At 37.6% G+C, this 56,650-nt stretch overlaps 1 protein-coding gene, 1 long non-coding RNA gene and 1 other non-coding gene across 3 annotated transcripts; 1 reads left to right on the top strand and 2 right to left on the bottom strand.

Annotated features, from left to right (window-relative positions):
- Nucleotides 1-11,864: 11,864 nt before the first annotated feature.
- On the bottom strand, nucleotides 11,865-19,427 carry LOC117080572. Its single transcript, XR_004435894.1, has 4 exons — nucleotides 19,316-19,427; nucleotides 18,631-18,778; nucleotides 17,039-17,161; nucleotides 11,865-11,920 (listed from the first exon to the last, which is right to left on the bottom strand). It is a non-coding gene; the product is annotated as an uncharacterized LOC117080572 (long non-coding RNA).
- Nucleotides 19,428-21,035: 1,608 nt separating this feature from the next.
- LOC117080571 (NXPE family member 1-like) lies at nucleotides 21,036-29,815 on the top strand. The gene is made up of 4 exons (XM_033205711.1): nucleotides 21,036-21,766; nucleotides 24,138-24,199; nucleotides 28,949-29,161; nucleotides 29,541-29,815. Exons 1-4 carry the CDS (start codon nucleotides 21,681-21,683, stop codon nucleotides 29,669-29,671), a joined length of 492 nt encoding a protein of 163 aa, XP_033061602.1. The 5' UTR covers nucleotides 21,036-21,680; the 3' UTR covers nucleotides 29,672-29,815.
- Nucleotides 24,795-24,898, bottom strand: LOC117081888. Its single transcript, XR_004436360.1, has one exon. It is a non-coding gene; the product is annotated as a small nucleolar RNA U13 (small nucleolar RNA).
- Nucleotides 29,816-56,650: the final 26,835 nt, after the last annotated feature.

Genomic DNA, 56,650 nt, shown 5'->3' with positions numbered 1-56,650 from the left:
GACAAGAAACAAACAAGTTTTACACAGCCACAAGAGCCAGTTAAGAACTCACAGGTACTTTTCCAGCCACCCAGATAGGAGAGATCATTAAAACAGGTGAGAAAGCAAAACTATGGAGACTGCCTTTCTCTATCTCTAATCTTGCCAGTGGTCAGTGGAGGGCAGGGAAGAAGAAAGCAAAAGAAATTAGAAAGGCTGTGTCTGCCGAGGGGTTCTCCCAAGTCAGAGAAAGAGAAGAAAAGGGAGAGAGCTCAGAAGGAAGTGTGGGAAACACAAAACAAAAAAAAAACTGATAGTGAGAGCCTCTCTTACTGACAAGGATAGGCTGGTTTTGATGGTGAGACAGCATCAAGATAAAATATTTCTCTAATAAGCGACCAGCAAAAGTCCCCAGTGCTCGGTGGGAAGCAAGCACAGACACAGTCACTCATCTAGTTGGAGAGGGGAAGAAGGACATCAAAATACCTGTTTACAGCTGATATTTATTTGCCTTGTTTTATGTATGACATTGTTTGGGCAGGAAATGTAGGAATATGTCACAGGAATTCAAAATATGGGAGAGATCACTGTGGTCTAGAGTCATGCTGGAAAGTTTCCTGTAGAGATTTCCTCTGAGTCAGGGACTCACTGACTGTAGAGTCTGGATTGGTGCAGGGGCAGGGCCATCCCAGGTGGGCAGCAGGATGAGCCATAAACAAAGCCAGAAAAGCGGGAAGAATTCCTTTTTAATTTCTATCTTTGAATATGTGTGTATCCATGTATTGTGCTTTGTATGTGTATTTTTAGTTTACCTAAAAATGTTGTGATAAAGATTTATAATGTTTCTTTCTTTCTTCACGGAGAGCTGTTTTAAAGAGGTCTTCATGTTACAGGTAAATCTAGTGAGCTGCATCTATCTGCTGGATAGTGTCCCACAATACACATCCACTACTTGTTTCTTAACCATTTCATAGTGATACATATTAAAGTCTATTTAATTCTCTACAACTACACCTATATATATAATCAACTGAAAACAAACTTTGTATGTGATTCTTTATGGGCCTGACTGAGAAGTCCTCTGTGATGTATCCAGATTGAATTGCTTGGACATAGGGCATAAACACAAACTAACAAAAATATTGCCATTCTGCTTTCAAAACGATCATGTTAATTTGGACTCTTACATAGTACAACAGAGTTATGTATAAAGATCCAGTCTATATTATGACCTAGTTCAGCTGAAGTCAGTAACAGGAGGATTGTTTAGCTTTAGAAAATATACTAATGTAATATATCACATTTAAACATAAAAGTTTAAAAATTCATATAATTACCTCAATGAATCAGCAAAGGCCTTTGTCAATAACTCAACTTCCATTAGTAATAGAAACACTTCACAAACTCTTAAAAGAGAACTACCTCAATCTAATAGAAGGCATTAAGAAAAGCAAATATCATAAATCCAACATCATATATTTCATCACACGTAGTAAAACGTTGAAACTAGCAATGAAAACAAGGCAAACGTATCCAATATGGCCACTTCTAATCATCTTTGTTCTCTATGTGTGCCTATATAAAAGCACTATTAAAATGAAACACTTGTATTTCTACATATCAGTCACAGACATTCGTTTGGAAAATGAAAAAAAAACCATATAGAATGTGCATATATATGTGTGTATATATATACATACACACATAAACACATATACATAGATGGGTGTATCATTTATATTTATAATTATAAATACAATTTATGTTTCCCAAAATAGCACACTCGCTTATAATCTCCTTTTGAGAGCAACTAGAAAAGCTAGAGAATGTTATATTTGATCTGTTAAGCATCACAGAGCAACTGGGGCAGTGAGAAGTTGAGAAATCTAGAATCTAGAGAGAAAGCAAGAGATGAACAAAGGGCAGTTAGGGAAATAGAAGGAAAATTAGGTAACATATTCAAAGTGCTGATGTTCTTAACCACCAAAAACAAAAACAAATAAATAACACTTGTCAATCTAGAATTGTATAGTCAGCAAAAGTAACCCTCAAAATGAAAGCAAAATAAGATTTTTTAAAATGCACCCTTGAGAATTTGTCACTAGAAGATGTCTTACAGAATATTAAAGATAGTTCTTGAAGCAGGAGATAAATTCTCCCAAATGACAGTAGAGAAAGGCAAAGAAGAATGAAAAAGAAGGAAACTAAATGTACAAATCTAAATGAACAAGGGTTATATATATATAATATATTGTGGTGTTTTAAATATTCCTAGAATTAAACCAGTCAGTGGTGAGTGCCTATAGTCCCAGCTACCTGGGAGGCTAAGGTAGGAGGATCACTTGAGCCCAGGAATTCCAGTCCAATCAAGGCAACATATTTCTTTTCCATCTCTAAAAGAAATAAAATAAAATAAAATAAATAGTTCTAGAACTAAAATGCCTGACAACAGCAAGAAAATGTGAAGAAGTTAAATGTAAATGGAGTACAGTTTTCTAAGGTCCCTCATTTCCTAATAATTAGTAAAAGTACCAATTTATATTAGACTTCATTAAGTCAAAGAGGCATATGAAATTTCCAAAATAGAGTAGAAATTGTTAAAGTAGTTTGTATAACAAGCTAAATGAGAGTGGAAATAGAATAATTTTAGAATTTTTGATTAATACACAAGAAGTCAAAAAGGGGGCCGGGCATGGTAGCTCACGCCTATAATCCCAGAACTTTGGGAGGCCGAGGCACGCAGATTATTTGAGGTCAGGAGTTCAAGACGAGCCTGGCCAACATGGTGAAACCCCATCTCTACTAAAACTACAAAAAAATTGGCCAGGTATGATGGCTCATGTCTGTAATCCCAGCTACTCAGGAGGCTGAGGCACTATAATCACTTGAACCCGGGAGACAGAGGTTGCAGTGAGACAAGATAGCGCCACTGCACTCCAACTTGGGCAACAGAGTGAGACTATGTCTCAAAAAAACAAAAAAAAAGTCAAAAAGGGAGAAAATGGAATGGAGAAGCTGGGACAAATAAAAACCAAATAGTAAGATAAAATTACATAGATATATCAATGATAATATGAAATAAAATGAACTAGGAAGTTCCAGCTGCAAAAAAAATGGCAGACTGGCTTAGATGAGACAAATATTTTTCATAGAACAGTATTAAACTCTGGAAAAAATACATTTTAAAAATGATATGAAAGCACTAGAAAAAGGCCAACAACTGGCAGAAACTGGAGCGAATTTGACACTTAAAAGTAGCAAATTATGCTGCCTGGGAGTCAGCTTTAAGGACTCTTATCCTGACAATATACCTCAGTGTATATTGTGCAAAGCAACTTGAATTCAAGGAGAAAACTGCAGACTTGCAGCCTGGAGATGTCATAGGATGGAGTTCAAGGCAATCGACCAGGGAAATTCCAGGAGAAAGGCCTTAGAAGCAGCAGTCCCCAAATCTACTCTCAAATCTTTGACTGATCCCTGAGCTCTGTGTACCCAAGGAAGACTCCACAAAGTGTAGCACAGAACAACAGATGGATGAGTAGAGATTTAATCTGTTGCTCACTGAAGGAGGAAACAGTTTGTAGGTTTTGAGTTCCAGTAAAAGAGAGGAGCGTAGTAAAAAGCCCAGGCTTTCCAAGACCCACCTTAAAGTACATAAAACCAAGTCTCCATAAATTCAAACTGAGAGGTATAAACTGTTTTCATGAATTGGAAAACTCAATATTGTTACTACAGCAATTCTCCCCAAATTTACCTACAGATTAAGAGCAATAAATTCCAGTAGGCTTTTTGTAGATTTGTCAAAAGTTAAACATTTACTTACCATAGGGCCCTGTTATTCCACCCTTGGGTATTTACCAAAAAGAAATTAAAACATTTGTCCATATGGAGAACCATATATCAATATTCAGAGCAGCTCTATTCACAATAGCCCCAACCTTGAAACAATCCAAATATTTATCCAATGAGGAATAGATAAGATATTATAAGATATTGCTCAATAATGAAAAGGAACAAACTACTGATAAATGCAACATCGATGAATCTTCAAAAACATAATCCTAAATCCAAGAAGCCAGACACAAAAGAGTACATTCTACATGGTTCTATTGATGTGAAACTCTAGAAAAGCAAATCTAATCTGTAGTGCCAGAAACTAAATCCGCGATTGTCCGGGGCCAGAAACACGTTAGGCATGGGCAGAAGGGCATGCACAGGAGGAGGACAGAATTGACTAGGAAATGGAACTTTGGGGTGGTAGTAATATTCTACCTATTGATTGTGGTGGGTACACTGGTGTCTACATTTGCCAACGTTCATACAATAGTGCGCTTAAAACGCATATATTCTTGGCTGGGTGCGGTGGCTCATGCCTATAATTCCAGCACTTTGGGAGGCCAAGGAGGGCAGATCATAAGGTCAGGAAATCGAGACCATCCTGGCCAACATGGTGAAATCCCGTCTCTACTAAAATATAAAAAATTAGCCGGGCATGGTGACACGTGCCTGGAGTCCCAGCTACTCAGGAGACTGAGGCAGAAGAATCACTTGAACCCGGGAGGCATAGGTTGCAGTGAGCCGAGATCTCACCACTGCACTCCAGCCTGGGCAACAGGGCAAGACTCCATCTCAAAAATAAAAATAATAATGTATTCTTATTGCATGTAAATTATACCTCAGTAATGCTATAAACACAAAGCTGAAATAATTCCCAGTTAATGCCCCAGCAATACCTATACCAGACAGCAACAGTGATGACAAAAAAAGAACCATAAATCGAAGAGATACTTAATAGGTTAATAGGTAGATGTAGACAGGCTGGACTGCCATCAAAAAAAAAAGGACTCCCAAAATGCAATGACTTAAATAAGAAAACAAGATAGGGATTTATGTCTCATGTAACCATCTAGTTAGGGTGTGCACCTTGAAGCCAGACATCAAGCTCTCCTAGCCTCTGCCAGTGGTCTTCTTCTAGGGTTGGCAGGCCCATAAATGGGCCTATGGACAGAATTTAGGAGGCCTGTGAACCTGAGAGGGAAAAAAATGACATCTCTATTTTCACTAGCTTGTAAATGAAGTTTAGCAATCTCTTCAATGATGAATAGTGACAACAAATCACAGTAGTATTAGCAATGCCTGTGGCTTAGTCAGCAAGTTGAAATCACAGATATTTTCATATCATAATACAGGTAATAAAGAATCTTGAAATATCACTCATAATTATGGCTTTGAAATTACTGTAAATATAAGACCTGGCTGCTAAATTTTGTTATTTAGTGTGTTAATAAAAAATTGCTATATGACTATATAACAAATTAGGTTATTTCAAATGTTGATAATTGTACCTCAGTATAATTGGCCTTAGTTGTAACTCTATCCATTTTATTTTATGCATTTGGAAAAGAGGTCATAGGACTGCAAAGGGCCCATGTCACAAATAATTTTTAAGAACTCCCTGTTCTGGGATATTGTCATCACCTCTGTGGTCTAAGCTAGGCTGCTGCCCCCTCTATTTTACACAAATAGGAAGAGGAAAGAAAACCTGGAGGAGGTATGACACACATGGCCTCCGCTTAAGTATCAGAGAACTCAGTGTCCTGGCCACACTCAAATACAACCGAGGCCAGCAAAGGTTGTGTATCTCAGCTAACATATGCCAGCTACAAGTTTTATTACAACTGATGAAAGAGATAACTAGCAGGCTCTGTACATTGATTCAATCCTGTCTGAGGATGACCATATAGAAGCTTAAGGAGAGGAGACGAGTGAGTCAAACACAGTGGCCAAGTTTCTGATTTGGGATACCATTCACAAAGATGGGGAGAAGAGGAAGCAGGAGACATTTGGAAGAAGAAAAAACATTCCAATTGGACAAGTTGACTGCGATTCCTACAAGCAGGGGTATACTGACAAACCTGCTCTCCCAGAAAACAAAAACAAACATCCTGTTTACAGCCTTTGATGATTTCCATGACGCAAATGTATCCATCATGGGCTATTTCAAGCTACCAAGATGATGTCACTGAATAAGCAGTTGGAAAGAAATGTGCATGAACAGGCTTTCATAAGCTAGCAAAAGCTGGGTTCAGCTCACCTCTACCAGGGAGGATTTCCAAGTGGAGACTTCTTAAAGACAGTGGGATATGCAGAGCTCGCGCTAAGGAGTAGAATCTAAGTGAGACATTGATTTTGGAATAAATGAGATTATCTGGCCACAGGATTCTAAGAAAAATTCTGATTTGCAGTTACTTATGGCTTAGACAAATGTGATCTTGATTAAGGGTTCCAAGTAGAAAATAGATGCAAAAATAAGTATGGTATAGAGGATGGGGTTAATAAATTTCCAAAACTCTGCCATCAGTAAAATCCCTTCTGACAAAGAAGCTCTCTGGCCACTCTCAAAGGAGCCAACTCTAACCAAAGTTGGTAGTGCATCAGTGGAAATGTCAGACCAGGGATCTGAACCACAGAACTGCTTGGTTGTCACGACTGGAATCTTGTGACATATCAGCAATCCAAAGTAGGTGGATTCAGCCTGAGGTGATTCTCCTCTCGAATGAGGGACTCTCTGAAGGAATCTCCTCTAGAATGTCTATCAGTCTAATGAAGGCACAGATGCATAAGGAGATACAACAACGTAGCACATATTATTACAAAGCTACACATATGAGACTATAAGAGCACAAAGGAATAAATTATCAACGAAAACGATGGAGGAAAGAACAGTTGGCATTACTGTTTCCCTTACAACATGTTTCTGGGTGTTAAGTCATAGTTAGAAAGTTTTTCCCGCTCAAAGATTATACAGGTATTCATCCACGTTTTCTAATTTTTTTACTTGTAAAGTTACATTGTCTATAAATATCTGATCTACTTGGAATTTATCCTGTTGAATGGTATAAGATATCAATTTCATTTAACTTTTTCCATATGGCTCTCCGATTATCCTAATCCTCTTATTAAAAATTCTATCCTATATCCTCACTGATTTTTAGTGCGGCCTCCATAGCATACTAAATATGTATATATAATGAGGTCTATTTCTGATTTTCAATTCTGTTACATTGTCTTTTTATTCATGCATCAATACCATCCTACTTTAATTATAAAGATTTTACAAGTAAGTTTTAATATCTAGTAGAGCTAATCCTACCCACACCAACACTTTTGGCTTTTCTATTCCCCATACATTTTGTAACTATTCTCTCTATTTATCCTTTCAAGTGAGCTTTCTAACTGGCCTGTCAGGCCCAAAAGATATTTAGGACATTGTTATTGTGATTTTATTAAATGTATAAGTTAACTTTGGAAGACTAAACAAGATCCTTATGATGTTAAGTTTTTCTATCCAAGGACATGGTTTCCATTTGTTCAATTTTGTTTTCTTCAGTAGTGTTCTGTGAGTTTTCCTCATATAAATCTTGGATACTTGTGCTAAATGTACACTTAAGTATTTTATTATCATTTTGCTGACATATATTGGATTGTCCCTTCCATTTTAGCTTCTCTCTCTTTTTTGTCTATATACACAAAAGCTATTGATTTTTTTTATATTAATTTTATTTCCCACTATTTTACTAAATTATTTTATTATTTGTAGTCATTTCTCCATTGATACTTTGGGGTTTTTCAGATAAATAATAATTGCATCTGAAATAAAGATTATTTTATTTCCTTTTCAATTCCAGGTCTCGAATTGCTTTCTCTTCTCTAACTGCATTAGTATCTCATTACATTGGCATCCTTGTCTTGCTCCTGATTTTGGTGACAAAGCCTTTAGTGTTTCCCTTAAGTAAAATGCAAGCTTTTGAGTTAAAGTATGTATTTTATGTGTAGAGGAAATCCATAAATTTCTTTTTGTTGTGTTTTTCAACATGAATTAGGACTCCCAGGCTAGAGTGCAGTAGCGCCATCTCAGCTCACTGCAACCTCTGCCTCCCAGGTTCAAGTGATCCTCCTGCCTCAGCCTCCTGAGTAGCTGGGATTACAGACATGCACCAGCACACCCGGCTAATTTTTATATTTTTTGGTAGAGATGGGGTTTCACCATGCTGACCAGGCTGGTCTCAAACTCCTAACCTCAAGTGATCCACCTGCCTCAGCCTCCCAAAGTGCTGGGATTACAGGCGTGAGCCACCGCACCCAGCCAACATTACATTTCATTGTCGCTTCTCTTTAGACTTTCCTTGTTTTTGATGACATTGACAGTTTTAAGGAACAGTGGTCCGGTATTTTGTAGACTGTCCTTCCATGTTCATTTGTCTGTTGTTTTGTCAAATTTCTGACCTGGGACTAATTTTGTCAAAGTCCTTTTGTGCATTTATGAAGATAATTATGTAATTCTTCTCATTAGCTGTATTAATGTGATGAATTACATTAAAAACAGAACAAAATGTATATTCCTGGAATAAAACTCTCTGAATTATGATGGACTATTTTTTTCTAATGTTCATTTGGATTGCTTGCCAATATTTTATTTAAGATGTATATCTCAATATTCATAAATCTAAAGTTCTTGGTACAATATCAGGTTTTAGGAAATACATTATACTGATTTCAGTAGAACTGATTTGGAAGCTTTTTGTTTTTATTTGTTTCTAGTGCTCTGAACTTATTTAAGTAATGTTGGGATTGCCTGATCTTTAAAGTCTGGTAGAATTCCACTAGCCTGGTTTGGTGCATTCAGCAGCAGTGCTCTACTACTTTTTTCACTGTTCTCTATTTTTTTGATGTCTCTCAAGTCAATTTTGATAGGTTGTATTTTCTGAGCTATCCATTTTATCTAGATTCTCATCTGTAGTTGCTTAAAATTGTGAAAATCATCTTGTGACTTTTAAACTTTTTCCCCTTTTCAGGTTTTCCCCCCAAAGATGTCTAATTTTGCATATTTGTGTTTTGTTCCTTTTAAATTGATTAGATTCACTAGTGGCTTGTCTATTTTTTATTTTGTTTAAAAAAAGAAACCAAGTTTTTGTTTATTCTACTATTTTTCTATATTTTAATGCATTACTTTTGCTTTTACCTTCCCATAAATTACTAGCTTTTGCTTTCTTTTGATTTACTCTGTTTTCCTTTTTCTAACTTTTTAACTGGGTGTTTAATTCATTGAGTTTTATCTCCTCATTTACATAGGTAATTAATGCTACAAACTTGACTGATAATTGTTTTAACTGTATCTCATAGATTCTAATATAATATGCATTAATTATAGTTACTTTCACAATACCCTATTGATTTTACTTGGTATTTTTCTTTGAGTCAAGAGTTGTTTAGAAACATTATTAACTTCAGAGTGGAATGGTATTTGGGGTTTTTGTTTTATAAATTTCTATTAAATACCTGAATTCTAAGAATGCTGCCTTTATTATTATTTCCACCAATTAGCATTTATTGAGGTTTTCTTCATGACTTAAAATATAGAGAATATTTGTAAAGGTTTCATATGTTCCTCTAAAGTTATATTCTCTATTATTAGAATTCAGAGTTCAGTATATATCTACATGATCTGTCTTTATGGTTATTAGTTCTTTTATAACCTTACTAACTTCGTTCACTTGGTATGCCATAAATAAGTCACATATTAACGTGGCTATCCTTAAAGTGAATTTCTCTAGGTCTTCTTGAATCTCTTATATTTTCTGCTTTAAGCATGTATCTCTGTACTCAGTGCATAAATATTCATTGCTTGTGTTTTAATTATGCTTTTGCATATATGGTATCCTGCTTCATCTCTTAATACTTTTTTGGCTATGAATGTTACCTTATCAAATACTAAGATTTCCTTTCCCTTTTTTAACCTGGTATATAATTGTTCAATCTCTGATTTTCTTAAGATTTAATAAACTTTTTACTTTAGGATAGCTTCTGGTTTACAGAAAAATTGGAAGAATATTACAGGAAGTTCTTCTATACCCTGTACCCAATATCCTCCATTTCAACATTATTGTAGCATAATTTGCCTCAACTAATAAAACCATACTGATACTTATAATTTGAAGTCCATACTTTATTCAGAATTCCTTAATTTCCACCTAATGTGCTTTTTCTCATCCACAGTCCCATCCAGGGTACCATATTACATCATTTCTTTTCCTTTTTGAGGCAGAGTCTTGCTCTGACACCCAGGCTGGAGTGCAGTAGTGCCATCTCAGAGTGCAACCTCTGCCTCCCAGGTTCAAGCAATTCTCCTGCCTCAGCCTCCTGAGTAGCTGGGATTACAGACATGCACCACCACACCCAGCTAATTTTTATATTTTTTGTTAGAGATGGGGTTTCACCAAGTTGGCCAGGCTGGTCTCAAACTCCTAACTTCAAGTGATCCACCTGCCTCAGCCTCCCAAAGTGCTGGGATTACAGGCGTGAGCCACCGCACCCAGCCAACATTACATTTCATTGTCACTTCTCTTTAGACTTTCCTTGTTTTTGATGACATTGACAGTTTTAAGGAACAGTGGTCTGGTATTTTGTAGACTGTCCTTCCATGTTCGTTTGTCTGTTGTTTTTCTCATGGTGAAAAAGAGTTCATGGGTTTAGGGAAGGAAGAGCACAGAGCTAAGTGGTCTTCCACTCATCACATCACATCAAGGATGCATGCCGTCAATATGACATCACTGATGATGTCAATCTTGATCACTTGGCTGAGCTGATGTTCATCAGGTTTCTCCACAGTAAGATTACTCTTCCTTCTGCCCCACCCTGCTCTTTACTGTACTCTTCCAAAAGAGGTCACTAGTTAAGGATTGGGCAGTTCTGTTCCATCTCCTTGAGTGGGGAGAATCTGCATATATTATCTGGAATTCTTCTGTACAAGAGATTTGCCTATTATCCCTCACATATTTGTTTATTCAATAATTTATTTACATCAGTGTGAATTCATAGATACTTATTTCATACTTTGGGACATAATCCAACAGTACATTATTTTGTCACTCAAACTGTTCTACTTTGGCCATTAGCTCTTTCCATTGGTTCCTGTGTTCCTTTGTTTGTTTGCTTCTTTTGAGTATTTCTTGCTTTCCGACACTACAAGATGCTTCAGGCTCATCTTGTATATTCCCTATCCCAGCCCTAAAATCAGCCATTTATCCAAGGAGCCCTGATTCCTTTTACTGGAGAATGATATTGGAAACAAAGATCTAGACACTGGCTTTGTTTGTTACGATTGGGGTGTCTTTGCTTCTAGGCCCTCTCAGAAGACAGTGCTCAGAAATACTGGCCAGGCATGGTGCCCCATGCCTATAATCCTAGCACTTTGGGGGGTTGAGATGGGAGAACTGTTTGAGGCCAGGAATTCGAGATCAGTCTGGTCAACATAGCAAGACCCCATCTCTAAAAAAAAAAAAAAGAAAAAGAAAAAAAGAAATATATGTATGATACTAGCCAGTAATACATGCGTATCTATAATTATACATAAAACATCTGTTTCAATCTATATTAAGCTACACATGGGCTCATACTGATATTTCTCTCATCTATTACTACACAGTTCACACACTAGTCTTCACCTACCACATCGATAATGAGGAATCTGGCTCCCACCATCTGTCATCTATTTATTTATTTATGTGTTCACCCCCCAACATACACATACAATGGTTTCAGACCTGTTAACTGAGAGTACAGTGTTTATAAGCAGTTCTTTTTGTCTTTCATCTTACAGACTCTATTAATTTCCAAAGCAGCTTAGGTCAGCACCTTTCTCCAGCAAGGTTATGTCATACATTTGTAATACAGTTAAATTTGTAATACAGTTAAAACACTGTGTTCTACCCTTTAGTCCCTCAATCTCCTAATGGATTTTTTTATTTTGCATACATTAAGATTCACTCACCCAGGGAGAGTGGCTCACTCCTGTAATCTCAGCACTTTGGGAGGCCAAGGTGGGTGGATTGCGAAGTCAAGATATCGAGACCATCCTGGTCAACATGGTGAAACTCCGCCTCTATTTAAAAAATACAAAAATTAGCTGGCGTGGTGGTGCACCCCTGTAGTCTCAGCTACTTGGGAGAGTGAGGCAGGAGAATTGCTTCAACACAGAAGGCGGAGGTTACAGTGAGCCAAGATCACGCCACTGCTCTCCAGCCTGGTGACAGAGCAAGACTCTGTCTTAAAACAAACAAACAAAAAAAAAAGATTCACTCTTTGTGTTATAAGATTCAAAGAACTTCTGCAATTTCATGTATACACAACCGTATCATACACAATAATTTCACTGACCTAAAAAGTCCCCCTATTCAACTCTCTCCCCTCCCCAAACGTCTGGCCACCATTGATTAGTTTTTGATCTCTATAGAACCACCTTTTTCCAGAATGTCATAGTAATGCAATCATACAGTGCATACCCTTTTCAGATAGGCTTCTTTCTCTTAGTATTATGCCTTTAAGATTCACCTACATTGTTACATGAATTGATAGCTCATTTTTCTTATTGCTAAATATTATCCCACTATATCAATGTACTACAATTTGTTTATGTATATTCACCTACTGAAGACCTCTTGGTTGCTTCCAGTTTTGGGCAACTGTGATCAAAGCTGCTATAAACATGCATGTGCAGGTATTTGTGTGGACATAAGCATTCAAATCAACTGGATACGTACACAGGGAAAAATTGCTATATTGAATGGTAAGACTATGTTTAGCTTTATAAGATATTATCAAAGTGTCTTTCAAAGTAGCTGTGCCATTTTGGATTCCCCCCAGCAATGAGTGAGAATCCTACTGCTCTACATTCTCACCAGCAACTGGTATTGTCAGGTTTTTTTTATTTTTTAGTTTTAGCGATTCTAATTGATATGTAATAGTATTTCATTGCTGTTTTAATTTGTCTCCCTGACAAATAAAATTGAGTGTCTTTTTTATATATTTAGTTATAATTTGTGTATCTTCTTTGGTGAGGTGTCCATTCAGATCTTTTGCACATTTTAAAATTGTTTTGTCCTATTGTTGAGTTTTAAGAGTTCTTTGTATATTCTAGATGAAGTCCTTTACCAGATCAGTGCTTTGAAAAGATATTCTCACCCTCTATGGCTTATCTCTGCATCCTCTTAACAGTGTCTTTCACAGGGCAGAGGCTTTAATTTTTAGTAAAAGCTAACTTACCAGTTTTTCTTTCATGGATTGTGCTTTTTATATTATTTCTAAAACCTCAGCAACAGCTCAAATTCACATAGCTTTTCGTGCATGTTTTCTTCTAGAAATTTTAGATTTTATATTTAGGTCTGTGATCCATTTAGAGTTAACTTTTCTCTCAATTGTGAGATCTGTGTCTAGGCTCATTTTTTTAGTATGAACGTCTAATTGTTCCAGCACTATTTGTTGAAAAGACTCATTTTTCCATTAAATTGTCTTTGTGCCTTTGTCAAAAATCAGTTGATAATTGTATATGTTTATTTATTGGCTACTATGTTCACTTGATTAATGTGTTAATTCTTTCACCAATACTGCATTGTCTTGATAATGGCAGCTTTGTAGTAAGCCTTGAAGTGGGACAATGAGATTCTTCCAATTTTGTTCTTCTTTCTCAGAATTGGGTTAGTTATTTTCCTTTCTTTACCTTTCCATATAAAATTTCAGTCAGTTTGTTGATGGCTACAAAAAAATTGTTGGGATTTTTATTGAAATGGTATTGAATCAATAAATTAAGTTGGGAAGAACTGACATTTTAATAATATTTAGTCTGTCCAATTCATGAACATGGAATATCTCTCCATTTATTTAGATTTTTAAAAATTTCTTCCATTAATGTTTCATAGCTTTCTATATACAGATCCTGTATATATTTTGTTAGATTTATACTTACGTATTTCACTTTTTTGGTGTTATTGTAAATGGTTTTCTTTTTCGTAATTTCAAATTCCAATTGTTCATTGCTAGTATATAGGAAAACAATTAAATATTATATGTTGACCTTGTTTCCTGAAACCTTGCTATATTTACTTAGTAGTTCCAAGAACTTTCAATAGATTCTTTGGGTAGATTCTATATAGACAATCATGTAATTTGTTAATAAAAACAGCTTTACTTTTTCCTTTCCAATATATATGTCTCTTATTTTTCCTTCTCGTTTTATTGCACTGGCTACTACTTCCACTACATTGTTGAATAGGAGTGGTGAAAGAGGACATTCTTGACTGGTCCCAATCTTGGGGAGGTGTTTAATCTCTCAAGTACCATTCTTCTTTTTTAAAAAATCTTTCTGAATCTGTGTTGTAAGTATGTCTCTTATGTAAGCCACAGTGTCGGATTTGGCTTTGTTAACCAATCTAAAAAGATTTTTCTTTTTTTTTTGAAACAGGGTCTCACTCTGTACCCCAGCTGGAGTGCAGTGGCACAAACATGGCTCCCTGGGCTCAAGTCATCTTCCTGCCTCAGCCTCTTGAATGGCTGGGTCTACAAGCACACACCACCACATCTGGCTAATATATAATATATATAATTATATATAATTAAGAGTCTTGCTCTGTCACCCAGGCTGGAGTGCATGGAATGCAATGGCGCAATCTTGGCTCACTGCAACCTCTGCCTCCCAGGTTCAAGCAATTCTCCTGCCTCAGCCTCCCAAGTACCTGGGATTATAGCTGCCCGCCACCATGCCCAACTAATTTTTGTATTTTTAGTAGAGACAGAGTTTCACCATGTTGGCCAGGCTGTCCTCAAACTCCTGACCTCAAGTGATCTGCCCGCCTCAGCCTCCCAAAGTGAATTATTTATGTATTTTGTAGAGACAGAGTCTTGCCATATTGCCCAGGCTAGTCTCAAACTCCTGGCCTTAAGTGATCCTCCTGCCTCAACCTCCCAAAGTGCTGGGATTATAGGCATAAGACACTGTACCTGACCTGAAAATATACTTTAATTGGTGAGATAAGCTAATTTATATTTATTGATGTAGTAAACATGTTTGGTGTCAGTATGACATATTGTTTTATGTTATAATCATATATATTCATGTCTTTATAGGGTCTAGTTTATTTGCTTGATTTTTTACTGTTATTTAGTGAAATTTATATTTTTGTTCTAATGATTATGTCTCTTTTAATCCATTTATATAACCCTTCTTTACTTTTTTTCTTGGTAAATGACTATTGTTTCCCTCTAATGAGCAATATTGAAAGTAACCATAAACCTCTTTTGCCCCAACTCTCCCTTTTCCTCAATATCTAATTTGAAGTAATGTCCTTTTACTTCGGTTAACAACTATAAGGCAAACAACAAGCTAATTCTACTTTTCATAGCTCTCCCCAACCCCCCACCAATTTTTTATAGTTGTACTATATCTACATTGTCAGAGCACACAACCATTGCATACTATTCTCTATTCCTTGTAAGCATAATTTAGACTTATTTCTGTAAATAAATATATGATTCATTCTTACCATAAATCCTTATATCAAACTTTTCAATTACATTGGTTGTTTAATGTTCATGCTGTTTAGTAGATTCCTTAGGAAGGATCTGGGCAAAATAGTCCCTGAATTCTAATGTTTTCATTAGAACTTGCCTGTGACTCTTATAATGAAAGGTCGGTTTGTCTTCTTACAAAATTTCTGGCTCATATTTTCTTTCCTTGATTTTCTTAAACATTTTACTCTACTAATTTTGACAAAATATTGATGTTCAAAAGTAAAGAAAATAGAATTTAAGAAAAGACATAAATAAGGATAAAGTGAGATGCTACATAAGGAACAATTTACAAAGAAGATATAATAATAATAAATGTGAATGGCCCTAGCAAAAATTCTCAACATACATAAGTGGGAACAGTCAGAATCACAAGCTAAAATTGATATAGCCACAGTTATAGTGGGAATTTTTATTAGCCCTCTTTCAGAAACTTATAAATCAAAAAGACCTTAACTTAGTAAATGGAGACAAGGTCTAAATACAATTGATAAACATAAACTTGATCTAACAGATAAACACTGAGAAGCAGGGGGACAGTTTAGCATAGTGAATTAAGAGATATATTTTTATCTCAGATATTGTTTGTTCTTTTGTAAAATTTGTTTGGTTCTTTCTGAGGACTAAGCTCTGATTTTTTTTATCTTGCTCAAATTCTTCTATTAAATCCAGGTCTTTAGACAAACTCAACCAATTGTCAATCCGAAAATGATTAAATTTACGGATTAGAATCCGTAATTTAATAGCCTGGAAGCATCATCCCCCCGACTTCAAATTGTCCTGCCTTTCTGGAACAAACCAATGTATTTTTCAAATGTATTTGACTGATGTCTCATGCCTCCCCTAAATGTATATAACCAAGCTGAACCCCAACCGCCTTGGGCACGTGTTCTCAGGACCTCCTGAGGGCTGTGTCACATGGTCACTCATATTTGGCTCAGAACAAAGCTATTCAAATATTTTAGAGTTTGACTCTTTTCATCGACATTTCTAAATATTTCTGCACGCTTGCTGAGATTTCTTATCTTCCATTCATTACAACATATTTTCTTTTACCTCACTGAGCATAGTTATAATAGCTGTTTCAAAGTCCTTATCTGATCAGGCCAACATCTATGTTTTCTCAGGGTTGGCTTCCATTAATTGTCTTATCTTTTGCAAAGGACTGCATTTTCCTGGTTCCTCCTACGCTGAGTAATTTTGAATTGTGTCCTGGACATTGTGACTGTGTTACGTGGTGGAGATCACGGATTCTGTTTTACTCCTCAGAATAGTGTCGATGTTTTTGTTGTGGCAGGCAATCGATTAACTTGGTTCAACTCAAACTGCAAACTGACCCAACCTGTGGTTGTAAGTAACTCACATCTCAGTTGAGTTCTGACTAGCTGCAGACTGCTTTGTGTCTACCCCATAGGTGTGCTTCAGGGGTCAGCTAGAGATCTAAGCAAAGTTCATACTCAGAAATTGGGGCACAACCTTCTCTGTCTCTCTGTGTTCTAGGATTTCCCCCTCCTTCCAGTGACTGTGTTACTGCAGACTCTGCTCTCAGGTTGTTGAAGCCAAAAAAAACAAAAAACAAAAAAGATGGCTTTCTATTGTGTTTTAGCTACTCTCTTAATGGACTGCCCTCAGGTTAACACATCAAAAACAAGAAACTTACCTCCTCTTAATGGCACCTTCTTCCAAGTTTCATCTTCCCACCAAAACTTGCCAGCTTTTGTTCACTGTCTTTAGCCTTCAGGTACTTGTTTTTGGCATTTCGTTCAGAGTTGAACATTGCTGTCTGAAAGAGAGCCAGAAGTTACTTGGTCATATATGAAATAGAACTCTTTTGTTATACTTAAACAAAAATTATTTCCCACCCATACTCTCCTTCCTCTTTTCCCAATACGCACCCATTCTATACTAGTTATTTCTCAGAGTGTTTCAATTCTTATTCAATACATGTATTTATGTATATATGTGGACTAGGAAGATATATAGTTACGAGTTAGTGTTTGTATTTATTTTAATTTACATAAATACTTTAATTTTTTCATTCAAAATAGCTTTTTGAAATCTAATCATGTTGCTATACGTAAATGTAGTTCATGATGTCTGAGAACTGCATGTATTTCATTCTATGAATATACAAAGTTTAATTTATTCAGTCTCCTAAATAAATTGGATTAATCGGCCGGGTATAGTGGCTCACACCTGTAATCTCAGCACTTTGGGAGGCCGAGGCAGGCAGATCACTTGAGGTCAGGAGTTTGAGGCCAGCCTGGCCAACATGGTGAAACCCCACCTCTACTAAAAATACAAAAAATTAGTCGGGCATGGTGGCTGGCGTCTGTAATCCCAGCCATTCAGGAGGCTGAGGCAGGTGAATCGCTTTGGAGGTCTTATTTAAGAACTACTTGCTGATGTGAGGTCATAAGGAAATTATAAATTCCTTTATATTGAACTTTTAGTTACAATATTCCTATTTAGGTTTTTAATTCATGTGGATCTTTAGTATGTAGTGTGTGATAGGAATCTTCTGGTTTTTTTCAATATAGTGAAACCAGTTTCTTGATACAATTTATTAAATATAATTTTCTGATTTCTGATATTACCATTAACCTATAATAAATTTCAAGTCTGGGCCGGGCGCGGTGGCTCAAGCCTGTAATCCCCAGCACTTTGGGAGGCCGAGACGGGCGGATCACGAGGTCAGGAGATCGTAGACCATCCTGGCTAACACGGTGAAACCCCGTCTCTACTAAAAATACAAAAAACTAGCCAGGCGAGGTGGCGGCGCCTGTAGTCCCAGCTACTCGGGAGGCTGAGGCAGGAGAATGGCGTGAACCCGGGAGGCAGAGCTTGCAATGAGCTGAGATCTGGCCACTGCACTCCAGCCTGGGTGACAGAGCGAGACCCCATCTCAAAAAAAAAAAAAAATTTCAAGTCTGCTTCGAAGGTATCTACTCCTTTTGATTGGTTTATTTGATTGATATTGCACTTTTTTTATTTTCTTTAGACAATTTACACTAGGGCTAATATTTTTTAAATAGTTACAATTTATAGACAATTATATTCCCTAAAATTTTAGAATTAATCAGATTCCATCTTCCACCTTAAGAATTTGATTAGAAATAAAGAAACTTTTTAAATTTTTTGAGAGAGAATTAACAACTTTATCAAATTAAGCCTTACTACATTTCAAAGTACTACATCTTTTCATTCATTCAGGCATTTTAAAACTAATCCTTAAAAGAGTTTTCAAAATACCTCCATTAAGGACAGAGCTTCTTCAATTGTATTTTCTATAACTGAAATGCTTTTGAGTTTGTGAGTTTGTTTTGTATTCCGCTCCTTGCTGACTATCTTCATGCTAATAATTTGCTAACTCTGGTTTCTTTGTAGACAGTCACAACACCTACAAAAAACAAAGAAAAGAAGGGGAAAAAGGTCACTTCTCCCCCATCATTCTCATACCTTGGATTTTTGTTTGTTTGCTTTATTTTATTGTTCAGGACTTCTAACATTATGTTGAACATTAATTGAGTCAATGGTGGCTAACGTCCTTGTCTCCTTGACTTTTAAAATGTTTAAGATTTCCTATTACTGAATTTTAATGCTAAGTAAATGTTGAAATACATCAAATGCTGTTATTGCAACTGCAATCCCAATCAGATAAGCCTGAAAACAGTGAAAAATCATAAGATTTTGTCTTTAATCTATTAATATTTAAATGATACTATAAGATTTTTCACTCTAGAACCATTTTTACAACCCTGAATTCACCCATAATCAACCACGACAAATGCACACACACGTGTATATATTTATCTAATCTACCTATATACTTTTGTATGCATATATATATATGCACATACACACAGAGAGAGACAGAGAATTTAAAAATCATGTCCATGAATAAAATGGGCCTGTACTTTTCTTGTACCATACTTACCTAGTTTTAGTATAAAATATATTCCAAGCTCATAAAATTGATTGGATTGTTTTTCCTTGTTATATAAGTTAGGGATATCTGTACTCGCCAATAAAAGCATCTCAGCCTGTGACTTGCGGAGGTGGGAAAAATAGAAAAAGGTTTATCATCATGATGATTATATTCTTATTCATACTGTTATTTATATATTACATGATTATTTTCTATTCTATTTTTAAATTGTATTTTTATCTATTTTATAATGTGAGATTTTTACATTTTCCAGAGATCTACAAAAAGGTTCTTTTGGGGGATTTCATTTATTTGCATCTCTATTTCTTGGTTGGCATTGCCAATGATTTGTCTTTTGGCTTTGCCAAGGTTTTTTTCAAAACTTCAACTTGGGTTCTGTTCATCTTTTTTAAATGATATCTCATTGTCTTGTTTCTCCTCTCCTTTGGCTTATTCTGCCACTTTGTTACCAATCACAAGGGTTTTATTGCCTGATGCTGGGGTTCAGTGCAGCCAGGCCTGAATTTTTTTCAAAGCTTTATATGTGTTCTAAAGTGTGAGAGGGGTTGACAACTACTGGTCTACAATCTTTCTTCTCAAATCTATCTGATCCTAAGATTGCTTTTGAGACTTTTGGAAAACATATACTCCTGGACAACATAATGTAGTGATTATGACTCAGTTGATCTAGACTGAAGCCTAAGAGTTTGTATTTTTTAAAAAACTTGGCAGGTGTTTCTGACTACCAGCAAGATTTGAAAATCACTGAATTTGAGTGCCTATAAAACACTGTATAGTGCCAAAAGTATAAGTGACCTCTGAGGTTGTAATGATTTCTAAGGTTAAGAGATCTTTAGGTGGTTTGGGGGAATTCGGGAGTTACTCAGCAATCCAGGAAGAGGAGAAAGTATTAGTAAAGAACAAGAGCTGAAAAACAGGAAGGTCAGCTCCTAAAAATAAAAGAAATCTTATCAAGACATCAAAAGCAAGGAAGAGAGTAGCAAGAACTAGAGTTAAAAATAGGCCACAGACAAAGCCATATTACAAATGGACTTTTACCCAAGAATTACAAGAAGCTATTGAAGGGGTTTAAGCAGGGAGACAATACAAATAGAGTTTTGCTTTAAAACGACTGGTTTAGCTACAGAAGAGGAAATTAAATGGAGGGAAAGCAGGACTGTCTTCCTTGAAGTCTGAAGACAGTCATCATCCTTCAGGTGGCCACCATAATCCAGGAGATAAATGATGGTGGCTTGAACTATGATACATTTGGAGAGAAAAGGACTACTAGTCATGACTAATAGATATAGATGTTACTGGATGTAAGGCATATATGAAAACAAAGAGTAAACTTATCATCACCAGTTTATTGCTCATAATTATTCTCTGAGCTATATATTTTGGATCAAATATATCTACAACTGTTCAGACATTCTCTAAAATATTGAGGTAACAGTGTAAATGTTTATATGTTATACAAAATTGTCACAGTTTAAATAATATTGATAATAATATATAATAATACTATATCATCATCATCATCATATCTCATTTCCTTGTTTCTCTTCTCTTTTGGTTTACTCTGCCACTTTGTTACCAAATATTCAATTTGGTAACAAATTGAATTCAATTATACAAATATTCACTGTAAACAAATCTTCAAACTCATAATAAGTGAAAATGACTAGACAGATTAATTTCATAGTATATCACAATCCTTGTCATTTCAGCTTTGGTCTGCTCTAAACTTATCTATCTCCATCCATTACTGGAACAACTCCGCAAAGTCCTTATTCCCTAAAACATCACCGATACCATTAAAGTCACCAACAGAGACTGAACTCAGAATAAAGGAAATCATAGAGAAACTAGATCAGCAGATCCCACCCAGACCTTTCACCCACGTGAATACCACCACCAGTGCCACACACAGCATAGCCACCATCCTCAACCCTCAAGATACATACTGCAGGGGAGACCAGCTGGACATCCTGTTGGAGGTGAGGGACCACCTGGGACACAGGAAGCAATATGGTGGGGATTTCCTGAGGGCCAGGATGTCCTCCCCAGCCCTGATGGCAGGTGCTTCGGGAAAGGTGACAGACTTCAACAATGGCACTTACCTGGTCAGCTTCACTCTGTTCTGGGAGGGCCAGATCTCCCTGTCTCTGCTGCTCATCCATCCCAGTGAAGGGGCATCAGCTCTCTGGAGGGCAAGGAACCAAGGCTATAAAATTATTTTCAAGGTAAATTTGTTAATGGCACCTTTCATGTCTTCACTGAATGTGGCCTGACCCTAAACTCAAGTGCTGAACTCTGTGAATATCTGGATAACAGAGACCAAGAAGCCTTCTATTGTGTGAAGCCTCAACACATGCCCTGTGAGGCTCTGACCCACATGACCACCCAGAATAGAGAGGTATCTTATCTTACGGACAAGGAAAAGAGCCTTTTCCACAGGTAAGTATACTTTTCATCTATACTGAGAAGTGTTCCCTGAAAAGTGCCCCAGTCAGAGCTACATTGCCCATTGCAACATTGAGCATGACTCAGAGGCCTCCTCTACTCAAGGTAAGACATGTGGTGTCTTCATGGGGCCTCTACTCACCACTCTATGCCAAAGTTTGCATTTTCACTATGTTGTCCATTCAGTCATGTGTTTTGCTATAACTGTTCTTCTGTGTGTTCACAGATGTTCCACTGAAAAAAAGATTCCTTGATAAGTGTATGATAAAATCCATGCTCCTTCACCTCCCATATCATATTTTGTTGTTTTTGCTCTTAAAAATCTTTGCATTGATCCATTTTCCCCTATGCACAGTGCTGCTATGCAAGTTCAGACCATAATCATTTCATCTAGATTACCCGTACCCGCTTCCCAACTGGTCTCTCTCCCAGCAGTCATACCCTCTCTCATCCATTCTCTACACTGAGTGATCTTTCTGAAAAGCCAGTTCCTACTGGTTTTCTCCAGTTGATCCCATGATCAGATGTTCTTCAGTATATACCTCTCAGGGTGGAGAAGTCCTTCTTACTCCTCATGTTGTGACCTAGTGATTCCTGCAAACCCCTTGTTCAACAGACCGCCACAAACCGAGGTGGAAGCATGTTTCCTCTATCAATCATGGCTGCAACAATGCCAAGCTTTTCTCCCCCGACTCACAAACAGATGCTCACTTTTTGGTTTCCCTGTTATCCACTAACCTGAAAACCACTTTGTTGATTAGAATGGACCATCAGGGTTGCTACATGGGCCACTTTGAGGATTTGCAAAGGGTAACTATCTATTATTACAAATCCCAGAACTGTGAGGCAAGCCCTAAGACATCTATCAGTTTCAGAGACTTCTGCTCATTTGCTAACTTTCCATAAGTCTCACAGGCTTAGTCCATTTCCTTTTTTCTTTCAATTCTGCCAGTACCCTTTTATTTTCCCCTACGAAGATTTATTTCTCCTAAGCTTGGTGACAGAGTAGAATGCTAGGTTCACAGCTATCCCCTTCTAGCAGTTTTCAAAGTCAAGTTTAGAGTCTTTTTACCACAAGCTTTCAAAAAAATACGCTAAGAGTAGGCACCAAACATGACAAAATAACATGCATTCCAGAATCTTATCTCATTATCTAAGTTTTGGCTCCTGATCTAGTCCCTGGCTCCCTTCTGAAAAGTAAAAGCACAGTTAAGTTTCTGTTCCTTCCCTTTTATCTCTGATGGTACAGCTCATCAAATCCCTTCCTACCCGTCAACCATCCTTATGCCTAAATCCTAGAAAGGATGAAAACATGCTGATCCTTTCCTTCTCAGGATGGCATGTGGAGAGACATCCATAGCAGGGAATCAGGTACCACTTATATCTGTTATACTTGGCACCTAGGTCCCCATTCTCCCCTTAATCCTTTTCTTCCTTCCTCCACTTACATGGCCATAGACAGAGGTTTGAAACAAAGTGTGAGTAAGAGCTTTCAAGCAGGAAAAGTCATCTTTCATCAGTTGGAGGAAAGAAATGTAAGGTACATTTATCAACACATCAGATTCAACAATACTTTCTGCCAGTCACTTTGATAGATAGTAAGGATACAGCAGTGGACCAGACACATGCGTTACCTTCCTTCATAAAGCTTATGATCTTCAGAAAGCAAGTTTGTCGGAAAAGTCAAAGGTAATCATAGCAAGAAATGTGGATTAAAAATGAAGCAGAGGCCCTCCGATAGAAGGTCTACCTGCCACCCAAAAAGGCTGGATTCCTTGGGTGGGAATGATGATGGGGAGACAGTAAAGGGATGTAAGCAGTAGTGCAGTTGGATTTGCAATGAGAAAGGGTGCTCTGGCAGTCAGATTGAAAAATTTAGGTGGGATAAAACTGAGACCTGCATGGCCACTTAGAGGCTCACAGTAATCCAAGGAAACTATTCTGCAAACTTGAACAGGAGATGTGGAAGCAGAAAGAGAGAAGAGAACTTGTAAATTAGATAAATATTTTGAATCTAAAATTCCAAGACACACTGATTACATGTGGCAGATCGGTAGAGCTGCCCTGACAAGACACAGTGATTACATGTGGCAGATCGGTAGAGCTGTCCTGACAAGACACAGTGATTACATGTGGCAGATCAGTAGAGCTGCCCTGGACTTCAGGTGCTCTCAGCAGGGTAGAAAGCCTTTCAAAATCTTCACTCATTTACAATACCCAATATATCTAAAATTTACAACAATAATAATAGCTTCCAGTTATAGAAAATTAAAATTTTTCCTTCACTTACAAGGAGATGATTCACTTTGATGTTACGTGGGCATAGAGCAGGCTAATTTATTGTTCTATTTTTTTTTTTTTGAAGGTCCAAAGTGGGAGTTGAAATGATGAAGGATCACAAACACATTGATGTCGCTAATTGTAACAGTAAGTTGGCTCTGTCCTGAGTTAGGTGATGCTCAGAGGAAATTTTATCAGCATTAACCTAAGTAATTGTAGTTCTCCTGGAGCACAATTCCTAGCAGATGTCTATGATGTCAATTATGCTGGACTTTAAAGGGAGAAATTAACTCAAGGAAATGATACTCAAAATGTTTATAGGAGATGACATCTTGACATATCCAAAAGGAGAAAGTATTAGTATCCTACATTCGTATTTAAACCTGAGAGTTCATCTCCTAGAGTCTAAGGCACTGTGCAAATGTCTTTGAAGGATGGATACCTACAGCTTCAGAGTAGGAACGCTTTCAGTTCTGGTTTCCTAACTCTCTGGTGGCATAACCCCCTAACATTTAGTTGATGCAATTACCAATTTTATATGGAGTTTTCATCTTATTATATGTTTTAAAGACAAACACAAAGCCGTGTTACTTATGAAAGAATACCTTAGCTTTAAGATAACTTTTTATGAAGTCTATCTTAGTTTACCGATAACATCCATCATGATACTTACTTCAACTTATAATAATTTATTGCCACCATTTATTCATTTATTCTGCAAATGTTTATTTATTTTTCCTCACATCATATGGATAATGTGCTGATGTCATAACAAGATTTGAGGGAGACACATCTCACACATGAGCATGAAAACCCAATCATCTTGCTTCTGAACTACAAAAGGATCAGCAAACATTTACTGAGCACTGCATAGATATCAGGCATTATGGACAAATGGAGAAAAATAAATGCTCAGTTAGCTTGCAATGTGAAAGACATTCAACCTACGAACTCTATGAAGACAGTAAAGAGGCAAAAGAGCTTATGGTAAAATTGGTATTTGACTGAGTCCTGAAGGATATGTGTAGTCAGAAAATAAAGAAAAACCTCATAAAGATCATGGGTAGTGTTGCTGGAGTTAAGCAAATAATAATACAGGGAATCAATGAATATGGGTAATTTCTAATTGCCTGTCATATATACATTGAGAAAAGGGGAAAATGTTGCATGGGCCATACTTACACTAAAAAATTATTCCTTGTTAGAAGTCATACAAATTTAATATGGTGTCCTGTATTTTTTATCTAACTCTTTTTATCTGATAATTCTAGTCATGAACTAAGTCATCATGGACTTGTTCAATAGGCCAATGGGGTGGGCATATTGTGGAATGCAGCAGAGGATAAGCCTAGAAAGAGAGGAAGAACCTAATCATGAAGGTTCTCAAGTGCCATGCTGAGGATTTCAGTGACTATTCAGTAAATGTGAAAGCCACAGAAACCAACTGAGGAAGAAAGTGGTATAATCCACTTTGTGCTTTAAAATGCAAATTCACAATTTAGCAAAATGCATGATCTGTAGAAAAACAATTTAAAATGTCACTAAGGAATATAAAATAAAATTCATATAAATAGAAGAAAAAACACTGTCTCTGGATGGGATGACTTTATATTTAAAAGAATGTCAGTTGTCTATGTATCATTTTCTCATTGCTGCTATAATAAAGTGGCTTTTAAAAACAAAAATATATCATCTTATAGTCTGTAGTCCAGAAGTCCAGTGTTGGGCTCATTGAGCTAAGCCCAAGGTAGAGTAGGAGCATGTTCCTTACTGGAGGCTCTAGGGGAGAATCTGTTCCTTTGCTTATTCCAGGTTTTTAAGGCTGCCCACATTCCTTGTACCCCTCTTCCTCTATCTTCAAAGCCACAGCAGAGGGTCAAGTTTTCTTGTCACACCTTTGACCCACTCTTCTGCCTCCCTCTTCCACTTCTGAGGACCAGTGACATTAGATTGGGCCTACCTATGTAATCCAGGATAGTCTCTCCATCTGAAAGGCCATACCCTAGTCATATCTGGAAAAGGCAACATTGTTGCGGGAATTAAGGGACAGGAGAGACCAATGGATAGAACAGGAGGATTTTATTTAGGTGGCTACCTGGCCAGCAGATTAACATCCAAAGGCTGAGCCATGAACAAAGACAGGGCTTGACTCTTATACATGTACCTGAAGGGTATTGGCTAGCTTGAATACACACTTCACTAAATGGTGCAAAACCTACAAGGTGGCCAGCAAGTGTACAGAAGCAGAATAAAGACAGTTTATCAAACAGTGACAGGTTTTACCACTCAAGCCAGGTGTTGCAACTCAGCCATATGTTGTGACCTTTGCTGTGCTGCACAGAAGGAAAAAACAGGAACTTACAAAACTTGCAAAGATAATTGTGAGAATAGTAAGGCGGGAAGGGGGAAGCTGAATGAGAAAAACTTGTTTTTCCCAACCTTGCTTCGGGATGGGAGGGAGAGACTCTGGAGCCCATCCCTTCTGGGACCTGGCTCTGCAGACAATGCTACCAAAGCTTCAACAGAGCCCTGCCCTTCCCTGGGTCTTGGAGTGGGTCAGCCTAGTACAGGAAAACTTGGTTTTCTTTTTATATATTCTGCTTCAACACATTCACAGGTTTTAAGAATTAGGATGTGGATATCTTTGGGGGACTATTAGTTTCCCTATCTAATCAAAAATATAATGGAATCTATTTCTCAGTGGGCAGGTCTGTGCAAACCTACTCCCAAAGTTTGAGGAAGCTGAGAGGCCAAAGAAGAGTCTGACACATCCAGTTTCTCCGAAAGAAACATTTAGTAGGGACTTACAAGCAGAAGCCATGTTTATGTCTCCATTGGTGAGACAAGATGGTGGATCTCCATACCATTACCCCCAGACCCAGGGCTTACAGAGCACAAGGGAAGGGTGGTTCAGATGGGATGTACAGGACAACTGAAGTACAATACCACCAAGGCTGTTTGACCTAAGGGCAAGATTTACCATAAGTACCTGCTGTTGTACAACAAACAATAGATAAACTGGGGTTAATCAGGAGCCAACATAGCAGATTAGCATCTAAAATGGAATTGCTTTTGCTGATATACAGAATCCTGATATTATTACCCACATACTGTTCAAAATGCTCAAGCCTATTCTAAAATTATTAAGTAAAATAAACATGTAAGAGTAATCATAAGCAAATTTGTTACAAGTTTGATACATGGCAAAATGAATACCTGACACATAAAGATTACACAACATAGGATTTACAACAATACTATGTTGTATTTACAACAAAGGCTATGTTCTCAGCAAAGTGTGCCAGTACATTATTAGGATAAAGAATACTTACTAACTATGAAACTCAAGTTTCCAGGGTCATGGTATTCAATCATCTAGGGTGCAATGCTATCAAGCCTCATAGAAACCCATCAATATCACACTGTAATTCCAACATAATTATAGGATTATACAAACTTCCTTTAGTAAGCCAAATCACCAAGACTTAAGAGCTATTTCAGGTGCACTTGCCAATTCTGCAACCAGCATCATTTTATCACTTTGTCCATAGGTTACAAACACAACACAACCATGTAATGATGTACAATTCTGTGGACATAGGCAGCCAGAGACTGCAAGGCCTCTGAGGAACTAAGCAAGGAGGGTAAAGCAGAGACCGCCAATGGTTCCCCAATATTCACTGCCTCCTCCTTCTTTAGTAATAGAAACCAGTTTGTGGCTAGACCCATGGCCATCCTTCCTTATATCTAGTTGTGACCATGACTAAGTGTTTTCCAGGAGTGTGAGTGGGAAACTTCTAGGTCATGCTTTAAAAGCAAAAAAACTTGCCCTCCTTATCCATTTCTTCCCTAACTACTAGCTGAACTTTAGATATAACGTGAGAATGGCAAGAGCCAGGTTAGACCATGAGATTGAAGCCACATGGTAAGAATGGCATAGCCATAACATAGAAGAAACAAGAGTCCCTAACACCATGCAATGGCATATTAGCCCTGTCCTTCTCACTCCAGGCCTGTTGTGTGAGACAGAAATAAACTTTTTTTTTTTAAGTCATTATTATCTTGGTCTTTCTTACAGCATTCAAACTGGTTTCCTATCTCATATACAACGTAGTATCAGTACAGAAGTCCTGATGTAACAAGTCCTAAAATACAAGGCATTGGCTCAGTGATGGGATGGCAGCATAGATAGTGGCAAGGAAACATGACAGGAGAAATTGGATGACCTTTGTTATGCTATAACAGGACATTTGCTGCACTGCTACCTACTCGTAATAGAAGGCAGACCATGCGCAAACAGCCTGAAACTCTAGTGAAACTTCCTGGAATGTCTCAGAATACTGGTTTGTAATAGCTGTTGCATGTTGCTTTTAGCAAAGTCTAGTTTTTTAAAAAAAATTGTCAAGCTAGGTGACTAATATACTATTTGAGGTTTTTATTTTTAATGTACATATTTTAAGCCATTTTTTGAACACGGAAAAATTAAGATTATTCATTCCTTCATTAATGAAACAAAGGGAAAGAATTGTATACAACGGCACCAACTGGCAGACCACTAACATCATTCGGGTAAGAGACAAAGACAGAAGTCACCACAGAATCAGGAAGAAAGGACAGAACGTCAAAGAAAAGATGGAACGTCAAGATTTAGCTAATGACCAAATTTAAGGGAAAAGGAATTAGACAGGAGGCAAGATGACTCAAAATCTCTCAAAAGAATCAGTAGAAATGCCTGAGGCAAAGCTAATGATCAAAGAATAGGACTAGAAAGGGACAGAAAAAGGACATAGGCATTACAGGAAGGGGAAAAGAGAGCAAGAAAACAAAGGACCAGGAAAGAAGGCTAGATGTCTAACTTATGCCAATAAAATCATTTACAAGTGTCTTTGTTACCAGAGAGTGAAAAAATAGAAGAGAAATGCCAAGTTGGAATGAAGCCTCCTGTCCCTGGTGGTTATACTTTACAAGGAAAATGGATAACAACATTTTGCAACCAGGTTCAGTTAGACACAATTAAGATAAACGGCTGTTTGAAAGGCAAACTCATTTACCTCCTGGGAGATTCTACGCTACGTCAGTGGATCTACTACTTACCCAAAGTTGTAAAAAGTAGGTAGTTACTTTATATTCTCTTAGAAATTCAGGCTGGTTTTAAAGTACTTTTAATGAAGTCTCTATTCTCTGATTTGAACTATTTTGTTTTTTACTTCATTTAGCTTTCTGGATTTGAACCTTTAAATTTAAAATGTATTTTATTCCCTCTTTCATAAGAAATGTTGGTCCTCTTTTAAAATTCCAATGAAAACTTTACATTTTTTATTGACATTTTACATGTATGAACTGGGGGTACCGTACCCCAGAGAGTAGAAAGACTCCAGTGAGCAATTATCTAGGTGGGATGAGTATTTTAAATAATTGATAGGACATTCTTTTTCATGAATATTAACCATTATCTTCTAATTAAAACATCTATTTACTTTTTTATCAGCACTAAAGTTTTTGATCTTCATGAAACTGGAATTTTTAAGAAACATTTGCTTCTGGATGCAGAAAGACACACTCAGATTCAATGGAAAAAACATAACCATCCCTTCGTCACTTTACAGCTCTACTCTCTGATAGGTCATGATTATATCCCTCGGGAAATTGACCGGCTATCAGGTGACAAAAACACAGCCATCGTCATCACCTTTGGCCAGCACTTCAGACCATTTCCCATTGACATTTTTATTCGCAGGGCCATTGGTGTCCGAAAGGCTATTGAAAGACTATTCCTAAGAAGCCCAACCACTAAAGTGATTATTAAGACAGAAAACATCAGGGAGATGCACTTAGACACAGAGAGGCTTGGAGACTTCCATGGTTATATTCAATATCTTATCACGAAGGATATTTTCAAAGACCTCAACGTGGGCATCATTGATGCCTGGGACATGACCATTGCATATGGCACTAATAATGTCCACCCACCTGATCATGTGATTGGAAATCAGATTAACATGTTCTTAAACTACATTTGCTAAGGGATAAATACTATACAAAATCACTAGGAATCAATCTCTGCACATAATCCCACATGTATTGTAAAGTCAGTTTTATTCATTTTAGGAACTAAGGAAAATAAATTTAAAAGAATCTTTTTTGGGAGGAAGGCTATGTAAGGACAATGACAACTGATATGGGATGCAAAACCAAGAGAATCAGACATGTAGAATGACTATACCATGCCTGGTTCTGACGCTTCTTTAAAATATTAAAGAAGTTTTTTAAAAGTCATGTTATTAAGCTGATTTGAAAATATCTGTACAAATTCATGATGCTTTCTATTTCCAATATAGATATTTCCTAGCTCTGTCTATTGAAAAGACCTAGAAGCAATGATAACCCATTAGCAATAATCACTCCAAGCACCCTGACTGTGGTCTCTAAGAACCCTTCCTCAACAAAAGAAAACAGGCATCCTTGAAGGAAAGGGTTATTCCAGGACTGGAACAGAAAATATATATATACCATGAGCCTGGACATCTTGTTATGCCAGAAAGCAAATAATCAAAGACAAATGGAACCATATCATGGAACAGAGGAGGTAACCCAAAGGAATCTCTTCATTGGCCTCGCTAGATTTAGCATCAGAAAGACTAATGACTGCAGTTAATTGAAATACATAATATATAAAATCCATGAGCTCATAATAATACAAAAAGAGACATGCAAGAATAAAAGCAAAATCTCTCATGTGTCATAAGTGGAGTTGGGTAAACCCTTATTTTGAAAATTGGCAACAAAAGGCAAATATGTGAACATTTATCCTCTTTCCTCTTAAAGAGAAAATCAATAACCCTAATAGATAAGGGAAATTTCTTCTTTTTGGAAGAATTACAGCTAATGAATACAGAAAGAATGACAGAATTAGGAAATCACCATTTAAATACTTCTACTTAAATAAGTAAGTAAGGCAGAGATCATCAGTGAATGAGCTTTTTTAAAAGTTTGATTGGAACTTTACTACGGATATAGCAGGCTGTCACTTCTGAATCTGCTGCTCAAACTTAGCTTTATTAACAGCAGGACAACCTGTCATTATGTCCTACATGATTTGATGCAATGTAAAGTATACAACACCACCTATGAAGCAGTATTCTTGGAATGCTTTTTACCCTAGATCATCTCATCCAATGACTCCAAAATTTTTATTTTCAGCTTTCTAGTCTAATGCCAACTTTACATGAGACATCTCCACTTACACTTGACAGACCTCAAATACAGCATGTTAATGCCAAAAGAAATATCTCCTCTCTAGCAAATTTTCACCTCTTTCTGTGTTCCATTTCTTGATCAATGATATTAGTATCCACCCAGTTTTCAAAGCTGGAAAACCATATTTTGTTTAAGTAAACAATTATTGGCATCTACTCTGTGCCACATGCTATGTTAACCAATTTTGATACAAAGGAACAGGGCAAAACGACCATCATCCTCAGTCTTGTGGAGAAGACCAAGCAGGTAGATTCAAAGCAATGCAGTATCACAAGAGTCAAGAAGTTATAGAAACACACCAACAAACAAAACCTGAACTCTGTGATAGAGAGATGCTATCAAGTTTTATAGAGGAAGTATTACCTGGACTCATTCGTGAAGAATGAGAGAGTCAAGTTGACAAGAAGGAAGGAGAGAGAGAAGTGGGACAAACTTGTTGAAAAAAAGGCTCATTCAGGAAATGGCAAGAATTACGAACCTTTAGTGACACAAAACAATGAGAAAAAAGTGGGGAGGCAGCACCCAAATGATGAAAGATTTATATGACATGCTAAGGAATGTGGGCTTTATCTTAAAAGTAATGGGGAGTGGTTAAAGAACCATAATACAGACAGGACATGATTAGATTTGCCTTTCAGAAAGAGAAATGAGGCAAGATATTTAGAACTATGGCCAATGTGGCATAACAGAAATAAGAGAGCTTGAGGTCAGACCTGGTTTTGAATTCCAGTGTCTTCATTTGTCAACTCAGCCAATTTAGGAATTTAATCTCTGAACTTCAATATCCTCAATGTTACATTCAAAGAATCAAATTAGATGATATATGGAAAATGTTTACCTAGTTCTAGCACATGGTGATATTCAATCATTTTTCCCTTGAGGCAGCTCGCTTAGAAGTTTCAATGATAGCCGCAAATTGGACACAAATAACTTGAAGGAGAACCCCAACATTCACTGAAGAAAATAAAGGGGAAGGAAGGTATTGGGGAAAAGGGTAAAATGAATTTAGGTTTTAGTTAAATGAGGTGAAGATTTCCATACAAATATCAAAATGCAGATGTCCTGTAGATAGAATATGAGTCCCAATTCAGGAGCGAGGTCTGTAAGACAGATGCTCAATTTGGAAGTCATCAGTATATATAGGCGGCTGCTAAAAATGAGGAGATGTTAATATTTTCTCACACACAAAGGGAGCTCTCGTACACTCTTGGTGGGATGTAAGCTGGTACAGCCATTATGGAAAACAGTATGGCAGTTCCTCTAAAAACAGAACTACCATATGACCCAGCAATTACTCTGCTGAGTATCCCAAAGGAAATGAAATCAGCCCTTCATAGAGATATCTGCATTCTCATGCTCATTACAGCATTATTCACAATAGCCAAGATACAGAAACAATCTAAATGCCCATCAATAGATGAACAGATAAATAAATTGCAGTATATATGTACACTGGAATATCATTCAGCCTTACAAAAGGAGATGCTGCTATATTTGCAACAACATGGGCGAACCTGGAGGACGTTATGCTAAGTAAAATAACAACATTGAAGAAAAGAAATAATACTGAAAGAAAAATATTGCTTGATCTTACTTATATATGGAACTTAAAAATTACACACAGAAACAGGGTAGAATGGTAGATATCCAGGTTGAGAGGAAGAGAAAACGGGGATATGTAAGTCAAAGGGTACAAACTTGAAGTTGTATTGGATGAATGTCTAGAGAGCTAATGTATAGCATGAGGACTATAGTTAATATTGTATATGGAAAATTTGCTGAGAGACTAGATTTTAGGTATTCTACCTCAATTAAAAAGGTAATTGTGCAGTGATGAATATGTTAATTTCTTGACTATAGTAATCATTTCCCTATGCATATGTGTATCAAAACATTACACTGTATACTTTAAATGTATGCAATAAAAAATAAGATACATACATAAAAATTTTTAAATGTCCGACACACAAGACAAATACGTGTCCAAATACATCAGTCTCTCAAGCCTCTGCACCACTCTACATGCTGCTCCTTCTGACTTGAATGCCCTCCTGCCCCTCCTTCCACCTGTCAAACTCCCAATCACCCTTTAAAACCCAGTCTGAATTTTATTTATTCTGTGAAGCTTTCCCTGACACCCCCAAAAAGAATAATGTTTCCACAGTGTTTTGTCATTTACTCTATAAAAGAAACAAAAACATGTATTTTAAAAAGTATCTGTCATCTCTAACAGCTTGTAAACATCTTGAGAAAAGAGACTAAGTTTTGCTTCTTTTTCCCCCAAAGAGAACTTTATTAAAACATTTACCATTTCTTTAGAAAGAGGTTTTACCATCTCTTTAGAAAGCTCCAGAATCTATAACCAGGAATAAGTGTTAATGGGATAAGAACCAATGAGAGGACAGCATATGATGCTGAAATGTACTTTCTTATTAATATGAATTCAATGGGCTCATGGAAGGAACCCTTTTACCAAACTGGATAGAAAGCATTTTCTGTAAAGTATCTTTAGAAAATATGTATAATTTGAAAAATGGTTATCCAAATTTAACAACGGTCATATAAAAGGCTCATAAAATGTGTGTGGCTGTGTTTCTCAAGATTGTGCGGTCAACTCTGTCACCCCGTCAGCAAACTTTGTCACATTATGCCTAGACATTGTGGTTTTGTTCTTGGGGTTCTTAATAATGGTTGTGGTCTTATAAGAAAAGGAAATCTGGAAATCTTGTCCCTGTTATTAATACTCATGTCATTACTAATAAAAGTGGTTTGTTAATATGCTAAACAGGTTGTAAAAGCTGTCACTTTGCATGAAATTAACTAGGGAAATACTTTTTTATAGCATGAATATGTAAATGTTCAAAATTTCACAGTAAACTCAAGAAATCAATTTCCAGTTTTCTCACCTTGTATCCAATATAAGTGCAAATTAACTTACATTTAACCTTCCTGGGCTGAGGTAAGTAAATTTGCAAACATAGAGTTAAAAGCTTCCTTTTTATTCCCCAAAAACATTTCTGTTAATTCACAGCCCTTCCCTGGATGAGTCAAGATTTTTGACACTCTGAGGTGTCACCACAGAGCAAAGGACACCTCAGAGCAAAGTGATGGTCTCCCCAAATCTCAATTCCTCCTTCCATCTATTCAATTTCCAACAATAAAGATTTCAATTTCCAAATATATCCAAAAGATCTTCAGATATGTGGACAAGAACCCCATTCACAAAAACAAGGTGCTCTTACATAGAGTAAAAAACATTCCCTTTTTGTCAAGGTTTATTTTTCCAGTCTTCACCTGAGGCTGGTAGCTAGCAGCGTCTTCTTTAAAGATAGGGTTTTCCTTCATTGAAATATACCATGTGGCCCTTTGGCTATCTGGGCATGTTTTACAGCCTCAAGGTACAACACCGAGAGCACAGTGCAATGGCTGTGGGGCCGAATGTGCTGAGCTAATCCTAACGTTTTCTGTACCTCTCAGCAGATCTCGGAGAGGCAAGGCAGATGTTGCTGAACACAGTGTTTCCCGCCACTGCTCCTGGTCTCAAAGCCTGAATTGTGTTATTTGCAGCTCTTGGTATGGTAAAAGGAGTGCTGGTGTGAAGATAAGCACCAAATAGCCGAGGGCCACATTCAACCCGAAATTTATACCCAGTGTGTGGGAACACTTGGGTTCCGTCATTGCACACTACAGAGCCTGCTCCAACCTCACAGGAGGCCAAGACATCCAGGCACCTGTGTACCTTGTGAACCTGCTCCCAGCATTCCTAAGGGTCACTTTAATCCATGGCATGTGCCTCCCCCTGATACTTGTGTGGCTACAACAAAGAGGAGGACTAGCAGATGCAAAGCTGTGGGAGCAGAGCCATCAGGGGTGCAGCTGGGGCCTCCATCAGGGCATGGTTTATGAAGGCCCCTAAGTGGTCTGTGTGCCGCTTTGATGTCAGCTTCCCACCGCCCTTCCTTCTCCCCTTACTTCCTGACCCCCAGCCTCTGGTTTCTCTATTCTCCTCCAACTCACCAGAGTGGAGGAAGCATCCTCCATGGAGATGCACAGTTGTGATCCTAGCTGCATGCTTGGAACCATTTTATTCATCTTTAGTCCTTAGCACTGGGCCCAGCACGTAGTAGCAAGCAATAAATATTTGTCAAATACGTGATGCTATATCTCTGTGTATCTAGAACATGACATAAAACAGAAGATAAATGGTAGTGTACATTAAAAAGGTACACAGCACATTTCACAAATTAATAAAAAATAAATCTTCTGTGAACTGAGGGAAGGAAGAATCAAAATAAAACAGAGCAGCATCATGATCATCTATGAACAAAGGGCCAAAATGCTGTGTTTATAGTGAGAATAATCATGGAAACTTCTTTCCACCTCCTGATTTCTGGGTAAGGGAGGAGGGATACGGAGTTGACATTTGTGGGGAAGGGACAAATAATCTAAGAAGCAGGAAACCTGGGTCTTCCAAAAAATTTACATACAGCCACTAATTGCCTTGTCTTCAAGTTCCCTCCTTTTTGATTATGCTAATGATACATACTGAGAACCTGAAAGATCCCAACGGAAAAGACACTGAAGCAGCTGTAAGGAAGAACAAGGTTCTGGTCTGAGAATCATTTATTCAATAAATATGTATTTACTCATCAACTATTACATGGTAGGCCTTGAGATGGGGACACAGCGCTGAACAGGACAGGTGTGGTCCCTGTCCTCATCAACGATGATAGAGAGAATAGCAGTAAGTAACAGGCTATTGGAATACTGCATGATGCCTGCTATGGAAGGGTACCAGGATGAACACATAGGTCACCCACCTCAGAGATGAGAGCTTGAGGAAACTGTCCCAGAGGAAGTGATATCTAAGCCAAGACTAGAAGAAGAAGTAGGGCTCAGGGAGGTGGAAGAGAAGGGACAGAGAAAGTAACCCAGAGGGAAATGTGGGAACGCATTCCAGAAGGAACAGCAGGTACAAAAGGGACCATCTCTTCATGTGGCTTTGTGTCCAGTTCCTCTCTGTGTGTGTGCTCTTATTTTCAGATAAGATGATTTGTAAAATCATGTGGTACTTCTGTTAAGGCTCATCATATAGATCATTTTTATAACTGTCAGAATTCCAAAAAAGGTTTTTAAATAATAATAACAATAACAAGGCTTACTTTCTCCACTTACGGAATAAAATCTATCTCAGAATTCAATCTACCCCAGGTCAGACTAAAAACATAGCATTAAATTGTCTGGTGATGAATTATGGACAGGTAGGTTTTTTAATTGGGAAAGATTTGATACTCCATCACTTTATCTATGATTTTCTAACCTGAGAGACCATGGTAAGGAAGATGGATAGAGTTAAACCTGTTTTCTCTTAACTTGTGACTCCTACTAAATTTTGAATTGTTCTTGAGCAGGCTCTTGAGTGTCCTACCCTTGCCTGAATGTCCCTACTACACCTAGTATAAGACAGAGTCCAGGAGCTTTTGTGTGCTCCTCAGTCTCTCCACCAACCCTAGGATTGCATTCAAATAAAATTAACAGCAACAGCGCACCCCACGCCAAACACAACTGGGAGGTAGGGCTGCAGAAACGTTAGATCACAGGCTTAGCAACAGACTGCCTGGATTTGAATTTTGAGTCTGGTAGTTATTAATTGTGTGGCTATAGGCAAACTACTTAACATCTTCTTGCTTAATTGCCTAATCTGTAGAAGGAACATAAGATAGGACTAACCTCATAGCATCGATTGCCCCAAATTCACCGAATGATCAGGTATCTGGCTAAATCTTCATCTTTTCCCAGAACCCTTCCATTAGGCCCCTCTAAGTCAATTCAAAATTGAAGCTTTATGGTGATTTTTCTTTTGAAATACCAGTACCTGCAAATCTAATGTGTTTTGACAACCCACTTCGAGGGCCACACCTTGAACCTTGTTATCACCTGAATTGCTCTACTTCAGAAAGACTGCCTTTCACATTTACTTTCTAACCACAGCCTCTTACTCTTCTTTATTTCCTATAAGCTTATTCTCATTGCACCTCCCAGAAACTCTGAATTCAGTCACAGATTCAGTAAACAAAAATAGATCGAATGCCAGGCACTGTTTCCTTGTTTCTTCCCTTTTCTTTCATCTTATCAGATCCCTTCTGGTCCCAATTTCCTTTTCTTCCCAACCAGGACCCTACAGTTAATTATATGAACTATTTTCTCTGCTACACCCTCAAATTCAGTGAACACATGTTTTTCTGTTTGAAGTCTCAGTTTCCTCTCAGTTTCAATGAATGTATGCAAAGGAAAGCATATATTAATTCTTAATTTGTCTCTTGGACAGTTTCATCTTTCTGAAGGTTAAAGAAGTAATAAGCAAAAATTGTTTCTCTAGATCTTGTACATTACTGGAGGTTACAATTTAATTTGTATTCTCACCCCATACCACATATCAAATAGGTCCCAGGTTATTTATAGATTCAACTTTTTTAAAAATCCAACTATTACAACAAACTCAGGGGATATAGTTCTCATAAGCTCTTCTTTAAAAAAAATGCAAAAGACTAGCTTCAGCTAAACAAGAGATAAATGATAAAGACTCTTATAAACAGAATGACAAGTACTGAATCCACTTAATTATAGTACTAACCAAAGAACAAAATAAAACAAAACTATGGAGACTATAAAGAGAAAACAATGTAAATATTATATACTATGACAATATAGAAATGTTGTAAATAAAAAAAGTTGGTGGAGATACTTCCTTATCATTTTTAGCCTCGTGTTAAAAGATACTACTTAATATATTAACAGGATATATGTAAATATAGACATAGTTTATTAAAACATGTTTTTTAAGAAAATAGATGTAAACACAAAGATAAATAAGCAACAATAGAGTCATAGAGAGAAAAAATTGGAGCAGGGAAGTATAAATAAATATTTTAGTCACTGTCTATGCTAGGGAGTCAATAAACACTGCCGAATAAAGAAAAGATGAAGTATTTTATGTAAATATATTATATGTATAAATTTTTATGTTATGTAAAGAAAATCACGACTGAGCATGGTGGCTCAGGCCTGTAATCCCAATACTTTGGGAGGCTGAGGTGGAAGGATCACTTCAGCCCAGGAGTTTAAGGCCAGCCTGGGCAACATAGTGAGACCTCATTCCTACAAAATATCAAAAAATTAGCTGGGTGTGATGGTGCATGCTGATGGTCCCAGCTACCTGGGAAGCTAAGGCAGGAGGATCACTTGAGCCCAGGAGATGGAGGCTGCAGTGAGCCATGATTGTGCCACTGCACTCCAGCCTGGGCATTAGAGTGGCCCTGTCTCAGAAAAGAAAGAAAGAAAGAAAATCACTAGAACAGAAACGCAAACCTTCCTATTTTTCAGAACAGGGCATGCTTTTAAACTTCAATGTAGTTATTCCATTTCCAGGGTGCAAACACAAGATTATACTTTCAATACTGTAATAGCAAAAGATTGAGAAAATCTATATGTCCAGCAATGAGAGACTGCTTAAAAAAATCTATACAGTGAAATGCTGTGTATCCATCTTAATGGATGACTGAGGGAGTTCAATATGTCCTGAAATGAAAAGACATTAAAAATACATCATTACACAAAAAAGTAAGGTACAGAACAATGCATTTTATGTGAAAAAGAAAATATAAGTGATCTATGCATGTACACATACATATGCACACACATAGGCTCTAGAAAGGTATTTATAAGGAGGATAAGAGTGATTAATTTGGGGAGGAAAACTATGTGGCAGGAGGCAGGAATGAAATAGAAATTTATTTCCACACTTCATTCCTTTTTGTGTCTTTTGAGTTTTGTACCATGTTTACATGATACCCATTCAAAATTTAACGAATTTTTACAAAATGTCTTTGCATTTCACTGTTGAAAATGTTAATTTTTTCATGATGACTTTTCCTTTCATTCTATTAAGACTCAGAAATACCTCAATATTTCTTAATAATTACTTCCTTCAATTTGCTATTGTAATCATTTTTTAATCAAATAATTTTTTCTTAGCCATATATTTTTAGGTTCAATGGGTTTTTTAAATGGATTTTTAACATCCTATGGAATAAGTGGTTAAAGCACAAATGGAACAACTGACTCATGTGATTTACTCAAAACTTTCAGCATTTTAATTATGGCCAATTTCTAGACTGAACACTTCAGTAGTTATATATGAATAAAGATATAAATGCATTATTAAGGTTAATGAAATAAGGACAGGTTCAGCTGCATACACATAATAAGTCACATTCTTTGCCATTTCAGTTTTGGTGAGGACAAGAGATGCCTATCTTTCTTCATCACAGGGATACCTTCCTAATATTCTCTCCTACCATGAAGCACCACTGTGTCCAGAAGTTTCAGCAGCAGAGACTAAGCTGAGGATAAAGGAAATCATGGAGAAACTAGACTAGCTGACCCCACCCAGACCTTTCACCTAAACACCACCACCAGTGCTGCACACAGCACAGCCACCATCCTCAACCCTCGAGACACACACCACAGGGGGGACCAGCTGGACATCCTGCTGGAGGTGACAGACCACTTGGTGGGACATAGGAAGCAATACGGCAGGGATTTCCTGAGGGCCAGGATGTCCTCCCCAGGGCTGATGGCAGGTGCTTCAGGAAAGGTGATCAACTTCAACAATGGCACCTAACTGGTCGGCTTCACTTTGTTCTGTGGGGGCCAGATACCCCTGTCTCTGCTGCTCACCCACCCCCAGTGAAGGAGCGTTGGCTCTCTGGAGGACAAGACACCAAGACCGTGACAGGATCATCTTCACAGGCCAGTTTTCCAGGGGCACCTCTCAGGTCAATACTGATTGCACTCTGGTTTCAAACTCAAATGCTGGATTGTGCCAGTACCTGCATACCCAAGAAGCCTTCTACTGCTACTCAGGAGTCAGGGACCCACTTGAGCAGGCAGTCTGTCCTTTCTCAGATCTCAACCTCCGTGCTGGGAGATCCACTGCTCTCTTCAAAGCTGTCAGACAGGGGCATTTACCTCTGCCGAGGTTTCTGCTGCTTTTTGTTTAGCTATGCCTTGTCCCCAGAGGTGGAGTCTACAGAGGCAGGCAGGCCTCCTTGTGCTGTGGTGGGCTCCACCCAATTCCAGCTTCCCAGTGGCTTTGTTTACCTACTTAAGCCTCAGCAATGGCGGGCGCCCCTCCCCCAGCCTCACTGCCCCCTTGCAGTTAGATCTCAGACTGCTGTGCTAGCAATGAGGGAGGCTCCGTAGGGTGGGACCCTCTCGGCCAGCTGTGGGATATAATCTCCTGGTGTGCCCTTTGCTAAGACCCTTGGTAAAGCAGAGTATTAGGGTGGGAGTTACCCGATTTTCCAGGTGTTGTGTGTCTCAATTTCCTTTGGCTAGGAAAAGGCATTCCCTTTCCCCTTGCACTTCCCAGGTGAGGCGATGCCTCGCCCTGCTTCAACTCTTGCTGGTCAGGCTGCACCCGTGAACCAGCACGAACTGTCCGACATGCCCCAGTGAGATGAACCCGGTACCTCAGTTAAAAATGCAGAAATCACTCGTCTTTTGTGTCACTCATGCTGGGAGCTGGAGGCAGGAGCTGTTCCTATTCGGCCATCTTGGGCGTGCCCCTTGTTGCTCTTTTGAAGGGTTTTTTTGTGTGCGTGACTCAATCTCCTTCACTTCAGCTCTGATTTGGTTATTTCTTGCCTTCTGCTAGCTTTGGGATTTGTTTGCTCTTGATTCTCTAATGCTTTTAGTTGTGATGTTAGGTTGTTAATTTGAGACCTATCTAACTTTTTGATATGGGTGTTTAGTGCTATTAATTTCCCTCTTGACACTGCCTTAGCTATGTCCCAGAGATTCTGGTATGTGGTATCTTCGTCCTCATTGGTTTCAAAGAACTTCTTGAATTCTGCCTTAATTTCATTATTTACCCAAAAGTCATTCAGGAGCAGGTTATTCAATTTCCATGTAGTGGTATGGTTTTGGGTGAATTTCTTAGTCTTGATTTCTAATTTGATTGTGATGTGGTCCAAGAGTCTGTCTTTCATGATTTCAGTTCTTTTGCATTTGCTGAGGAGTGTTTTACTTCCAAATATGTGATCAATTTAAAAGTATGTGCCATGTGTCAATGAAAATAATATATATTCTGTTGTTTCTGGGTGGAGAGTTTCATAAGTATCTATTAGGTCTATTTGATCTGGTGCTGAGTTCAGTTCCTGAATACCTTTGTTAATTTTCTGTCTCAGTGATCTGTCTAATATTGTCAGTGGGGCATGAAAGTTTCCCACAGTTATTGCATGAGAGTCTAAGTCTCTTTGAAGGTCTCTAAGAACTTGCTTTATGAATCTGGGTGCTCCTGTGTTGCGTGTATGCTATTTAAGTTGGCTAGATCTTCTTGTTGAATTGAACTCTTTACCATTTGAACTCTTTACCTTCTTTGTCTTTTTTATTCGTTTTATCTTTCCTGGTTTAAAGTCTGTTTTGTTAGAAACTGGGATTGCAATCCCTGCTTTTTTTCTGTTTCCCATTTGCTTGGTAGATTTTTCTCCATTCCTTTATTTTGAGCCTACGTGTGTCATTGCATGTGAGATGGATCTCTTGAAGACAGCATACCAATAAATCTTTGTTCTTTATCCAACTTGCCACTCTGTGTCTTTTAATTGGGGCATTTAGCCCATTTACATTCAAGGTTATTATTGATATGTGGAGATGTGATTCTGTCATCATGATGTTGGCTGGTTATTTTGCAGACTTGTTTATGTGGTTGCTTTATAGTGTCACTGCTTTGTGTACTTCAGTGTGTTTTTGTAGTGGCTGATAACAGTCTTTCCTTTCCATATTGCTTCCTTCAGGAGCTCTTGTAAGGGAGGTCTGGTGGTAAGAAATTTCCTCAGCATTTGCTTGTCTGAAAAGGATCTCATTTCTCCTTCACTTATGAAGCTTAGTTTGGCTAGATATGAAATTCTAGGTTGTAATTTCTTTTCTTTAAGAAATATTGAATATTGACCCTCAGTCTCTTCTCAGTTGTAGGGTTTCAGCTGAGAGGTCTGCTGTTAGTCTGATGGGTTTCCCTTTGTATGTGACCTGGCCTTTCTCTCTGGCTGCCTTTAACATTTTTTCTTTCATTTTGACCTTGGAGAATCTGATGATCATGTGTCTTGGGGATAATCTTTTTGTGAAGTAACTTACTGGGATTCTCTGCATTTCTTGAATTTGAATGTTGGTCTCTCTAGCTAGGTTGGGGAAGTTCTCATGGCTGATATCCTGAAATATGTTTTCCAAGATGATTCCATTCTCCCCATTTCTTTCAGGTATACTAATCAGTTGTAGATTCAGTCTCTTTACATAATCCCATATTTCTCAGAGGTTTTGTTCATTCCTTTTTATTTTTTTGTCTCTATTCTTGTCTGCCTGTCTTATTTCAGAAAGCCAGTCTTCAAGCTCCGAGAGTCTTTCCTCTGCTTGGTCTATTCTGCTATTAATACTTGCATTTATGAAATTCTTATAGTATGTTTTTCAGTTCTATCAGGTCAGCTACATTCTTCTCTATACTGGCTATTTTGTGTGTCAGTTCCTGCCATGCTTTATTATAATTTCTAGCTTCTTTGTATTGGGTTACAACGTACTCCTGTAGTTCATTGAACTTCATACCTGTCCATATTCTGAATTCTACTTCTGTCATTTCAGCCATCTCACCCTCAGCTGGGTTTCAAACTCTTGCTGGAGAGATGATGCAATCCTTTGGAGGAAAGAAAGCACTCGGGCTTGTTGAATTTTCAGGATTCTTTGCACTGATTCTTTCTCATCTTTGTGGGATTATCTATCTTCAATCTTTGAGGTTGCTGACCTTTGGATTTTTTTTCCTTTGTCCTATTTGATGACTTTGAGGGTCTGATTGTGGTATAAGGCAGATTAAGCCAGCTGGCTTCACTTCTGGGAGATTTTAGGGGGCCAACACTCAGCTCCCAACTCCTGGAATGCATGCTTTAACTGTGGGGGACTTGTACTGGGCCTGACTTTGTTCTCTGGGCTGGAGACTGTGTGTGCTATTGCACTAGAGGTGGTATTGGCTTGGGGTGGCACAGGTCTGGGTGCCTTCTCTGTGCCCCACAAGCAGGAGTGATCACTCAGGGTGTGGGAGGATTCCCTGTTTTCTGTACAGGATCAGTGCAAGTGTGGGGGCACTGGCTAGGTGGGGCTTCCTGGCTCTGTGCCAGCCAAGGATTTGTCTGCAACAGCCATCACTGGGGGTTAGTGGGGATGCATACTACACTACTACTGGCAGGGCAAGTGAAGCAAAACCCACCCCTGCAGACACACATCAACCAAGTGATGTGGGGAGTTGCCATGGCCTCAGGGGAAGCTGCAGTATGGGGAGGAAATTTGCAGGCTGATGTGTGGCCATAGAGGCCACCTCTCTGGAGCTTTCCACTGGTCAGGCACAGTCCACAGGCACAGAAGCTATAGTGTGGGCCTCCAGAGCCCCCCGAGACTGCCCTGTAAGCAGGTAAAGCCAGGCTGGGGCCCTGGGAGAGGCCAGTAGACCAAAGAGTGCTCAGGTTGGATCAGCCCTGTCTGATGTGCAAGACTACCCTGCAGAGATCAGGTCTGACAGTACGGACTTTTTCATTTATTGTGTTGGATACACTATGGATCTCTTCAAACTAGAGACCAGTGTTCTTAATTTCAGAAATATTGTATTATTATTTCTTTGATAATGGCCTCCCTGCCAATTTCTCTATTCTCTTCTTCTGTAATTCCCGATACTTCAATATTGTATCTCTTGGATTTATCTTCTAAGCTTCTTAATTTTTAAACTTTATACCTCTTTATATTTTTGCTATATTTTCTGCAAAATTATCTTGACATATCTTTTGGCACTTCTATTGATGGTTTTTTTTTTTGTCATCAATTTTTTTCATCTTAAAAAGATCCTACTTGTTCTTTGAATGTTCTTTTTCACAGAATTCAGTTGTTTCCTGGATACATTTTCCCTGATTTCTACGAATATATTCATTTTATTACTAATACACATTTTATTTGAAGTTTTATTTTATTCTTGAAATTGTCTCTGTCTCTTCTGGAGAGCCTTGAAGACACATTAAACCAGATCAAACCAGACCAAACCAGACCAGACCAGATCAAAACAGACCAGACCAGATCAAACCAGACCAGACCAGATCAAACCAGATCAAACCAGACCAGACCACATCAAACCAGATCATACCAGATCAAACCAGACCAAACCAGACCAGACAAGACCAAACCAGACGAGACCAGACCAGACCAGACTAGATCAAACCAGATCAAACCAGACCAGACCAGACCAGACAAAACCAGACCAGACCAGATCAAACCAGACCAGACCAGATCAAACCAGACCAGACCAGATCAAACCAGACCAGATCACATCAAACCAGATCAAACCAGACCAGACCAGATCAGACCAGATCAAACCAGATCAAACCAGACCAGACCACATCAAACCAGATCAGACCAGACTAGACCAGATCCAACCAGACAAGACCAGACTAGACCAGATCAAACCAGACCAGACCAGACTAGACCAGATCAAACCAAACCAGACTAGACCAGACCAGACCCGACTAGACCACACCAAACCAGACCAGAATAGACCAGATCAGACCAGACCAGACCAGATCAAACCACACCAGACCAGACTAGACCAGATCAAACCAGACCAGACCAGAACAAACCAGATCAAACCAGACCAGACCAGATCAAACCAGACCAGACAAGATCAAACCAGATCAAACCAGACCAAACCAGATCAAACCAGACTAGACCAGATCAAACCAGATCAAACCAGACCAGACCAGACCAGATCAAACCAGATCAAACCAGACCAAACCAGATCAGACCAGATCAAACCAGACCAGACCAGATCAAACCAGATCAAACCAGACCAGACCAGATCAGACCAGATCAAACCAGACCAGACCAGATCAAACCAGACCAAACCAGATCAAACCAGACGAGACCAGATCAAACCAGAAGACACATTTGTTTACTGTGACTCAGTATTCACTGTTTTTCCACTCCTAGCCACTCTCAGTGGCTACATAAGTAAATAAATAAGTAAGCAAGCTGGGGATAATAATTCTCCCAGGGAAACTTAAAGGAAACAAATCAAACTCAGAATTCACACGCAAAAGCCAAACCACATAGGTTTTTCATGTAACGTCCTACCAATCAAAAGATCACAATATAGAATTACACAAGAAAACCATCTACCGGCCGGGCGCGGTGGCTCAAGCCTGTAATCCCAGCACTTTGGGAGGCCGAGATGGGCGGATCACGAGGTCAGGAGATCGAGACCATCCTGGTTAACACAGTGAAACCCCGTCTCTACTAAAAAAAATACAAAAAACTAGCCGGGTGTGGTGGCGGGCGCCTGTAGTCCCAGCTACTCGGGAGGCTGAGGCAGGAGAATGGCGTGAACCCGGGAGGCGGAGCTTGCAGTGAGCTGAGATCCGGCCACTGCACTCCAGCCTGGGCGACAGAGCGAGACTCCGTCTCAAAAAAAAAAAAAGAAAACCATCTACCATAAGCAAAAATAGAAGGATTTCATGGAATTCGATCTCCAAGAAATTCATATGCGAGTCATCATTGAAGACTATAAGCATTTAAAATTACAAAATAGAATCAAATCTATGTGAAAGAAGAAACTAGGAAAAACATCACACAGGTTGGCAAAAGTACTAAACAATAGTTCCAGATATGAAAAATATAGTCATTAAAATAGCAAATAACAGTAATATTATAAAGTCCCATAATCTTAGAAAGTCCCTAATCTTATAAATTCTGTGGATGGGTCAAACAGCATATTAGACAAAGATGAAGAGAGAAATAGTGAAACTGCAGTACTCAGAATATAGTGCAAAGAGGATGGAAATATAAAATAGAAGGCTAGAGACATAAAGTATATAATGAGAAAGTCTAAAAAGAGCCTTTTTTGGGGGGAGTGGAGAGAAGAATTTGAAAAGATAATTAAGAATTTTCTATAAGAAATATGTGAATCCTTAGATTAAGATTCCCAATGAGTCCCAAGCAGCATAAAGAGAAGTAAATCTACACCTAGGCACAGTATAGAACACCCAAGAGATATAAAATGAGTCTAAAATTTCTTGTATTCACAATAGAATGAATGCTGGCACTTTTTCCTGAGATAGAGAACAATGAAAGAAGCCCAGAGTTTGGCTGGAAAGAACATGAACTTGATATGGGACATTTTACTTTGGGAAATCTCTGGGCTATCAAAAGTAGAAGCTAAGTAGTCCCTTGTGGAAAAATCTTCTTTCACATTATTTGTCTAAGACAGGGTTTCCTAACCATTGCACTATTGACATTTTGGGCTGAATAATTCTTTGTTGTGGGAAGCTGTCTTGTGCACTGTAACATGTTTAGCAGCATCTCTGGTCTCTACCCACTAAATGCCAGTTAGCACTCCTCCTAATTGTGAAAAACAAAAACTAGATATCCCCTAGAATACAAAATCACCTCTAGTTGAGAACCACTGGTCTAAGAGAAGATGGTGATTTGGTATATACAGTATCTACTGAGAAGCTACAGGTTTTTGTTTTGTTTGTTTGTTTGTTTGATTTTTATGTTCTCATGGATACATTGAGATACTAACTCTCTTCCAAAGACCTTCTCTCTGATCTTGAGCCACAGTGCACTTCATTTGACAGCTCTCTTGGCCTTCTTGGAGTTTTTCTGATCCATTAGCCCTGGAATAAATAAGGCACTGACTTTCATAGTCCCAAAAATTCCTCCCTGAATCTTAAAGTCCCTATATTTGAACAGCAGAACAGTCATTCAGAATTAAATGGTTTTTGTAACTTGTAAAATACCTTAAGTATACTACAATAACCATAAATATTATATTCTCTCAAGTTAAAAGGTCATTCAAATATAACCTGAGATTTGTGGTGATTTCAATGCTTGAGGGAAAAACAGGCTAATTGTCTCTTCCCCTTTCTTGAGGGTTGATTCTGTACATTGAAATAATGCAAAGCTTTGAATCCACTGAGGGCTTAGAGAGTAACCCTAAGTCTGCTTTTTGCTGTAAGGGGTAGTGCTTAGAACAATGGCTTCCAAATTGACTGGATGTCTCAGAATCACCTGGAAGAGCTTTCTAAAAACAGAAACTATCCAGTTTCCACACTGAAAATTAGGTCTGGGGTGGGGTTCCAAAATCTGTATTGTTTTAAAAAACTTCCCATGCATACTACTAGGTTTCAGAACTACTTTAAAGAATGGACATCCCTACTCAGGTGAATAACTATTCGGCATCATTACTGACACGGCCCTAAAATAATGGTTTTCTGTGTTGTAAGTTAGAGTTGTTGTTAAAGATGTCAGCATATTCCTAAATAATTCATGGTTCAAAGAGAGTATCAAATATAGAAACTTCAAACTGCAAGTATAGAAACAGAATAGAAAGTCCAGAAAAAGACCAACAAAATACACTCAACTGATTTTCAACAAAGGCACCAAAATAATTCCATAAGGAATGGACAGTCTTTTCTGCAAATGGTGTTGGAACAACTGGATATCCAAATGGGGAAAATAAAAATGAACTCTGACTTCTCCTTCATACCAATTCATACCACTTCATACCAAACATAAAAATTAATTTGGGAAGAATGATGGGATCAAGCACAAAACTGTAAAGCTGTAAGAAGAAAACAAATTTGCAATATTTAGGTAGGTAAGGATTTCTTAAGTAAAACACAAAAAGCAATAACCATAGAAGAAAAAGTGATAAAAATGAACTGCATTAAAACTAAGATCTTCTATTCTTCAAAAGACACTGTAAAAAGGATAAATCACAAACTAGAAGAAAATATTTACAATACATAAATATGACAAACAGCTTATATCCAGAATATGTGGAGAACGCTTACAACTCAAATAACAAAGAAAACAGACAACCCATTTTTTTAATGGACAAAAGGACTGAACTAACCTTTCACCCCACAAAAGTATATGAATGGCCAATAAGCACTCAAAAAGATGTTCAATATCATTATCCATCAAGAAAATACAAATTTAAAACACATGATATGCTACTTTGTATCCAATAAAGTTACTAAAACTTAAAAGACAGACAATACCAATTATTAATATTGATGTGGAATAAGTGGAAATCTCATGCATTTCTGTACGTAATATATATGGTACAAACACTGGAAAACATTTTGGCAGTTTCTGATAAAATTAACCATACCCCTTGGCTCAGAAATTCCAGTAAATATGCACCCCCCAAAAATGAAAACATGTCCACAGAAAGATTTTTAAAGGAATTCCTATAGCAACTTTATGCATAATAGCCAAAAAACTGGAAACAACCCAAAAGTTCATCTAGAAACAGGGTAACAAATTGTGGTATAGTCATACCATGGAATGCTGCTCAGCAATTTAAAAAAAAAAAAAAGAATGAACTGCTGATATAAGCAACACTATGGATTAACCTCAAAATCACTTTGCTGAGGGAAAGAAGCCAGACACAAAAGAGCACATACTATAAGATTTCATATACACAAAGCCCAATAATCAATGAAATGAATTAGTAGTGACAGAAATCAGCAGCAGTTGTCCATGAGGAGTTGGAACTGACTGGAAGGTGATGGGAGACAACATTTGGGGTAATGAAAGTTTCTGTGTCTTGGGTGGTGTGTTGGTTACACAGACACATGTATTTGTCAAAACTAACCAAATTGTACAATTAACATATGTGCATTTCACTCTGTATAAATGTTACTTCATTAAAAAACTAATCTAATTGTACCCTTAAGATATGTGTATTTTATTGCTTGTAAATTATACTTATTTGTTACAAAAGCTTAAAAATGCAGTTACAGGCTATTAAATCTATAAAGACAGCAAAATCTACAAATCGAAACTGATATGAGGACAAATATATTCAGAAGAAATTTTACAGTCATAAATATAGTCACTTTAAAAATAGAAAATCAAAATGAATTTGAAAAATGGCAAAAAAAAAAAAACAAGATGAGAAACCTAAGATATCAAGAGAAATTATTAGAAAATAAAAATACATTTGATAAATACATCCAAGAGTTAATTTCTTTGCAAGTATCAATAACATGGACAAACCTCTTACATATTTAAACAACAGAAAACACATTCAAAACATTAAAAGCACGAATTAGGCTTTATTCATAGATATAGAAGTATGTAACAATGGTATAAGAAATTTAAACACAGTAACCTAAGCTAAAAATTCTGAAAATAAGGATAAGACACATGATTTTCTAAAAACACATAAACTTACAGAAAAGACTTAAGAAAACAGTTCATCTGGATATCAATAATCACGGGAGAAGTTGAAATTTTTGCCTAAGAAATAACTCCAAAAGCTGTACCATGTCCAGACAATTTTACAAGTGAGTCCTATTGAAGCTTCAAGGAAAGATAATTAACATGCAATTTAAGTTGTTCCAGAGCAGAGAAAAAGATGGCACACTTCCAATTCATTTTCCCAAACCACCAATACTCTAATACCAAAGCCCACACATAAATACAGCACAAAAAAGGAAATCACAAACTAATCTCACTATTAATATAAATAACATGCTAATCCACTAGCATGTTAAAAACACCAGTCAATTAATTAGTCACATCAATACCTCTGAAGATTAAAATTAATTATTTCAATAATTGCAAAGATTAAAAATAATTAAACTGAAAGCAATATTAAAATAAATACAAAAGCCTCCTGAAAATAGAAGAAAACTTCCTTAATCTAACAGAAAATAGTTATTCCATATTGATAGCCAATATTATGGTTAATGATAAAATATAGAGTGTAGTCTCATTAAATTCAGGAAGAAGAGCAGTGTGTTCATTACTCTTTTGCATTTTTCTGTAAGTTATAGCCAATGTAATAAAGGACAATAATTTTTTTAATTGATTATTTTTTAATTAATTATTATGGATACATAATAGTTACACACATTTATATAGTACATGTGACACACTGATACAAGCATACAATGTCTAATGATCAAATCAGGATAATTGGGATATCTATCACCTCAAGTATTTATCATTTCTTTGTGTTAGAAACATTCCAATTTCACTCGTTCAGTTATTTTAAAATATACAATAAATTATTGTTAAATAGGGACAAATGACTCTCTGTTTTCAAGTGATTCTTCTCTATATGGAAAAACCTGAGTAAATAAGACGAAAATGTACTAGCAGAAGTCAGTAAGATAACTAGTTTAAAAAGATACAAAAGTCAGCAATATAGATACAGATATTCACATCAATACGGATAATATATATAGACAGATCTCAAAGGTAATCACTCAAGAAATTTAACAGGAAAAAAGCTCTATCTTAAACAGTCATCAGAAACATGCAATACATAAGAAACATCCTAACAGGAAATGCAAAACATCTTATATAATGAAAACTACCAAACTTCACTGAGGCCCAAAAAAGACAACCTGTTTATTAGTACGTTTAATAACATAAACATAAGGCAATTTAAATGAAGATACCAATGAAATGCTTAGGAAGTAAACTCAATTATTTCAATGTTCATGTGAAAGAATAAACAAATTATAACTGACATAAATTATTTTAAAAGATGCTTAATAGCATAATAAAATATGTGGAATATCTTTGTATTTTACCAAATACAGTTGTTCATTGCTTAATAACAAAGATATATTCTGAGAAATGCATCATTAAGCAATTTTGTTGTTGCATAAGAGTGTACTTACACAAACCTAGATGGCATAGCCTACCACACACCTAGGCTATATGATATTGCCTATTGCTCCTAGGCTACAAACCTGTACAGCATTTATACTGTTTTTATACTATATTTATACAGTATTGAATACTGTAGGCAACTGTAACACAATGATAAATATTTGTGTATTTAAACATATCGAAATATAGAAAAAGTACAGTAAAAATATAATATAAAAGATAAACAATGGTACCCCTGTACAGAGTACTTACCACAAATGGAGCTTGCAGGGCTGGAAGTTGCTCTGACTGAGTCAGTGAGTGGTGAGTAAATGGGAAGGCCTAGGACATTACATACACTATTATAGAGTTTATAAACATTTGCACTTGCTGTTCAAAAACACTTTTTTCTTTATATCTTTATTCTATTTTAAATTTTTTTTCTTAATTTTGCTAAAAATTAAGACACAAACACACACATTACTCTAGGCCTACACAGGGTCAGGATCATCAATATTACTGTCTTCCACCTTCACATCCTATCAGACGGTGAGCTGCTCAGGGGCAGTAACATGGGGGGGGTCATCTCCTATACTAACAATGCCCTCTTCTGGAATACCTCCTGCAGGACCTGCCTGAGGCTGTTTTAATAAGTAGAAAAAGTATATTCTGAAATAACGATAAAAAAGTATCATACAGTAAATACATAAACCAGTAACATAACCGTTTATTATCATTATCAATAATGTACCATACATAATTGTATATGTTATACTTTTATATGACTGGTAGCACAGGTTTGTTTACACCAGCATCAGCACAAAGACATAAGTAATATTACACTACAATGTTATGATGGCTACTACATCACTAGGCAGTAGGAATTTTTCAGCTCCATTATAATCTTACGAGACCGCCATCATACATATGGTCCATTGTTCATCAAAACATCATTATGCAGCAGCTTACTATCAAAATATACTATAAAGACACACATATTAGAGTAATTGGGTATTGTAACAGGGATAAAAAATCAAGAATCAGAACAAATTATATATAACAACTACTTCTACGATTAAAAAACAAAACAAAACAAAAAATGTTGAGGAGGTGGAACAAAATGGCCAAATGGAAGCCTCCTGTGTCCACTGCAGGAACAACAAATTGAACAACTATCCATACAATAAAGAACCTAAAGAACCAAAAATCAGGTGAGGGATATCACAGTACCTAGTTTTGTTTGTTTGTTTTTTTGAGACGGAGTCTCGCTCCGTCGCCCAGGCTGGAGTGCAGTGGCGCTATCTCGGCTCACTGCAAGCTCCGCCTCCCAGGTTCAGCCATTCTCCTGCCTCCCCCTCCGGAGTAGCTGGGGCTACAGGCGCCCGCCACCACGCCCAGCTAATTTTTTTGTATTTTCAGTAGAGAGGAGGTTTCACCATGTTGGCCAAGATGATCTTGATCTCCTGACCTTGTGATCCACCCGCCTCGGCCTCCCAAAGTGCTGGGATTACAGGTGGGAGCCACCGTGCCCAGTCCACAGTATCTGGTTTCAACATCATATTAAGGAAAGAGAAACTGAAGAGGGTAGGAAAGACAGTCTTGAATTGCCTACGCCGCCCCTTCCCCAGTAGCAGTGGCATGGGATGGAGAGAAAAATCTGTGTACTTGGGGGAGGGAGAGCACAGTGATTGTGGGACATGGCATTGGAACTAAGTCCTGCCCTGTCACAGAGGAAAGCAACGTAGGACAGAACTCAGCTGGCACCCACAGAGGGAGCATTTAGACCAGTCCTGCCAAGAGGCAAATTGTCCATCCCAGAAGTAAGGATCTGAGTTCCAGCAAGACCCACCAACATGGGCCAAAAATCTCTGGAGTGGGCTCCTAAATTAATTTGAAAGGCAGTCTAGGCCACAAGGATTGCAACTCCTGGGCAAGTCCTGGTGCTACGCCAGGCTTGGAGCCAGCTGACTTGGGTTACACATGACCAAGTGAAATACCAGCTGCTGCGGCCAGGACAGTCCTTGTGTCGTCTGTCTCCCAACCCCAAGCGGTGCAGCTTGCGGCTCCAGGAGAGACTTCTTTCCTGTGCTCAAGGAGAGGAGAGGGACAAGTAAAGAGGACTTTGTCTTGCAACTTGGAAACCAGATGAGCCACAGTAGGATAGGGCACCAGGCAGAATCCTACAGCCCCCATTCCAGGTCCCAGCTCCCAGACATTTCTAAACACACTCTGGGGAATAAGGGAACCCCCTTGTGTTAAAGTGAAAGACCTAGTCCTGGCAAGATTCATCACCTGCTAACTAAAAAGCCCTTGGGCCCCGAATAAGCTAATAGTAGCCAGGCAGTACTCACTTCCGGCCTTGGGTGAGACTCAGAACAATGCTGGCTGCAGGTGTGACCCAGCACATTCTCAGATGTGGTGGCTATAGGAAGACACTGCTTCTGCTTGAGGAAAGAAGGAAGACTAAACGGAACTCTGTCTTGCAGCTTGGGTACCAACCTGGTAACAGTGGGGCAGAGTACCAAGTGGGCTCCTGGGGTAGGGGCGGCCATGAGGAGAGACCCTTCTGCTTGAGGAAAGAGTGGAAAAAACTTTTGTCTTGTGGCTTGGGTCCAGTTCAGCCACAGTAGAATAGAGCACTAAGGTTCTCAACTAGAGTCCCTGGTCCCTGAATGGCATCTCTGGACCCACCAGCAGCCAGAGAGAACTCACCGCCCTGTAAGGAAGGACATAAGCCTGGCTGGATTTCCCACCTGCTGACTGTAGAAGCTCTTGAGCCTTGAATGAACATAGGCAGTAGCCAGGCAGTGGTCAATGCAGGCCTTGGGTGAGACCCAGTGCTGTGCTGGTTTCAGGTCTGATCCAGCACTGTCCCACTGGTGGTGGCCACAGGTGTGCTTGTGTCACTCCTTCCCCAGCTCCAGGCAACTCAGCATAAAGACAGAGATTTTTGTTTGTTTGGGGGAAAGTAAAGAAAGAGAACAAAAATGTCTGCCTGGCAATCCAGAGAATTCTGCCAGATCTCACCCAAAACCACCAAGGTGGTACCTCTGAGTCTACAAGAGCCACAGTATTACTGCGTTTAGGGTGTGCCCTAAAGCCAATATGGCTGCAGTGACCAAAGACATCACAACATCCAAGTTCCTCTGAGTACCTGGAAAGCCTTCCCAAGAAGGACAGGTGCACACAAGCCCAAACCATGAAGACTACAATAAATACCTAACTCTTGAATGCCCAGACACTGAAGAACATCCACATGCATCAAGAACATTCGGGAAAACATTAACTTACTAAATGAACTAAATACACCGTGACATATCCCAGAGAGGAAGAGATACGCGACCTTTCAGACAGAGAATTCAAAATAGCTGTTTTAAGGAAGCTCAACAAAATCCAAGATAACAGAGAAGAAAGTCAGAATCATATCAGATAAATGTATAAAACAGATTGAAATAATTAAAAAGAATCTAGCAGAAATTCTGAAGCTGAAAAAGGCTATTGGTCTATTGAAGAATGCATCATAGTCTCTCAGTAGCAAAATGATCAAGAAGAAAGAATTAGTTAAGTTTGAATACAGGCTATTTGAAAATACACAGTCAGGGAGACAAAATAAAAAAAAAATAAAAAATAAAAAGGTAAGCCTAGAAGATCTAGAGTCTCCAAAGAGCAAATCAAAGAGGTATTAACCTTAAAAAGGAGGTGGACAAAGAGATAGGGGTAGAAAGTTTATTCAAAGGGATAATTACAAAGAACTTCCCAAACCTAGGGAATATATCAAGTACAAAAAGGTGATAGGATACCAAGCAGATTTAATCCAAAGAAGACTACCTAAGGCATTTAATAATTAAACTCCCAAAGGTCAAGGATTTACAAATGATCCTAAAAGCAGCAAGAGAAAAGAAACAAATAACATATTATGGAGCTCTAATATGTCTAGCAGCAGACTTCTCAGTGGAAACCCTACAGGCCAAGAGTGAGTGGCATGACATATTCAAAGTGCTGAAGGAAAAAACTTTTACCATTGAATAGTATATCCAGCAAAAATATCCTTCAAATATGAAGGAGAAACTAAGACTTTTCCAAACAAAAGCTGAAGGATTTCATCAATATCAGACCTTTTCTATAAGAAATGACAAAGGCAGTTCTTCAGTCTGAAAAAAAGGAGGTAAATGAGCAATATGAAATCATGTGAAGGTATTCACTAATAATAGTAAAAACACAAAAAAGTACAGAATATTATAACACCGTAATTGTAATGTACAAACTATATCATGAGTAGAAAGACTAAATGCTGAACAAATAAAAAATAATAACTACAACTTTTCAAGACAGAGACAGTATAAGATATAAATAAAAATAAAAAGTTAAAAAGCAAGGAAATAAAGTGTAGTGTTCACATTAGTTTACTCTTTGCTCGCTATTTTGTTGTTTGCACAATCAGTGTTAAGTTGTCATGGGTTCAAAATGATGGGTTATAAGATATTATTTGATATTATTAAGATATATTATAAGATATTATAAGATATTATTAAGATATTATTTGTTATTCGCAGTAACAAATCAAAAATCATACAACAGATATACAAAATAAAAAGCAAGAAGTTAAAACATACCACCTGAGAAAATCATCTTCACTAAAAGGAAGACAGGAAGAAGGGAAAGAAGGAAGAGAAGACCAGAAAGCAACCAGAAAACAAATAAAATGGTAGGAGTAAGCCCTTGCTTATCAATAATAACATTGAATGTAAATGAACTAAACTCTTCAATCAAAAGTAACAAGAGTGGCTGAAAGGATAAAAATTAAAAGACCAAATAATCTGTTGCCTACAAGAAACACACTTCACCATAAGACATACATAGACTGAAAATAAAGGGATGGAAAAGGACATTTCATGCTAATGGAAACCAAAAATGTTTATAAGTATGAATAGCTACACTTATATCAGACAAAACAGATTTCAAGACAAAAACTAGAAAAAGAGACAAAGAAGGGCATTATATAATAATAAGATGGTCAATTCAGAAAGAGGATATAACAATTGTGACTATACATGTACTCAACATTGGAGCACATACATATGTAAAACAAATATTATTAAAGCTAAAGAGAGCAAAAATCCCAATACAATAATAGTTGGAAAATTTGACACCCTAATTTCAGCATTGGACAGATCATCCAGACAGAAAATCAACAAAGAAACATTGGGCTTAATCTGCACTATAGATCAAATTGACCTAATAGATATTTAGAGAACATTTCATCCAATGCCTACAGAAAACACAATCTTCTCAGCACGTGGATAATTCTCAAGGATGAACCATATGTTAGGCCACAGAAAAGCCTTTAAAGATTTTTTAAAAACTGAAATTATATCAAGTATCTTTCTGAAAACAATGGAATAAAACTACAAATCGATAACAAGAGGGATTTTTGGAAACTATACAAATACATGAAAATTAAACAATATGCTCTTAAATAATAAAGATCAGAGCAGAAATAAAATTCAAACAAAAAATACCAAATATCAACAAAATGGAAAGTTGATGTTTTTAAAAGATAAACAAAATTGAAAAACCTTTGGCTCA

This window comes from Trachypithecus francoisi, unplaced genomic scaffold, assembly GCF_009764315.1.
Source record: "Trachypithecus francoisi isolate TF-2019V2 unplaced genomic scaffold, Tfra_2.0 Lachesis_group8, whole genome shotgun sequence".
Classification (NCBI taxonomy): Eukaryota; Metazoa; Chordata; class Mammalia; order Primates; family Cercopithecidae; genus Trachypithecus; species Trachypithecus francoisi.
Note: the sequence above shows the minus strand (reverse complement) of the source record. Positions and strands in the feature narration are given on the sequence as shown.

What these genes read in the sequence shown, in the direction of transcription:
- LOC117080571 (XM_033205711.1), top strand. Translation starts at nt 21,681, where the DNA reads ATGCCCTGTGAGGCTCTGACCCACATGACCACCCAGAATAGAGAGGTA. An exon ending in TGATGTCGCTAATTGTAACA is followed by an intron (nt 24,200 to 28,948) that starts GTAAGTTGGCTC and finishes CTTTGTTACCAG; the next exon opens with AGAGTGAAAAAATAGAAGAG. An exon ending in CTTACCCAAAGTTGTAAAAA is followed by an intron (nt 29,162 to 29,540) that starts GTAGGTAGTTAC and finishes CTTTTTTATCAG; the next exon opens with CACTAAAGTTTTTGATCTTC.